Here is a 72,089-nt window from a genome sequence, read left to right as displayed (position 1 = left end):
CCCTTTAGTAATTTTCACTAAATAAATCTGTTAAGTATTCCATCAAGTAAAGATTTTAATCTAAGACCTGTATTGCAGACCTTGTTGCTTTCTTTGGTTGGGCTTTCCAGATCTCATTTTTCTGGCTTGGTGTAAATGAATAGAGGAAAAAGCCATTCTGGACCAAAATTTACCATATATGCTTGGGAATGCTCACCATATAAAGAAAGATTAATTACACTCTTTAAGGCAATTGTAGGTATGCGTTGGCTTAAAATAGCGCAGGATACATACTTCCCAAAGAAACCAGGAGGCACCTTTTAGCTGGTTATTATTAGCTCTACTAATTCATTTACCATAGGTTTCCTTCAAAAGTGAAACTCCCTCGTACAGTCAGTTTCAGAAGACTTTGCCGTAGTATTTGTTACTAAAAGCAAACTACACACATTAAAAATTTTTAAAATTTAAATCAGAAGTATTAAAGGATCATTGGGCACCTGGGTGGCCAAGTCAGTTGAGCATCTGATTTTGGCTCGGTGATGATCTCACGGTTTTGTAAGTTGGAGTCCCATATTGGGTGAGCTCGAGACCAGCTTTGGGTGAACACCAGCTCTGTTTCGAGTAAAGCACAAGCCCGGCCTTGGGTGAGCCCTGCTTCTCTCTCACCCCCACCCCTTGCACCCCAGTCCCTCTGCCCGTCGTGGGGTCCTCTTTCTCTGCCCTCACTCACTTGTGCATGCTCTCTGTCTCTCAAAAAAAAAGGTGTTAAAGGATTGTCATGTAGGTTTCTGTGTTCTTAAAGATTCTTTGAAGAGCACAACTTTTTCTGAGTATATGTATTAAAAATATTTCTGTGTATTATTCTCTGTCAGACTTTATGAACACCAGCTAGCCTGAGACGCGATACTGAAGTAGTCAGGTTAAGAATGAATTCTTTAATTTCAATATTTGTTCATTTCAGTTTATTTAGTCACTCAGGCGATAGTTAATCGCCTATTCCATGCAGACAAATGGCTAGCTTGGTGAGGATGCAGCTTACTCCTTGCCCTTGAGGAACTTGTAGGACAGACAAAAGGGGAGACCTTATTGCAGTGCTAACACATTTAAATATAAAGCTCCAGCACTATGTAATAAGCTTTGTGAAGGAGAGGTATTCCAAAATATATAACATGGAAGGCTTGACTTGACTGGGGAAGTCAGAGGAAGTTTGAAAAAGCTGAGCTGAGACCTAAAAAACCAGATGATGGTTAAATGGCATAGAGGAAAGGAAGGCTATCCTCAGGTGCTCTGTGAGGGAACTCGGTGCTCCTGAAGAACTTCCCTATGAAGAGAGATTGGGGGGCAGGGGAGAGAATATCCAACTATAGTGGCCAGTAGGGGCCAGACCATGAAGAATCTTTGAGATCATGTTCGGGATTTTGATCTTGAGGGCAATAGGAAGTTTTTAAAAAGTGTAAGTACGCTAAGTGTAGATTGTAAAAATAGATCTATTTGCATTATTAGTAGTTCTATTCTCTAATCACACTTAGCACCTTGGTAGGAGTAGTAGTTAGTAATAGCAGTAATTCTTAACTGCCATTTACTTTATATACTTTTTCTGTGTCAGTACTTTGGAGCATACCCAAGGCATAAATATATTAACTCTAATTCTTATAACTAGTGAGGCGGTTGATATTTTACAGACGAGCAAACTGCAGTTCAGGAGGTGTAAGTAATTTGACCAAGTTCATTAGCAAATAAGTGATCAAGCTGGAAACTCAGTCCAGGGTTTTCTGATGCTAAATTCCTGTGGGATAATAGGAATCCACTAAAAAGAATTTGGTGTACTTTCTGACCGAACTGTACATTCAGACAAGTTATTAAGGATGTTTTTAATAATGATAAATTAATGCTTTTTTGAGTTTGATTTTTCAAAGTTAATTGAATTTAAAAAAAAAAAGCTTCTCTTAGTTGCCAGCAGAGGGAGCAAGAAAGATTGATATTTTAATAAGTTTTGGAATTCTCCAAGTTAGGAGTTTTCATAAGCATTCTATTGAACTCATATTAAGAATAATTGTTTAGATGAAATATATCTATGGTGTGTACTCATTTTGATTTAAAGGTAAATGTGTATCTAGGTATTGAAAAGAAGTCTGGAAAGACATAAAATATAAAGTTATTGTTATCTCTTAGCAGTGGTTTTGCTAGGTTATCTTTTCTCTTTTCCACCTTTTTTGGGAACTTATTATTCTTATCTAATTTTTATACCATGAACATGTATTATATAGTAAAAAATAACTTATTTATAGTTAATGTGAGCAGTATAAGGGCTATAAATTGTTTATTAAGTATTTAAAATGTTTTTTGAGTCTAAAATGCATTACCCATCATTTTAATGCATTATTAACTTACTTGGGAAATCTTATTGACAAAGTAAATTTAGGCCATCACATATCTGAATCTTCAAAATTCTGAATTACTATAGTCTAAATTTAAGAAAAATGTATCAAGTAAAAATAAAAAATGTGTTAGAATACAAAGGAAAAAATTCATTATGAATAATATATTTAATAGGATTCAGACTAAGAACTGGGTTCATGGTATCAACTTTCTCTTGCATCTATCTTATAGAATTGGTAAGTAGTATAAAATCAAATTATCACTTCAGTGAAATGATTTTTAATAGCCTACACCTTTAATTGAAATTTAGAATTAGATAGTCTAGTAATTTAACTTTGGTGTCTAATGTTTTAAAAAGTTTATTTATTTTGGGGGTGGAGAGAGTGAGTACACGTGAGTGGGCGAGGGGTAGAGAGAGGGAAATCCCAAGTAGGCTCTACACTACCATCACGGAGCCCAGTGTGGGGGACTGATTCCCTAAACCAGGGGATCATGATCCAAGCCAAAATCAAGAGTTGGACCCAACCAACTAAGCCACCCAGGCACCCCTGGAATTTGACTTTTAAGTCTGCCACTTAGTAGTTATGAAATGTTGGCAAGTTACTAAACCTCTCTAAGTTTCTTTTGCTTTATATGGGGAATGAAGATGGTAATAAAAGTCTGTTTTGGTTATGGTTGGGGACTATCTGAAGTGTTTGAGAAGTGTTTATTATTACAATAAGTGTTAATTTATCAGGTTCGCATCCTTAGTTTTATTTTTGCCACAAGCTCACAACTAAACTGAACTGATGTGTCCTTTAGAGAATCCAAAGTTACCCATTACTGCTATAGACACATAGATCTGGCATGAACTGCACTTACCTACACCCACAAGCATCTCACACTACATTCAGCTACCAGAATTTAGCCATGCATCATGTAAGTTTTCCCCGTTAACATTTTGTTTCATTCATATTTTGCACTGATCAACTTAGCCACAGAAACAACGTGCATCTCTTGGTGGTTTATAACAACATTACGTTCCTTGCAGCTTTTGAGCTGCCTCTGCAGTTTTTCCATTCTGCTCCACATGGTTTCGTTCTGAGACTGGAGGAGCAGCCTCTATCCGGACCCGCCCCTTGCTGCACCCAGAGGGCCGGCCGAAACTTGTGATACCTCTTATAGCTTCTGTTCAGGTGTGCCATGTGTCATTACTGCCACAGCGTGTCACACGGCTGCACTCTGAGCAGTGAGGCATAGGGACAAATTCCCTTCGCACTGGAGGTATAGGCAAGTTATAAATCGGGCAGGGATGCATAAGCCTCTCCCAAGGTTGGGGGTGATAAATGGTGAATAGTAATGCATCCTACCACAGTCTGTCCTCTTCATCACAAATGCCAGCTTTGTTCCCTTGTGCTTACAAAATAGATTTATCCCTTCTTCAAGGAGAATACCCCAAGAATTTCTTTCCATGGCATTAGTTTTATAGTCTAGAACCTCATTAGAATTTGTACATCTTTTATGTGTGTAGATTTTCTTGATCCGGAGACGAGTTATCTTCCACCGTCCCCACTCCCCCCCTCCGCCCCCCATACAGTGATGGAACAGGAATAGGACATCCACAGTGACCATTCCCATTAAGACGTGGGAAGAATGGAGGCACACAGCAGTCACTGGTCCCTGGCAATTAATTGTAAAAATGCTATTGGATTTTTGGGTAAACATCACGAGAGCTCCTTTTCTTGGCCCTGGAGGATATGCCTTGATTTGGTCGTGGTTATGTTCCTGTGTGTAGTTCCCTGGCCCATTCTTTTCCATGGCCCCTGGTTGTGCCTTTTGTTTCTTTTAACATCTCATCCGTGTCCATATTTGAACAGTGTCGGAGGGTATGCCCTTGTTGGCTAGGGAATGAGGCCTGCTTCTTGCCTGTAAAACCTGGGGCCCATTACATACGGTCTAGAAGAGTCACAGACCCTAAGCTCGGGCTGGGACTTGTTTTGGAATTCATTTTTTTGTCTTTTTATCTATTTGAGTCAGATCCAGGTGCTGATAACTGTATCTTCAATCTGTTGGCATATGCGTTTTTCTCCAGACTTCAGTGCAGTTACCTTGAGCTTGTTGGGTTTCAATGGGACCACATCCTTAGGCTCTTCCTGTGGGGAGTCCCCCTCTGAGCCATTTTGTTTCACTGAAAGGATTTGCTGGGCGAAAGGAAAACACTTGTTTCCTCTACTCACTGTCCACTGAATGCTTCTTTTGTACTCCTCGTGCATGAGTGTGTGTGTGTGTGTGTGTGTGTGTGTGTGTATTTCCGTACCAAGCTATTCCCCGATTCTCTGTGAGAACCAACTGGGTGTCCTACAGTTTAACTTAATCCTGACACTGACTACCTAGACTTAACTCAGACTCCACAGGTTAAGGGCTCAGTCCTACCAGACTGTCCCCCTCCCACTTTGGATGTCGGTAGCAAGTTTAGTCCTTTCACCAAGTTATCTCATTTTTCACACGTTAACAGTTTTATTTACTGCCATGTTAAGTGGTTGGCTGTCTTTCCAACCTCCACTAACCATTTCCTGGCTCTCTATCACCCAGCTCTAAAGCCTGAATCACATAGTTTTATTGTTTTGAGACAGTGATTGTTAAGGTGTAGCACCTGCTTCTGGTATCAGTTTCTGCAGTCAGTGTTCAGCTTAATCATAGTAATTACCTTCAAATTGCAGTGGCTTCTCAAAATAATGAACTTACATTTTCTACTGTATATTGTAGACTGTGGGCCAACTCTGTCTCCAAACAGCCTGTGTTTTAAATGAATGCTTGTGTATCTTTGGGAATAGAAATGGTTTCTCTCACAAAATTTTCTGTTTCAAACTGTTCTAATTGCAGATTTCAGTGTATCTGTTTTCTTTTAAGATGACAAAAAGGTATATCAGTGGGCCTAACTCATCCCCCTTTTTAAAGATAATGGATAAAAAAATATTTCTCAATTGGATTGCTCTTTATAATAGCTATAAAATTGAATTTGACTATAGGATGTATTTGTTTTCCAAACCAAAGAGTAGGTTGCATCTTTAGTTAGGGAAGAGAGTCTAGGCACTGTGTCCAGAGAGTCGTAGGTTTAAACCGAGTGGCTTAAAACAACAGCTCTTTTATTTGCTGCTGACGTCATGGGTCAACAATTTGAGCTGGGCTCGTTGTATGGTTGTTGTGCTGGGCTTTTCTGGGGTTACTCTTGTGGCTGCTGTCACCTAGTAGCTCCTCTAGTGGTTGGTTGGCTTCAGGTGACCACACTGATATTATGCTAGCCAGCATGGCTACCTGGCACAATGGGGCGACCAGGATCTTTCTGCCGTCGGATCTCTGGGGTTCTAGGAGGCTAGCCTGTTCACTCTGTGCCCCCAGTGTGCCAAGATGGGGAGCTACAAGATCTCTTGAGACCTAGATTCAGAAGTCACACGAGCCACATTCTGTTTCTCAAATTAGTTACAAGGCCAGCTCAGATTTAAGGGATGAAGAAATAAACGCCATCTCTTGATAGGAAGCATGGCAAAGTCAGTGGCAAAGGGACAGGCTTATAGGAGTGAAAGAAATTCATAGTGGCTACACAGTCCACCACTGTAAATTGCTTAGTTTCTGTATGCCCCATTTGGAAAGTAGAAATAGCAGTATTGACCTGAAGAGTTCTTAAAGTTTGACAATTACATATAGAGAGAGCACTTGGAAGATTTTCTGAAACAGTTTTGAAATTGAATCTTTATTTTAAATACGGTGCTTTTTATTATAGACCTAAATATCATGAGAGTATATATTCTTTCTCATTATTACTTTGGCTATGTATTTTTTGAAATATGGGAGACATATATATTAAGGCTCGAAGGCTATCCTGTGTAAAATACCAGTGTAAGAAGAATTGTACTTTTGTGTAGAACTATATTACTCATTCAATAAATAAAAAGAAAAGCAATTACCTTCTCGTGTTTACAAAAACATATGTATTCCTGTAACCCACTGTGTGTTTATATTTCCCATTTATTTTTATTTTTTAATATATATTTTTATTTATTTTTGAGGAGGGAAGGGTCAGAGAGAGAGGGAGATACAGAATCCAAAGACAGGCTTCAGGCTCTGAGCTGTCAGAACAGAGCCCAACGTGGGGCTCAAACCCACGACCTGTGAGATCATGACCTGAGCCAAAGTCGGATGCTTAACCGACTGAGCCACCCAGGCGCCCCTATATTTCCCATTCAAAATGTAAACAGTACTGGCTAGTAATATAAGGTTTGTATCAGTTTAATTTGAGAAAAGTCTTTTGAGTCCTAGCAAACATATCTTTGTTGAACTAATGTTTCCTTGCAAAGCCAAGAATAAATAGAAAGCCAAAGGAACAAAAATATCTTGTTTTTCATTGTGGTCAAACCCCATCAGAGGCTTTTCTGTAACTATATCTGTTTTACTCTTTACTTTGTTAGGAATAAACATAGAATGCTTCCTAAATCTGTCCTGTTTTGAGATTATATATATATATATATATATATATATATATATATACACACACACACACACACACATATATATATATATATACATACACAGACACACGCACACACATATACACACACACACACACACACATATATACACACACATACACACACATATCAGACACTGGCAAAAATGTTAAAACTTACCAGAAGTACTGCTGTAGTCATTGGTGTGTTTGTGTAGGGTAAGGTAGGAGGCATAAGAGACCTTTCTCACTTTTTAACCTTCATGTTTAAACAATTTCACTCATGGCTTTCAGGCATTTAAAGAACTAATTTGAATACATTTTTCTATAAAATTTTCTAGGGACAGCGTTTATTTTTCCCAAATAACCAATTGCTTATGATTCTAAATCTTCCTTCTATAGCCTGGGAGCTGTATTATATGCTAAACAGTATCATTTATTGTGTTAAAGATCTATGTATATAGATACTTTGGAATTTAAAGCTAGTGAGGAAGGGTGAAATAAGTGATATTACAAAAGAAATAATACCTATTAAAATTGGAGAGGTGATTTCCTATGTGTATTTTTCATAAGCTCTTTCGGGTACCTAGACAGTTTTGATCAAGGAACCTTTGTTACAGGAACTAGTTACAGGAATTTGTTAAGGAACACCTGTGATAGGAAGGGGTATTTATATAACAGACTGCAATAGACTCACACCAGGTAGTTAGGAAATCTCATCTACAAAGCAGTGCTTTCGGAGTCTTTTGGACTCCAGTTCTTTAAATTTCTTTTTCTTTTCTTTTCTTTTTTTTTTTTTTCAGATTTCAGAGCCGCTGCCAGCCCTGAAGATGTTAGATTTGTTATTTAAATAGTAATAACAATAATAATGATTATTATTTTTTCCATGTTATTTTTATGTCATAAAATTCCATTAAAGAAGGATTTCGCTTGTTATTGTCTTGGTCAGAAAAATGATCGATGGCATATAACTTTCCCTTTCCTCTCTATTTTATTGAGATACACACTTTCAAATCGTACAGTGGAAGGATTGAGAGATAAAGAGAGGTAGATGGGGCATAATTAAATAAGAATAAGACAAATGTACAGCTTTTGTTTCTTTGGCTTGTTTTAGCATTCTTCTTTGCCTTTTCTATTATGTAAGGTCTAATTTGCTGTTACATAAGAGGGGAGAAATAAATAACCTTTTGACTACATGGAATCGGGAAATATTTCTAATTATCATCAATCCAATGAACTGTAGAACAGTTCTTAATTGTGCAGCCTAATCTGCAAGGAATGTTTATGCTTCGTGAGCCTTGCTTTCTGCCTTTTGCTCAGTTTTCAGTGGTGCCAGAGTTAGTGGGGATTTAGTTAGGGGGGAATGTGGACAATTGTAGAGCGGGGTCAGTGCCTGTTCTTTGTTTCAATTAGATATTCAGGGCAGTTTGCCTGAACGTACTTGTTGTTTAGTTTTTATTTAGGATTTCCGCCCCCCTCGGAGAAGGCTTTATTTAGTTGCCTCTGTGTTCTTTTTACTCGAAGAGCCTTATCTTATGGATATAATTGTGATATCCTATTTTGTGGGGTGCTGTTTTTCCTTCATGGTGGATGTTTTTTAGTGTAGTTCATTGTAAAGGTTGTTCAAGTTTCTAGGTCTGATGTGGGTGAGGTAGATTATAATATCTATTTATTAATATAATTGGTGAATCTTACGTTTCATGGCAAGTTGAGATTCAGCTGGTTATTTTAAAGATAAATTCTTGAAGTGAAAAAATAGTACGTTAGGATGATTTATTTTTTTAGACTTGATCCTAATGTGACCAAAAGAACCCTCTGAAAAAGAATTGCTGTAGTCCTTGGGGAAATCTCTTAAAAATTTTTTTTTAATGTTTTATTTATTTTTGAGACAGAGACAGAGCTTGAGCAGGAGAGGGGCGGAGAGCAAGGGAGACACAGAATCCAAAGCAGGGTCCAGGCTCTGAGCTGTCAGTTCAGAGTCTGACGCAGGGCTCGAACCCACGAACCATGAGATCATGACCTGAGTCAATGCTCAACCAATTGAGCCACCTAGGCGCCCCTGAAGAAATCTCTTTTGACGGATGTGTATGACACAACTGGAGAATCCCACATTTAAAGCTGGTGGTACCTGCCTTCCCCTGTACCCTAATCTCATTCTGTGATCCTTCTTACTCATCATTTGTCCACTATACTTCCTTCACACATGCTATGCTCCTTTTACTATTTGTCCCTTCCATCTGAAACAGAAGTTCTCACAGTCTGGCTGTTCCTTTTCATCCAGATCCCATCATCAATATCACCTCCTCAGAACTTTGGGGTTATGCAGTCTATCTCCTTGGATCTATCCCCAGACTTCCGTCAACATCTCCTTCCCGATTCTCACCGGACACTTTCTTGTTTTCCTTCCCTGATTACTCTATTTTACCCATTAGAACATTAAATTCCATTAGAAGAAGGACTCTGATAGTTTATGACCTTGATGGTGGTAATGGTTTCATGGGTGTATACTTATCCTCAAACTCATTGAGTTTATGCATTAAATATGTAGAGCTTTTTACAGGTCAGTCATACTTCAGTAAAGTGTTTTTTTTTTTAAATGTTTTATTTATTTTTGATAGAGAGAGAGACGGAGCATGAGAGGGGGAAGGGCACACAGAATCAGAAACAGGCTCCAGGCTCTGAGCTGTCAGCACAGAGTCTGATGCGAGGCTCGAACCCATGTATGTGAGATCATGACCTGAACTGAAGTCGGAGGCTTAACCAACTGAGCGACCCAGGCGCCCCAAAGTGTTTTTTTTTTTTTTTAAAAGGAGAGACTGGCTAGTTTACTCACTGCTGTGTCCCCAGTGCCATACATGACCTAAAGTAGGTGTTTCGTAAAAGTTAGATATGCGAATGTGGAAGCTTTCATCCTTTTTTGCTGTAAAGGATATCTAAGCTTATGTTTAAATTTTAAAAACACACATATTTTTACATGAAAGATTTATTTTCAGATGATTAGAGAAATGGAAATAGCATAATTAGTGGGAAAGTACTGGACAAGAAGTCATAATAATAGGATTCTCTAATCATTCTGCAACTAATTACAGTGGACAGAATTCCATAATCTCCCGGTGACTCAGTATCTGTATATATAACATGAGAAACAGTGTTAACATTTCGTGTGATGAGGCTGAGGAGGTTGTAGGGACAACACCATTTAGGGATTTATAGATTCCACTAAGGAATTTTCTCTTTATCCTATGAGAATAGAAAGGTACTGAAGGATTTTGAGTGGGTGGACAGGGTATATGGAAGGGAGCGATGGCGATGATACTATGTCTAGGTTGACATTTTGGAAAAACGACTCTGGCTATAGTGTGGAGAACACAGGGAAGGGTTGGAATGAATATGGCCAAGACTGTTGGTCAGTGCGGTCATCCTGGTGAGTGATGCCGCTTGCTCAAAGTAGGGTGACGTTGATGGACGTGGAGATGAGCAGGGGGATTTGAGCAGTAATGAGGGAAGAGAAATCCAGCAGAACTTGGTTGATGGAGGACCAAAGAGAGGAAGGCATTGAGACTGATTTCTAGGTTTCTCTTTTGTACGACTAGTTAGATCATGGCCTCATTTGCTGTGTCAGTACAACTTGGAATAGGGTCAGATTTCAGGAGGAAGAACATGTTTTTAGTTGGGGACATGGAGGTACTTTTTAAGACACTTCTTTAAGAAGAAGAGTTGTCAAGAAGATGTTTAAATACATGGGCCTGGAGCTTAGAAGAGCCAGGGTTGCAGGTGTGTATGTTAGTCAGCGGTGTATGGAGTTTAACTGACAATCATGAGTATGAAGTACTGTATACTTTGTAAACTGTAAGAGGCTCCCAGTTGTGTTGGTATTTTCCTAATAAGCATGTTTTATTATTTTTGAGAGGGAGAGAGAACAAGCATGAGTGTGGGAGGGGCACAGAGCAAGGAAGGAGAGCAGGCCTAGCACTGTCGGTGTGGAGCCTGACACTGAAACCAAAAGTCGGCTGCTTAATTGACTGAGCCACCCAGGTGCCCCTGTGGTGCTGTTTTAAACGTGGTGACTTTCTACTCATCCTTTAATAGATGGTTTAGTTATTATTTTCTACAAAACTTTTCTGATTTTTCTCTTTTGAATTACTTCTGTACCTCACACACAGTTATTATGGTATCAGCACGGTGTATTATGATTATATGTTTACAGATGTATCTCTGTCTTTTTATACTGTGTGATCAAGAAGAAAGTGCTGGATTTTATTCTCTGAACTACCTGAGACCAGGCCTCATGTCCGTTTTCCTCCCTGTGGTCTACTTGACATTCAGCATGTAGCATGACACAGACCGAATGATCATACATGTCTTTTTATACATAGGTGCTCAGTAAATTTTTGTTGTACAGCTAAATTATCCAGTTGTCTGGCAGTTCTTCAGTACTTAATTTTTAAACCTCATATAAAAACAAAACTCTCTTGCTGCTTCTCTTTATCCATGTTAAGGGTTTTTGTTTGGGGGGGGTGCGTTCTTGGACTCCGTATTTGTACGGAGATTGGTGAACTCTTTGAAAATAAATGTAAATTTTTCTGAATATGTGATTGTATATAATTTTTAAAGGAAGATCCATTGCTTTCATCAGATTCTTAAAGGGGTCCATGGCACCAAAATTATTAAGATCTGTTAGATATTTTTATTAATTAGATAGATATTTTGACTCTTCTTAGTTTCAGGCAGTTTTCTATGAAAGTTTTCCTATTATCCTATATATTTCTCTTTAGAATAATAAACTAAAAATTGCCTATAGGCTAAAGCCTGGTCATCAGTCATCTTAGCTATATTCTGTTGAGTCTACCTCTTATGAATATTTTATATGGATTTGCATATATTTTAAAGTTTTTATTTATTTGCATCTATAAATTTCTTCTCAGGAGACCCTCTATCCTAAATATTGAGTAAATGAATCAACGGATTTATGTAGTTTTAAAAAAATCCTGATTTGGGGTGCCTAGGTGGCTCAGTTGGTTAAGTGTCTGACTTCGACTCAGCCCATGATCTCCTGCTTGGTGGGTTTGAGCCGTTCATTGGGCTCTGTGCTGACAGCTCAGAGCCTGGAGCCTGCTTTGGATTCTGTGTCTTGTTCTCTCTCTGCCCCTTTCCTGCTTGTGCTCTGTCTTTCAAAAATAAGTAAATGTTAAAAATTTTTAGAAAACCAATCTTGATTAGATATTTTAACAGAAAAGAGATTAGAGGTTCTTATACAACATCTTTAATAATGGTCTTTCTGCATGGTGGAATTATAGCTTCTATTTTAATGTACAAACCAAAATGTATTATAGATTTGCTACCCTGAACATGTATTACTTTCATAAAATTTTTAAACATTTCATAATTTCCAAAAAAGTTATGAATTTGCAGTTGATGTTAATATGAAGGAGTCACTGTCAAAAAACTTTCAAGTGACTTACTTTATGCTGATTTAGAGTTTAATGTTATCATCCTGTTATGTCTAGAAGGCAAAATAACTACTTGTATTAGAATGTTCTGTTTATTCTCCGGAAACGGTTGTATTTTAAAATTTAGCATATAAACTTGGGCTTGCTGCATTCTGAGTTTGATGAATATCTTTATTTCAAATGAATGCAGTCCTGACTTTAGAAAGGTGTTTGTTATAATATTCAATAAACATTAGTGCTCCTTAAAAAACTTAACTGCTTCTTTTTAGGGGCTCCTTGGCGGCTCAGTTGGTTAAGCATCCAACTTCGGCTCAGTCATGATCTCACAGTCCGTGGGTTCGAGCCCTGCATCGGGCTCTGTGCTGACAGCTCAGAACCTGGAGGCTGCTTCAGATTCTGTCTCTCCCACTCTCTCTGCCTCTCCCCTGCTCACTCTCTGTCTCTCTCTCTCTCTCAAAATAAAATAAAGACATAAAAAAATTTTGAAAACAAAAACAAAAAAAAGCTTAACTGCTTCTTTTTAGAAGGCTTTTGTGTGAACATTGGGGTGCCTGGGTGGCTCAGTCGGTTAAGTGTCTGACTTTGACTCAGGTTATGATCTCATGGTTTGTGAGTTCGAGCCCTGCATTGGGCTCTGTACTGACAGGTCAGAGCCTGGAGCCTGCTTTGGATTCTGTGTCTCCCTCTCTCTCTGCCCCTCCCCTACTCATGCTGTCTCTATCTCTTATAAATAAATAAACTTTAAAAAGTTAAATTCTTTTAGAATGCTTTTGTTTGATATCACAGGGCTTATCTTGGTAGCATATGACTGTGGACTCACCAAATATGTTGAAATGTTAATAGCTTGATTTTAATCTGGGGAGAGTTGAGTAGAAAGGATATGCTGCGTTTCCTGCCACATTAGTGAGTCATGAAGGGCCTTGATGATAAGCATGTTAGTTTACAGATTTATACACCAACCAGATCTATTGGACCATGTATCAAAAGTGTGTGAAATACACAAATGTTGAGAGAATAGTTTAGTCTAGTGACTCCTGATGAACCTATGACTTGGCTTAAACAATCATTAGCCTATAGCTAATTTTGTCTCGTCTGTAACCTTGCTGTCTTGTTTTTTTTTTTTAATTATTAATCATACTAATGATATTGTGAGCAATTGCATTTCTTTCATTTATTATTTTTATTTTTAATTGTGACAAAAAAACACAATTTAGCCAGTTTTAAGTGTATAGTTCATTTAAAATATAGTTGAAGTATATTCACATTGTTGTGTAGCTGATCACCAGAATTTTTTCATCTTGCAAATCTTTTCAGATTTTTAAAGTTTTTTAAGTTTTTAATTTATACCCATTAAACAATAACCCCTGCTTCCCTCTTCCTCCAGCCCCTGGTAACCACCATTTTACTTTCTGATTTGACTACTCCAGACACCTCATATAAGTAGAATTGTACAGTATTTGTCTTTTGGGGACTGATCTACTTCACTTAGCAGAATGTCCTCTGGACTCATCTGTCTTGTAGCGTGTGACAGAATTCCCTTCTGTGTTACGATTGAATAATATCCCATTGCATGCATACACCACATTTTGTTGATCCATCCATCCATCGGCAGACATTTGTGTTACTTCCACATCTTGGCTGTTGTGAATAAGTCTGCTCTGAACATAGATGTGCAGATACCTCCCTGAGACCCTGCTTTCAGTTCTTTCACATGTCTGCCCACAGTGGGGATTGTTGAATCATACAGTAATTCTGGTTTTAATTTTTTGAGGAAACGCTCTCCTGTTTTCCACAGTGGCTGTACCAGTTTGCATTCCCACCAATAGCATATAAGGGTTCCATTTTCTCCATGTCCTTGCCAGCACCTAACTATTTTCTATTTTTTTTTTTGATAGTGGTCATTCTGATGAATATGAAGTGATACCTTATGATTTTGATTTGCCTTTCTCTAATAATTAATCATATTGAGCGTCATTTTATATGCTTGTTGGTCATTTGTGTATTATCCTTGGAGAAATGTCTGTTCAAGTCATTTGCCCATTTTTAGTCAGATTATTTGTTTCTTTGTTACTGAGTTGTAGGAGTTCTTCATATATTCTGCATATTAGCCCCGTATCTAATATGTAAATATAAAAACTTAATATGTAATTTGCAAAAATCTTCTCCCATTCCATAGGTCATCTTTGCACTCTATTGATTATATTCTTTGTGTACAGAAGTTTTTAAGTTTAATGTAATCCCATTTGTTTTTGCTTTTGTTGCCTGGGCTGTTGGTTTCATATCTAAGAAATCATTGTCAAATCCAGTGCCACGAATCTTCCTCCCTATAGTTTTTTTTGTTTAAGTTTACCTGTTTTGAGAGAGAGAGAGAGAGAACATGTGTGGATGTGTGTGGGGTAGAACAGAGAGAGAGGGAAAAAGAGAAACCTAAGCAGGCTCTATGCCGTCAGTGTGAAGCCTAACATAGGGCTTGATCTCATAGCCTTGAGATCACAACCTGAGCTGAAATCAAGAGTCAGACACTCAACCAACTGAGCCACTCAGGTGCCCTCTTATACTTTCTTTTAAGAGCTTTGTAGTGAGGGGGCCCCTCGGTGGCTCAGTTGAGCATCCAACTTTGACTCAGGTCATGATCTCGCTGTTCATGAGTTTGAGCCCCATGTCAGGCTCTGTGCTGACAGTTTAGAGCCTTAAGCCAGCTTCAGATTCTGTGCCTCCCTCTTTCTCTGCCCCACCCCAGCTCGTGCTCGCTCTCTCTCTCTCTCTCAAAAAAAAAAATTAAAAAAATTTTTTATAAAAGAGCTTTTTTTAAAATGTTTATTTTTGAGAGAGACAAAGACAGAGTCCCAGTGGGGGAGGGGCAAAAAGAGATGGAGAAATAGAATCCAAAGCAGGCTCCAAGATCTGAGCTGTCAGCACACAGAGCCTGACGCGGGGCTTGAACCCACAAGTGGTGAGATCATGACTTGAGCCGAAGTTGGACCCTTAACCTCTTTAACTGACTGAGCCACCCAGGAGCCCCTTAAAAAAGAGCTTCATGGTTGGATTTTTTTTTTAATGTTTTTAATTTATTTTTGAGAGACAGAGATAGTGCGAGCAGGGGAGGGTCAGAGAGAGAGGGAGACACAGAATCTGAAGCAGGCTCTGGGCTTCGAGCTGTCAGCACAGAGCCCGATGTGGGGCTCGAACCCTCGAGCTGTGAGATCATGACCTGAGCCAAAGCCGGACGCTAAACCGACTGAGCCACCCAGGCGCCCCTGTGGTTGGATCTTAAATTTAGGTCTTAGTCATTTAAAATTAACTTTTGTATATGGTGTGATATAAGGATCCAACTTCAGTCTTTGGATGCGTATACCCAGTTTCCCTAGCACCATTTGGTGGGTCATAAGTTCAAGCACCATGCTGGGTATAGAACTTAGTTTTAAAAAGTTAGTGGCAGGATCGGGGCTGGGGTTGTTTAGGTAGGAGATTTTGAAAAGCCCTCTGAGGAAATGCCATTGGAGAAAGTCAGGGAGGAATCTGTAGGCACAGGGGACAATCAAAGGTGGGACTTTGAGAAGTTTTTGAGAAGTAGTTGGGAAGGAGAGTGTGAGTTTAGGAACAGGAGATTGTGATAGAGGGTGGAGAGGCTCAGGAGGGCCACAGCAGAGGAGAGCACATAAATCCCATCTCTTGAGCCTTCGCATGGACAGCACCTTATATGGCATTTACTACTCATTACAGATTTCCTCCTTTTTATTTCCTTTCCCTTGGCTGTCTATTTCTAGAAAGAATGTGCTTGCTTTGTTAACCAAAGAACAGGGCCTGAGTTTTATCCCAGTTTTCCTCTGAAGAAGGGTGAAATAGAGTGGGTGGAGTCTCAGAGTCTAGCCAAGAATCCATTGTGATGTCTGATGTGATTTGGGGGAAAAAAATAGTTGTCTCAAAAATAATACATTATGGTATATGATCTTATGTATTTTATAATTAGAATATGTGCCTAATATTTAAATTTAGTAGGAAATGGATTGCTTAAGTTTGTAACAATTTTTTATAATGTTTTAAAATTTATTTTATTATTATTTTTTTTTATGTCTTTATTTTTGAGAGACAGAGAGAGACAGTGTGAGCAGGGGAGGGTCAGAGAGAGAGGGAGACACAGAATCTGAAGCAGGCTCCAGGCTTGGAGCTGTCAGCATAGCCTGATGTGGGGCTTGAACCCACAAACCATGTGATCATGACCTGACCCAAAGTCAGACGCTCAGCCGACTGAGCCACCCAGGAACCCCAAAGTTCGTAACAGTTTTTAACTGGCAGCATGATCTATATAGTATAGCAGTTACCTCCTTCCTATAAACATTTGTGTTGGAATATTTTACATTCCTATGAAACAGTTTTCCCAAATTTGGCTTTTTGGGGGAAGTATAAACTGCTATCAGGCCATTGTGGTAATATATGGTAAGTAACACCCTGAACTTGTGGAAGTTTGTTATTTTCCTTGATAAAGTAAGGAATGTCGGTACAAGTAGGTTAAACGTCATAAAGAATGTAGAGAAGTAGTCTGCTTTGTCTCCAAACCGAGTTTTATTTACTGTCTAGCCCAGTGTTCAATATCTATTTGCTTCCTTAGGTTTTTAATCTGTTTTTTAAAAACTCCTAAATTGAGATAATTTGATTTTCCGCTGGTAAAATATTTACTTGTTGTATCAGGCAGGGTGCTAAACTTAGAAATTAAGAGGGCTGAGTTAAATTTAAAATTTGCTGAAAGTCTTCATCATAATGCAGTCTATTTAATGTCTTGGCAGTGCCTCTTGTGTGTCTCATTTAACATGTTAGGAGACAGACTGGCAGCAGTTGTAAACTGAAACCTGGTTGTATGCAGAGTGAGCCCGATCGGGGCACAAAGGGAAATGGAGCAAATTTGAAAACGTCACTCTGTATGTGTTTGTGTATTAAGTTAAAGTGTGACACATGTGCTTAACATAGAATTTTATAGTCTGTTTATTGAGGCTGTTATAACTTCCTGGTAGATCTGAAGACTGAAACTGGTTGTTTTTTTAATGTTTATTTATTTTTGAGAGAGACTGGAAGAGGCTCAGAGAGAGAGGGAGACACAGAATCTGAAGCAGGCTTCAGGTTCCAAGCTGTCAGCAGAGAGCCTGACGCGGGGCTCGAACTCGCAAACCATGAGATCAAGACCTGCGCCAAAGTCAGAAGGTCAACAGACTGAGCCACGCAGGCATCCCCGCAACTGGTTTTACATATCATCTTGGGAAAAACCCAAATTCGTCTCTTAACAGTGTTGTTATGATGTCATGCAATGTATAATAAGCCAGTTTTACAATGCGTTTGAGTCATTTGTTCCCAGGAGACCTGAAATTTATTACTCAGAGGAGAAGCATGCGTTTACAGTATATTCTTAGCTGCTCCTTTCTATCACTCAGCTGTCAAGGCCTATGGAATCTAAAATAGAACCTGACCAATGGGAGACCGTCTACCCCCTGCTCACGGGAGGACTCGGAGGTGGACAGTTGTATCATGCACTGCAGCGTCTGGGTTGCAGCTTTGAGGCAGGATGTAGAGTGCTGTTCAGGTTTTCTAGCCGAGTCCCTGAAAGGGACAGCTTTGAAAGACAGCTTCTAAACAATAAGAAACAGGAGGAGTTACTGTACCTGCCTCCGAGGGGGGGGGGGCTCTCAATCAAGTGCTGTTCAGCAAGGAAGATACTTTCCAAGCGTTATGAAGGCGGAGAAGGATCCCAAAGACGAAGAAAGTTTTGTTAGAGATCCCAGCTAAGCGTAGCTCAGCATGAAGATCGTAGAGCAGGAGGATTTGTAAAGCAGGGACGGGCTCCCTGGATGGGAGTGCATCTGAGGGCGTGCTCTGTGAGCTGCAGAGATTTGTAACTGAATGCGACGTCCTTCGCTGCTCGCAACAAGAAACTAAACCCGTCTATGATGAACTGTTGGTTTTCTTGCGCTCCTAGGAACAGAGTAGGTATCGCCGTAGTGTAGTGTAACAAAAGACTCTTGGTTAGGATTTCTGAACCGTATTCTTGTAACAAGGACTGCTGTTTTGTTAATTTTGGTCTCTCTGTCTAATATTTTTCTGATCTTTTTGATTAGCAGGTTGGGGTTAGTGGTAGAAAGCAAAAGTTCCTGCTTCTTTTTCTGGGTTTAAGAAGCACAGAAGAGAATCTTCATAACTGAGCAGTATTTCTGTTTCCTGACAGGGGACCAAAGGGAAACGGCTCTTGGTGTAGTGGAACTGAAAAATCACATGATAATACGAGACTTTGATCATGTTTCACGATCTCCTGAAAAGCCTTCCTTTGGGATTTTACAATTTTGTTTAGTGTTGTAAATAATTCTTTTCCCCAGCAGCAAGTTTAATTGCAAATAAGACTGGGGTTGTTTTCGCTGCAAGGATAAACTAATCAATTTAGAGCAAGTATTTGTGTTAAATGTGACTTAATCCCTTAGGCATTTGAAAACACAGAGTCTGGTAAGCCTGCATCTACTACCACTTCTCAGTTTAGAGTCTGTAAACTGTTTTGTTTCAAAGCTAAAGAAGGGGGTGCCTAAAATGTAGTTTAGACATTGAGCCAATAAGCAGTGCTGGTCTCAGAGTTGACAATTTGTGCTTTTGAAGTTAGGCGGAAGTGGGCTCATCTTCAAATTTAACTAATTTAGAGGCAACGATTCTGAAGTCCGTGTAGGTACTTGAACCAGATTCCATTGAAAACCTCGCGTTTCAGGAGTGTATAAATACACTTAATGTACTTATCTTTTTCTCCTATTTAAATTTTGTATACATTTTCACTTTAAGTATTTAATAGATGTTGCTTATTTAGCTAGAAAACTGGTGATTTTGTGTGGCCATTGAGGGAGTTAGGTGATACAAACAAATCATACTGATGACACGTTTAAAGGATATGCTTCATATAAGAGATTCATTTTTTTCTCCTTCAGGGATCTGTTATGGTATTTGTGGGCACAGGAATTGCTCTGTAAGTTTAAGTGAAAAATAGGTACATCTTTCTTTCTTCTGGAAATAATACTGGGCTTAGTACAGAATTTAGCAACAAGTTTACTGTATAATATTTTAAAAGGCTAAAACCTTCCTTGTTTAAATGTGTATTTTAGTTCTGGGTTCTACATTTCTGCCTACTAAGAAAACAATCCAAGTTATTGGCCTCAGAACATCTTGAATATATTTTCTCCAAAGCTGAAAATAACCTTGATACAATTAAAGTGTATATCACGTGATACATCCTTCTATTTAAAAAATTGCCTTGATCTTCCTCTTAAATATTTTTACTGAGTTTTTGTTAATATCAGAAAAAAATCTTTTTTAAACAAAAGCAATGTATGTCAAATATAAAAAAGAAAATGAAAGTCACCTGTAATCCTATTACTTTAGGATTTTAAGGTGGTTAATGCTTGAGAGTCTTTTTTTCTTTTTTAGTTTTTTCTATGTCGAAGTTCCTTTTTATCGTAATATGTAAGCTTAATGAATTGCTTTCATTGTTGAGACAGAGACAAGTATGTGAATGTCTGTGTGTGTCTAATTTGCATTTATAAATATATTTTCAACAGTATCTTTTAAATAAGGTGGGGGGGGAGGGTGTCTTGAAATGTGTCCAGAATTCCACTGCATCTAAGGTCTTGGGAGATATACAACCAGAGCCAAATCTGAAAGTATGTATGAGTTAGAGAGTAGGAGAAGGACACTTAATTTTGGAAGTCATGAGAAGTCTTGGTTGGGTTTGGTCACTTACACTTATTAACATCCCTGGAGTCTTGACTTTTCTCATCTGTTAAATGGGGATGGGGATTTAGTTTACTGGAGTTGTTTGAGTAATTCATGCCTAGCACAGAGTACATATTTAGCAATTATTAATTTCCTTTCTTTGCTCTGAAGGCAAAGAAAACAGAACATGAGAAACATGTCTTTTCTCAAAAGTGGAATTTAAAATACTTCTTGAATATTGTGTGTTTGGTGAAGCCCTTCTCATGAAGTTAGAAAGACAGGAAGATGAAATTGTGGGATGCAACTGGGCATCAAGTTATACATTATGTGGTCCTGTTTTCCCTCCTCTTCCTTCCTTCTTTAGAAAGTCTTACTAATATGTATATAAGGTAGGCCATATTCACTTTTTTTTTTCCTTTTTGTAGCACACAGCAGATTGGAATAAATATGATGACCGACTGATGAAAGCTGCAGAAAGAGGAGATGTAGAAAAAGTTTCCTCCATCCTTGCTAAAAAGGGCATCAATCCGGGCAAACTAGATGTGGAGGGCAGATCTGCGTAAGTATTACTGATGATAATTCCCCAAAGGGAATTTGGGTAGGCTCTTGAGACACGAGTGAAATTTGTGAATTGTGTCTATCAACTTATTAATTTAAAAAGCCTTTATCAAAAACCACGCTATACAGTCTTTCAGACATTGCTTTCAGACATTAAAGACTACTTAACTATTCCCAATTTGAAAGATTTTCAAGCTATAGAGAGAATGCTGAAATACTACCCAGGGGTCTAGTAGTTGAGACTCTGTGGCAAACCGTGGCCTGGGCTGTCTGGTGCATTTTTGTTTATCAGCTTTTTCATATTCCTTATCATATTTGATCCTTGCAGCTGCCCTCTGGAAGCAGTAGGAAAAGGTCTACAGAGGCTAAATAACTTGGTGTAAACTCCCGAAAAGTCACAGAGCTGAGATATGAACCCAAGTTTTCTGTGTTGGAAGAGTTTTCTGTACATTACACTGACTTTTCCTCTCAACTCCCAATCTGTTTTTTTATTTGGTGATTATTTGAAAAGAGAATGTGTAGAACAGAAAGGGAGGCAGAATAACTAGTGTGGCTTAGGGAGACGCAGGGAGCCATCCCACCCTTTGGCCTTGGGGTCCCCGAGAGGACTGCTGGCTTGTTTACTTTCTTATCTTTCTTCCCACCCCTCCCGAATCTTCCTCACTTGCCTTCCTGTTGAGGACGGGAGCAGTCCGGTTAAAGCGTGGCTGTAGGGTCCGTCCCTGCCCTCTATAATTATAGCAGTTAAAACCTGCTCCAGGAAACCTTCCAAAGTTAGAGGTGAAAAGTCTCATTTCCTAAATTCCTCTCTGTCTTGGAAGAGTTTATTTAGAATATTATAACTGGAAGCCAGATACTAAATATAGATATGAAAATTAGGAAGTAGGTAGTGAATGTTTGATATAGATCAATACCTTAGGATGCTTAAATATTTAGGTACAGGAAAAATAGCAAAGCATGACTTAAGAAATCAAGTCGTTTTTAATACCAGCGAGGTTTGAAAAGTTCCAATTTTTTAATGCTGTCTCAGTTTTATCAAGTGGGCAATCTGATAGCTACAGCATTAGTTATTTTGAGTCCTGCTCCTATTTTTGCTAAATTTGAAGCTATTTATAGGGGTCACAGTATAAACAGGGAAAATCTAACATCTTGAAGTGACTTTGTTTTTGTGTTTCTTTTTTACCAAATATCAACACGTTAGAAGGTAAAGGAAATCTTTGGGATGAAAATCTTTAGTGAAACCTTATTTCTTCAGTTCTGTTCATCTATGCTTTGGCTGTCTCGAATGAATAATTGCTTGAGTTTCTCTTGATGTTTTTTAAATCCGAGATTCAGTTTTGAGTGAAATTATTTGTAGATCAGAGTTACAAAAATCTGGTGTAATTTGATGAATTATGAACTTGAGTTTGTGAAATCTGTGAGTAGTTCTAATCTCTGAGGTTTTCACTGTAGGAAATAGATTCTGTTAGGAGTAATGGGATAAAGTATTTCCCTTTTGCTACTCGCACACAAACTGGATTCTTCCTAAATTAAAGCATTTTATGTTTAGTCGAGTATAGGACATGTTACAAATATACTTTCTATATTATGTAATTATAAAAATAACTTTGTTTTGGATGACTTGGTTTTTTGTTTTTCATTTTGACATTTAAAAAAATGTTTTTCTAATGTTTTTAATTTATTTTTGAGAGAGAGAGAGAGAGAGAGAGAGAGAGTGTGTGTGTGTGAGCAGGGGAGGGTCAGAGAGAGAGAAGTAGATACAGAATCTGAAGCAGGCTCCAGGCTCTGAGCTAGCTGTCAGCCCAGAGCCCGATGCAGGGCTCAAACCCACAAACTGTGAGATCATGGCCTGAGCCGAAGCTGGACGCTCATCCGACTGAGCCACTCTCCCACCCAGGCACCCCTAATTTTGACATTTAAGACAAAAGTAACATGTGCTTCTTGACCTCAGTCCAGTTTCAAAAGTGAAATAGTTGAAGCCTAGTCATGGTCACTGCAAGGACTTGTTTTCTTCCTGTTCACCTCTCTCCTAGGGTTCAGCCCATTGCCAAAGCAAAATGGGGCAGATTCACCAGAAATCCCCTCTGCCACGTGGAAAGTTGGATACCAATTCCTGTCCCTTTGTCCCCTCACGCTGTCAGAAGTGATGTTTATTTGGCTTCCAACTGTTTTCTCTGGAATCAATGAATGTTCCTTGACAAAAAATGGCTTCAAATACCATACTCACCTCTCGGGGCCTTTGGCCTTGCCTACATCTTGGTCTAGTTATTTTTCACTATCTTGTTAGCTTTCCAATGCCCTCAAACAGATGTTTTACAGTTTATGCAGTTTTTCCCATTTTCCTCAGAGATTGCCCGTATTACCTGGGTTTCCTGTTATGGAAGCACAAATACAGGTCTTGTTTAAAAAAAGACAGCTTACAATAATATTGTGTAATAATAATTGGATCACTGTGCCTGTGTCACAATTTCCTGTAACTCCCCCTTCCCAAACTCATAAAAGCCCTACCCCACCTTTGTTCGGGGCTCGCTCTCAGCATTGATCCATCACGCCGGTAAAGTCTGTGAGCCCGAGTTTAGGCCCTGGCGAGCCTAAACCCGTAATAAAGCCCTTTGCTTTTGCATGCGTGAAAAAAAAATAATTTAAAAAAAATTAAAAAAATTAAAAAAGACAGCTTAGGGGCCCCTGGGTGGCTCAGTCGGTTAAACATCTGACTTCAGCTCAGGTCATGATCTCGCAGTTCGTGAGTTTGAGCCCCGCATCGGGCTCTGAGCAGTCAGCACAGACTGCTCAGAGCCTGGAGCCTGCTTCAAATTCTAGTCTCCCTCTCTCTCTACCCCTCCCCAACTCACACTCTCTCTGTCTCTCAAAAATGAATAAGTGTTAAAAAAAATTTAAAGAAAAATTTAAAACGACAGCTTAAAGTTGATTTTTTAAATTGAAAAAGTATTTCTTTAATGTAAGTTTTCAGATTTCCTTTATGACTCTTAGTATACAAGTTAGTGATCGATACTCTTCTTTCTGAAGTGTACTATTTATGGCACATCTGCATTAATAATGCATGGTAGATTTGTTGTGATTTCTGCCCTTTAGTACATCATGAGTGTAATGTTGATCTATTTTTTCTTTTTTTCTTTTTTAAGTTTATTTATTTATTTTGAGAGAGAGCAAGCAGGGAAGAAAGAGAGGGAGAGAGAGACTGCCAAACAGGCAGAGCCCAACGCAGGCCTTGGAAACTCATGAATCATGAGATCATGACCTGAGCCAAGAGGAAGAGTTAGATGCTTAACTGACTGAGCCACCCAGGCGCCCCTGTTGACTTATTTTGAAGAAAGAAGTCTTCCAAATTTTTGAGCTAAGAATGGAAAACAAGCAAACAAAAATGCTCCCTCCAAGATTGTGGGAGACAAAAAATGTTTGCTTGAAGGAAATTACTGTTCCTCAGAAGGTTCTAATGGTGCATTGCACAGTATAATTCCCTGCTTTGGTGTTGAAGAGAGATTGCCTTAGAGCAATTTAATTCCACTATCAGGAGAACTTCTTTGATTCTTATGAACACTATATTCCTTTAATCAGAAATACCTCTGTCTCTCAAATTCAGACTGCACACAAACCTCCTTTATTTCGCTAACTGGTGTTGGCGTCTGGTTTGCATTTACAGCCTTCATAATCATACTAGTAGAGACACACGACCAAGTGTTGTAATATCTGGAAATGAATTTGCAACCTATCTATCTCCAGATTTTGTCTCTGGGCATTTATTTATTTATTTTTAAAAGTTTGTTTATTTTAAGAGAGAGACAACATGGGTGGGGGAGGGGAAGGGAGGGAGAGAATCCCCAAGCAGGCATCGCACTGTTAGTGCAGAGCCTGATGTGGGCTCGAACTCAAGAACCATGAGATCATGACCTGAGCTGAAACCAAGAGTTGGATGCTTAACCAACTGAGCCGCCCAAGCACGCCTCCAAGCATTTAATTATTTAAATATTTGAGGGCCCGTTGAGTGAGAAGAGAATGATAGATTGAAAGACTATAAAGAAAATGAATCTTGAATGTGTATATTAGCTAGTACGTAGTTTCCCACAGAATAATAAAGGCAGGGCTTGGGGGAGCAGGTGAACTAGGGTTCAGGGAATGGGGAACCAGGGACACTTTACACGGTGTGGTTATGGAAGACCCTGCGGACAGTGTGTGCGGAGTTTGTCTGATGCCAGGCACCTGGCGGAGCACTTGCACGTCCTTATCTCCTGGCATTTTCTTCGTGGTTATTGTACTTATTTAGGGTTCAGTTCTGTTTTGACCTGATTTCAGCTTCCTTTGCTTGCAAACCCTGTTGTGTTTACCTCCCACTTTGGGTTTGGTGGAGTACAATTAGTCGCTGTCTGTTCTACTGCACCCCAGAGATTTTTGTAAATGTTGATTGGCTAATAAAGTGTTAGATGATGAAAGAAACAATGGAATGTTTTCTTGAGTACTTGATGGCTTAACGTAAGTTTTTTAAGCAGGCTTTCCTTATTAGGAAGCTGGTGCCATCACGCCTGTTTGTGTGAAACTCTGCCCAGTCATTCAGGTCTGTGAACAAAAGGAAGAATGGGTGGTAGTTGTTGGGACGTTGGGGAAAGAAGACTTTTATGGCTTTCTCAGTGTTGCTTAGTTTTTCTATGCGAGATTTAATTTGATAATTCTAAAGAGAAGGGATAAGTGTTTTGATCTGTCTTTGGCCTTAGCATTCTGCCATAACTTGATTTGTCTTGGCAGTTTCAGTATATTTGAAACTAAGCAAAATAATTTGAGAGAAAATTTTCAATGCATCTGTCAAGCTCCTAGCACCAGTGCTTTTGCTCCTGAATAATAAACTGTAGAGTTAGTGGTAGTATCGTATCAGTTTTCTATTATTAAGACAGTTGAACATTGGAATATTCCATTGCTTCTCAGGAGATATTTCTAGAAAGTATTGGTTTCTTATGTAAATTTAGGTTAAAATTAGTTTTTCAGTAATAAGGGCTAGGTTTCTGTTTTTGGACATAAAAGATACAGGTGTTTTTACATAGCCTTTCAAACGCACGCGTGTGTGTTGAATAAAAGGTGACATCGATGTAACATTTAATTTGACATTTGTAGCTTTTATGGCATAACACATATTTTCTTCTTGTGTAGCTTCCACGTTGTGGCCTCCAAGGGGAATCTCGAATGTTTGAATGCCATCCTTATCCATGGAGTCGATATTACAACCAGTGACACCGCAGGTGGGTTTGCCTCCAATAGTCACTTACAGAGAGGACAAGCCTTGTCCGCTGCTCATGCTCTCAGTCAGACCCGACCTTGACTTAAAAAGAGAAGTCCTTAATTTTCTGTTTTTAAATAGTTCAGGAAAACTTTACTTCTGAGGTATTATCGTTGGGGAGAGGTAAAGTATGGGGAAGTGTGGAGACGGGGCTGCTGAACTGAGGTCAGGTGCTGGCCTTGGTGGTGTTACAGAATCCTGAGATTTCAGATTTTGAAGAACCGTTAGGAGCCATTCAGATTATACTCCCATACCCTCGAGGATGTGAACTCTTGCCGTCGTGAGGTCGTACAACGTTCGGTTGAACGTTTCTTTCTTGTGACGGGAGCTAACTGGCTCATAATGACAGCAGCGTCCCCACTAGTGAGCCTAACCAGGATTGCTGACACTCGCATCCCCTGATCCTCTGCTGAGCACCTGACACTTACGGGCTCCTTCTGTCCTCTCACACTGTCCCAGGGAGTCTGTGAGGCACTTGCCCGGGGTCCTTCCGTGGATGCGCTGTGATCAGCGTCTGTGTCCTTCACCGCGATGCTGTGCAAGGAGGCGTGTGCTGTATTTGGTTAGTTATATTTAGAAAAAAAATTTTTTTTGTAGACAGTTTTACGTCTGGTTCTTTCTGTGCTTTCGGCTTAAATGTGGAAGCGTGTCTGTCTTTTAAAATCATACAGCGTAAGTTTGTGCGTCACAGGATAGACCTGTAAGTATTTGAAGATGGCCGTTGCTGTTCTTTGATGCACACGCTCGTTTTCTCGGGACAAACGCTCTCAGTTCTCTCGACAGCTTGCTTCTCTGCAGTTCTACTTTGTTACTCAGTAACTGTGGGAGGCGACCTAGAGCAGAGAATATCCTCAGCAGCTTTCAGATTTTAGCCTGTGGTTGCATGTATAGACCCATAAGTACATTACGGTTAAACCAGCATCGTGTTTAGAATTGGAATGGAGGCAGAGGGAAAGGGCGATCTCCGTGAGTTAGCGAGGAAGATCTTTACCTAAAGAGGTGTCAGCTTCTAAATCAGAGAACACACTCTATTTATCTGCCACCTTTGAACAAACAGAATATATGAGTTACTTACAGAAGCATTTCTCTGATGTGGAGGAGTATTTATTTTTAGAAATTTCAGACTAACTGTGTACCTCTATAGAACTCCTTAGCCTTTATTTAGATATTGTGCTGATTCTCATTCAAACAAGTATCTTTCTTATATGTTGTCTGTGTTCTTTCTGCTCTGGGTATTTTAGCCTGGTGGCCAGTCTGGTGACGTTGGCCCTCCTTCCCTTCGGTGCAGAGAAGCTCAACCGCTTTCCCAGACCCCACAGGCATCATTTCATATGCGGCATCCCGGCCTCCTCCGCCTCAACTCTGTGTCTTTTGTTCTTGCCGTGGTTCAGTGATACTTTTATTTGGTTTGTTTTAGTATTTTTGTCCCTCGAGTTGTCCTTTCCTGAGGGCAAGCACCTTGCCTCCTTTGCTGTTACATTGTCAGTTGTAGTCCAGATGTGGCTATTCGATAACAACTTGATTAAAAAATGTCATGTATTTTATCGTAACTCCTTGATTTGCTAGCAGCACAGACGTCTATGAAAGATAACCAGTTTTCAAGTTAGTGTGGTTTGGGTTCTGAAGTGTTCGTGACCCAGGTCTTACGAGGTTGGCACCTTGGGTGTGACTTGTGGTGTTATGCTTTTAGATTTTGATGTTTCCTTAACTTTTACCGTGTCCTCTCAAGTGGCTGGATTTGGATGTGGCTGAAGAAATACCTGTCCTGACACTTTTATGTGGCCAAGTTTCTGTGGCAGTTTGTTGAAATCACCACTGTGTCTTCCCCCACTGTCCCGCGCTGTTTACTCTCACCACGTACACGTGACAGCTTTTCTTGTCACTTTTCGCAGTGTAAAATAGTGTAAACTTGTCCATGAACAGTAACAAATTGAAATTTGAAATCATCACATCCGACCTATCTGTAATTAGAGGATGCTTCGGTATGGATGAAGGTATTGTATCCGTGCCTGTTTAAAGACCTGGACTCACCACACTTTGTGCTAGATCAGTATTCAGACTTAATCTTTCAGATGATCGTCTCCTTTAAAATAGTACATTTTTTTTAAAGTTTCTTTTTTATATATATTAGAGAGAAAGAGAGGGAACAGGAAGGGCAGAGAGAGAGAGAGAATCCCAAGCAGGCTCCACCCTGTTAGCACAGAGCCCGATGTGGGGCTTGATCTCCCAAACCGCAAGATCATGACATGAGATCACGAGTCGGACACTTAACCAACTCAGCCACCCAGGTGCGCCTAAGTTGCACATTTAATACACATTATATTTGAACAAGTTGTCTGATTTTCAGAGACACAGTCCTAATGAACTTCGAGTTTTAGTTGAAAATTAGTTTCTTTGATTTAGGCCTCTTAACTTCCTCATTTTAGTGTCCACACTGCCTGTTTGGAATTATCATGAGAAATCTACATATGTTTTTCGCTCTTCTGTTCCTATTCTCTTTCTCTCATTCTTTTCCTCTCTGTCCCTCTCTTCTTTCCTGTGCCGACTTAACTTACTGTCTCAGGCACTACTGTGGATGTTGGATACAGTCATACATATGAGAAAGTTCTTGCTCTTTATGGGTTTGTATGTTTAATTTTTCTTCCCACCTTCATTGTTTTGGTGTGTATATTCTCTTATGACAATGCCAACCTGAGTGAAAGTGCTGACAAATTAAGTATCCTGTCAACTAAACTTGGGAAAATGAGTCACATGTCTTTGGAAAATTCACACAGGAAGAAAATAACCTTTCATGGATATCTTAAATTATTTCTTTTATAGGAAGAAATGCTCTTCACCTGGCTGCAAAGTATGGGCATGCATTGTGTCTACAAAAACTTCTACAGGTAGTAAAAGTGGTTAATGCTTCAGCTTCATTATTTTGACTACAAATAATAGATGTGTTTTCAATGTGTTTTGGGGATTTGAGATCAAAGAAAATAGTGGGCTAATTTTGACTTACGTAATATCTTTTCCATCGTTTGTGAAAGAATGTGAACAATAAAGAGCAGAAACTCTGAGGGAAGTGAATCGCATAACTCAGTGTATTAAAAATAAATGACAAAGGCTTGACCTTCCTGTTGACATTAGCTGGAGACTGGAGTTTGCTGTTGCCTAGGCTAGGACGTAAAGCCATACAACATAGGCTCTACATGTTTCTATACAAACATCACCCACTTAGACTACGTGATGTTAACACTGTTAGTTGAACCTGCAGTCAGGCAGTCACAGAATCCCTCACACTGATGGCTGAATAAGTTTTCAGGGTAAGGGTTCCATTGTACATTTCCATAAACGTTGCCACGAAGTTTCACAGCAGAACTCCTTTGTTTTTCCTGATTCAGTTCAGATTTTAACTCTTGGTGAGAAAAAAAAAACCCCAAACAATAACAGTTTCTACACCCCATGCTATTATAATGTACCATATGTTTTCCTGTTTCGTGAAAGACTTAAATTTACAGTATAATGTTATTTGTTTCATGTCAAAATATTTAGTGGCTTGTCTAGTAGACGTTTAGTTTTTTCGATAATGGAATATTTTAAGATGAAATAACAGCTGTTCATTTGAGTCTAGATATTTAACTTTAAAGGAAAACTCTCCCAGATGACTGCATTTCTGTGTTTTAACAGTACAATTGTCCCCCTGAGCACGTAGACCTGCAGGGAAGGACCGCACTTCATGATGCAGGTGAGTGAAGGTTGCACTTGGATGGGAGCAATGATATGTTGAAACGGCTAGGGATTTAAATTAATTTCAAAGTTTTAACATGTGTATATTTGTATAATTCATGGAGAAGCAATATTACGAAGTTTTTGTTTACACAGATTTGAAATTTATTTGATTGTACAGCTTAAAAAGATTCAGCCAACATTTACAGGCTAGTTTGCAAGATACTGAAAGTCCAAAGATAAATAAACCATGATCCTACTCATGGGAGCTCCAGGCACTGTGTATGTGTGTGTGTGTGTGTGTGTGTGTGTGTGTGTGTGTGTGTGTGTGTGTGTTTATAAGAGTGACAGAGGAGGTGGTAGGAGAAATGGGAAGATGACTTTTCTTTTTCTTAAAAGCTACATTTGGGAGTAAGGCAAATCATGAGCGACTTTTGAATGCTGAGAACAAACTGAGGGCTGAAGAGGGAGGGGGGAAGGGAAAGGGGGTGATGGTCATGGAGAGGGGTACTTGTGGGGAAGAGCACTAGGTGTTATATGGAAACCAACTTGGTAGTAAACTATTAAAAAAATGAATAAACTAAACATTTAAAATAAATAAATAAGATAATTTTTAAAAAGCTACATTTACCTAATTAGCGTGTCTCAACATCATTTTTCTCATCTGCAGATGAAGTTAATACTACTAAGTAGTTATAGTTAAGTCATAAATAGTGCCTGGAATGTAGTAATTTCTTAATTAATGGTGGTGGTATTTGTTGGTTTGGGTCTCAGTGGTGAATTTCATGTCCCTATCATGTGCTGTATTTAAAAAAAAAAGTCTTACTAGTGATTTCACAGATTTTAGTATGCATACTTATGTATCTAAATTTATCTGCATTATTCTTTGGTGTCTTAGAGACAAAAGTTAGATATTAAAGTATTTTTGGAATGTTCAACAGTCTGACCTCTGGCCTGACTCCTCTTAAGTCTAACATTCCTACATTTTGTTGGAAGGCCAAGGGAAAGAAAAATAGCTACCTTTTCTCTTTCTGTTTATGGACTATCTGCAGTAGAGAAAAGTGGTCTGAGTTAAAAATGTAGTAAACTGCAAATTTCCTTCATTTTTTAAATATAATTTACTGTCAGATTGGCTGACATAGAGTGTGTAAAGAGTGCTTTTTGTTTTGGGGGTAGATTCCATGGTTCATCGCTTCCATACAACACCCAGTACTCACCCCAACAAGCACCCTCCTCAATGCCCATCACCCACTTTCCCTTCTCCCCCACCCCCATCCACCCTCAGTTTGTTTTCTGTATTTAAGAGTCTCTTATGGTTTGCCTCCCTCCCTCTCTGTTTGTAACTATTTTCCCCCTTCCCTTCCCTTCCCCCATGGTCTTCTCTTAAGTTTCTCAAGATCCACATATGAATGAAAACATATGATATCTGTCCTTCTCTGACTACTTCAGTCAGCATTATATCTTCCAGTTCCATCCACGTTGCCGCAAATGACAGGACTTCATTCTTTCTCATTGCCAAGTAGTATTCCATTATATGTATATAAACAATGTCTTCTTTATCCATTCATCAGTTGATGGACTTTTGGGACCTTTATTTTAGTTTTTTAAAATATTTTATGTGCTTTAGGATAGTTTACTATTTTACACAATGCATTTTTTTCTTCTTTCTTGTATAAAATGGTGGTATTTGCAAAGCATTTTTCACATATATTATCAAGTGAGCCTCTTGAGGACGCCTGGGTGGGTTTTGGTTTTGAGGAGAAATCCCTTCTCCATTGTTCTCTGCAGGCCCCAGCTCTGCCTTCTGAGAGGTTCTTACTTGCCTGTTATTCTCTAGGGTCACAGATCAACTGCATGGCAGAAAGCGTGCCCTGTGTGAGGCAGATTAAGGGCTAGAATAATCCTGAATGTTAGCAGACTGGGCTTCTGGGACCTTGCATAGTAGAGTTCCTGTAAAGCCTTGATGGGCTTTCTGGTTTATTCGCCAGCCACTTCCATATGTCTGTCTTCAACGTTGTTTTCTGGACCTAAAGTTTTTAACCCTCCTTTATTTCTTGACCTTATTTGTAGGCTCACGATTCCCTGTCTCATTTAATGGCTGTCACGTTAAAGCCGTCTGAAATCATACCCTTGAATGGGATTATAGTACCCTAAGATAATGCTTTTTCAAGACTAGATTTTTGTTTTTCTTTTCTCCTTTGGGAAGTCCTTGAGAAAACTGTGACCAACAATCGTTTCTATCTTGCTGTTTGGTACCGAGAAACAACTGGCTTCCCCACATCTCTGAGGTCCCAGCTGTCTATGTACTCTCTAGTCCCTTTTATTTATCTCTGTTCATAAACTGAGTCTGGACTCATCTTGACTTCATCTCTTTCTTTGAGCACCTCACCAAAAGCAGTAAGCAGCTGACAATATGCACCAACATTTTAGCTCTTTTCTGTTGCTTCACCTAGAAAGGCTCCATGGTCACGTGGCACACTTCTGTCATGGATGATAGCTCTTTCAAGTGTTTTGCCACAGCATGAGAAAAATCACAAGATCTCTAGCCTGAAATACGTTTATTCATTCTCGGGTGCCCCGCCGCTAAACCAGTGCCATATGATTCAGGTATTTGTTATGATCGCACCTAACTCCTGATGGCAGTTTTTGTCTTAGTTAGGGAGAAGACTAGGCTGCTGTGACAAAGGCACCATAATGTAACAGTGGCTTAAAAAAACCTATAGCAATTGCTTTCTTTCATGTCCTGGTCCGGATGTTCAGATTGGCTTCTGCCTCTGTCCCGTATGGTCATTCAGGGACCCAGATGTCTTCCACTTGGCAGTTTTGCAGTTGCCTAGGATGTTGTCCTCACCTTAAAGGCTGAAGCCCATAGCAGGCACTTGGGTTTTCCTGCTAACAGGCAGGGGGAAGACCACGAGGAATGTATAAACCACTTTTAAGCCCTAGAATCAGAAGGCAGCACGCATCACTCCTGTCACATTCCGCTGGGGAGCCCCAATGCATGTGGCCACGCCTGCGCGCAAAGAAGTCTGGGAACAGTAGTCTCCAGGTACGCTCCCACGGTCCCAGCACAGCTTCATCGCTGTGGCAGACAGGGAACCACGGTTGGACCAACAGCGGCTACTCTCCACCATAGCGCCTCTAGGACTGACACTACTGGTCCACTGTATTGTAGTTCTGGAATTTATTATGCTTTACATTTTTCCATTCTTCTTTTTCATTGGGCCTGAATGGTTGTTAATTTTATAATTCCTGAATTAATGCATTCAACTTCAGTTGATAGTTTTTATTAAGACTGATTCTATATTTTATATAAAAGGCTTGCTGGATAAAGACAGCAGAAATGGACATTTTTAGGGGCGCCTGGGTGGCTCAGTCAGTTAAGCTCAGTTCATGATCTCACAGTTTGTGGGTTCGAGCCCCGCATCGGGCGCTGTGCTGACAGCTCAGAGCCTGGAGCCTGCTTCTGATTATGTGTGTCCTTCTTTCTCTGCCCCTCCCCCGCTCATGATCTGCCTCTCTCTGTCTCTCAAAAATAAATAAATGTCAAAAAATAAAAATAAAAAAAAAGAAATGGACATTTTTACTTGATTTCCTTACTTATATTTGGTTTTACTCTATTGAATTTCACACAGACACACACACACACACACACACACACACACACACAAAAGAATGCTGACTTTGTCAGTACTTTTCATGGGAAATGATCTAGTCTCGACTCCTAAAGAATACTCATGGGGAGTTGAAACACAATCCTATTTTTATGAAGTTAACAACAATTTTTTCTCTTAATGCAAATATGAATTCCAGTGTTGATCAGAGGAGAAGCAGCGTGTGGTTTTATAATATAATTTTTAGGAAAGTGAGTCTGTTTTGCATCATTAAGGGCAGACATTGCTGCTTTTATAATGAAATTTGAATTATATGAGTCAAAGCTTATTTACTGGGACTCTTCTATAAAAATCAGAATGTGATCCATAAAAAAAAATTGAGCTAACTCTGCAAGGACTAAGCCACATTTAAGAATATATTCTAAGTAGAAAATTTGATTTGTATTTTCCCTGTTTACCCGGAGGGTAACAGCACATTGTCTTCTGCAAGGGTGACAATATCCCTTAGTCCCAATAAATTACACAGCACTTATGAAATGATCTTGTCTAATCCATTTTCAGAGAGAAAATGGGTACTTGTCCTAAACTGAGAGCAGCCGATGCGCAGCTCGGTAGTTTAGAGATGGAGGAACTTAGGCGGACGTAGCAAAGCACCATGTGTCTTACCACCAGATGCTCACCATTTGTCATTTTCCTCTGTTCCTCAAAGCCATGGCAGACTGTCCCTCTAGCATACAGCTGCTCTGTGACCATGGGGCCTTAGTGAATGCCAAAGATGTGGTAAGTCCGTTTGTATTCTCTCAATCCAAGTATTCTGCCTTTTCTGTCTTGGGAGATTTGTTGTCTTAGTGCTGTTTTATTTTTCTTGCTGCTTAGGATGGACGGACCCCCCTGGTTCTGGCTACTCAGATGTGCAGGCCAACAATATGCCAACTGCTGATAGATAAAGGGGCGGATATTAATTCCAGAGACAAACAAAACAGGTAATTCTTTTATCGCAGCTCTGCAGACACCAGCTGGCTTTGTGGTGACTCTGAAACTCTGCCGCTGTGACGTGTCCTCTCCATCCCCCTTTACATCTCCCCTTCCTTGGAATTAGCCCCCACTTCTTTTTTTTTTTTTCTTTTTCCTCCGGAATCTAATGAAGGAAGGAGAGGGAAGTAGGGGAAGATGACAGGGTAAATGTGGACTACAAGCAGTGATCAGAGCCTGTGTTCCAGTCAGAAAACTGAAGAAAAAGGAATTATGTCCCAGTTATGTATTTTACTTTATTTCTGAAGAATTTTATTTACTTATTTATTTATTTATTTATTTATTTAGAAAAAGAGAGAGCGGGGCAGGGGCAGAGGGAGAGACAGAGAATCCCAAGTGGGCTCTGCACTGTTAGCACAGAGCCTGATCAAACTGTGAAGTCAGGACCTGAGCAGAAATCAAGAGTCAGCTGCTTAACTGACTGAGCACCAAGCACCACCCCCCACCAGTTATTTATTTTAAAGTTTTATTATGTTTCTCAAGTTCCATCTATGAAAATATGGTATCTGCCTTTCTCTGACTTATTTCACTTAGCATAACACCCTCGAGTTCTATCCACGTTGCTGCAAATGGCAGGACTTCAGTCTTTCCCATTGCCATGTAGTACTCCATTGTATATATAAACCACATCTTCTTGATCCATTCATCAGGTGATGGACATTTAGGCTCTTTCCATGATTTGGCTATTGTAGAAGGTGCTGCTATGAACATTGGGGTACATGTGCCCCTATGCATCAGCACTTCTGTATCCCTTGGGTAAATCCTCAGCAGTGCTATTGCTGGGTATAGGGGAGTTCTAGTGATAGTTTTTTGAGGAACCTCCACACTGTTTTCCAGAGTGGCTGCTGTTAGCTAACTTGAAAAAAAATTATATTTAAAATAAATAAGTAAACATTAAAAAAAGAATTACATACTATCAAAAAATAAATAAATAAAAGATTGATATGTAAGACTGGACCAAAAAAAAAGTTATAAAGCAATTTTTAATGGAAAATGTGCTCAAATAAGATATGAAGGAGAGGAGTAAAAAAATTGCGTCTACAGTCTACTTTTTTGTTAATGAATCTTTTGAGAGTGAAGGTTCTTGGATGCCCTGGAGCTTGACGTTTTTCTCTGTCGACTTCCCCGACATGCCCTGTCTCCTTGTGCTGCCTGCACGTAGTGCCATCTCCCTCTCTGAAACCGAGTTCATTTCTCTACCCTGAGGTTCCTGCGTTTACTTTTGCTTCTGTGTTCAATGTCGTTGTCTTCGGTGTGCACTAACCCTCCTGTCTGTAATGCTCCCTTGCCCCTCCGCAGCTCTGATGTATTGTGGCGCTGCATTAATTCTCACGTTCATGGTCACAGCGGTTCTGACAATGAAGTGTCAGAATACATCCCATCCCCCATTGAAGCGTCACAATCATTTATAACAAAGTTGTGGCATTTGGTAAATGATGACTTGTAAAATTTTTGGTGTCTTTTGACTTAATTTTATTCTTCTAAGCACGTATTCTATTTTTTGTCGTTCACTAGGAGTAGAGAAGTCTAATCCAATAGTCTTTAGATGTCAGATTTTGTAATTCTACTTGTTATTGTTCAGACCTCTGAAAGGAGGAAATTCTTAAGCAATTAAATCATGAATATGATTATTAAGGAAGTGGCTTTTTTGCATCACTTTGTTTTTGCAGATACTATAATCTGGTTCTAAGCATGACTAGGAAAATTTGGGTTAAAAATAAAGTTTAAGATCAGAGAGGGATGATCTGGTTGATCCATGTATAATGCCATATTTACTTATTGTTTTTATAGATCTTATATTTTCCCAAGCACTTTGGAATGTCTGTCTGTCTGTCTCTCTCTCTTTTACACACACACACACACACACACACACACACACACACACACACACACATGCACAGTGAGGTAGAGCAAAATGTATTAAATAGGCTAGGTGGCAGATGGCTTTGGCTTTAAAAGTAAATTAAAATCTTAGTTTCTGACACTCCATATTTCCTTCTTTTTTTTTTCCCTGTCTTACCTATAACATTTTTTCCCTAATTAAAAAAAACTTTATTGGTTCCTGGTGTATATAAAATTGTATTCTAGCAACTACTGGGGAGTAAAAAGAGAAATAGGATATACATAGAATAAAGGCAAGAATCCATTTTCTTATGAAATGCACTATTCACAGTCAAAGACGGTGTTAGACATAGGATAAGTCACTTCATTTCGTTAGGTGTTTTTTGGTTTCCTCCGCAGTAAAAATAGGAATGGGACAAGATAATTTCCAGCATCCTTCCACACATCCATGATGATTCAGTTGTGTGATTTCATTACTGCTACTTATAAAGTGTTCCAGGGCTGCTATCCTGGGGATCCTATTAAGGTGGCCCATGATAATGGGGATAAGTGAGCAAGGTTTATAGCGGAGGCAGGTTTTGTTTTTTTAATGTTTATTTATTTTTGAGACAGAGACAGAGAGTGAGCAAGGGAGGGGCAGAGAGAGAGGGAGACACAGAATCTGAAACAGGCTCCAGGCTCTGAGCTGTCAGCATAGAACTCGATGTGGGGCTCAAACCCACAAACCGCCAGATCATGACCTGGGCGGAAGTTGGAAGCTCTGTCTACTGAGCCACCCAGGCACCCCAAGAGGAGGCAGGTTTTGAAATTAAGTGTGAGGATGTGAAGCTTTCCAGTTAGGAGAAGGCAAGCTCTTCCAAGGAGAGCAGCCAGAATAGGAATCTGCTTGTTTTGGAGTAGAAGGGACTCTGTGAAGAGGTTTGTGCGACACAAGGTTTAGTTCGTGACGGGACTCAAACAGTGTGGCTTTATTGCTATAGGTTTTAGATGGATGGGTGGCCATATCAGTTCTGGAAGATTTTTGTGAGTAGTTTGGCAGCAGAAACAACAAATGTATGTAAGGTAAAGCAAGGTTTTTAGTTCTGCAAACTAAGACACACAGCAAATGTTTTTGTAAATGTGATGAAGTTAAAATAGAAGCTAAATCTATGAAGTAAAATCTGTATAACAAGTATGGCTGTTTAATGTAGTATCTTTTCCTTTTTTTAAGTTTATTTATTGAGAGAGTGAGCGAGAGAGAGAGAGAGAGAGAGAGAGAGAGAGAGAGAGAGAGAGTCAGTCCCAAGCAGGCTCCACATTGTTGGCATAGAACCTGACGCAGGGCTCAAACTCATGAACTGTGAGATCATGACCTGAGCCAAAATTAAGAGTCAGACACTTAACCGACTGAACCACCCAGGTGCCCCTAAAGTAATACCTATTCTTTAAGAAGGGGGCCTCTGGAAGTTTCCTGAAATACCTTCTTGGATCTTTCTCAAGGTCTTTTATGCCTCTTATCTTCCCTTTTAGAACTGCCCTCATGCTGGGTTGTGAGTATGGTTGTAAAGACGCCGTAGAAGTCTTAATCAAAAATGGTGCTGATGTCAGCTTGCTGGATGCCCTGGGCCATGACAGTTCTTACTATGCAAGAATTGGTGACAATCTGGACATCCTAAGTTTACTGAAGAATGCATCGGAAAATGCCAACAAAGGTAAGTAGCAAAGTCACTAGTAAAGTCCAGCTTAATAAAGAGCAGTCTTTCAAGATTTAGATGGTAGGGGCACCTGGGTGGCTCAGTCGGTTAAGTGTCGACTTCAGCTCAGGTCATGATCTCACAGTCCGTGGGTTCAAGCCCACGTCAGGCTCTGTGCTGACAGCTGGGATCCTGGAGCCTGCTTCAGATTCTGTGTCTCCCTCTCTTTCTGTCCCTCCCCAGGTAGCGCTCTGCCTCTCTCTCTCTCTCTCTCAAATATAAATATACATTAAAAAAAAAAGATTTAGATGGTGGAATGACAGTTTGTAAGAAGCAAAACCTTCCCTCATGATGAGCACCATTGGCCTGTCTCCCTCTGTTCCACAGCTTTGTGTATTTCCATTTTAGCACTTGTTTGGAGGCAGTGCGTGGTGCATATATTGGCCAGTTTATTGAGTAAACCCTATTGTACTATGGAGTAAGTTAAATGAGGAGAAAGCCAAATCAAGTGCATTTTACTAGTATATATGCATTTTTTTTTGATGAGGAAGGCTGTAGCACTTCATTTTTCTACTTAAAAAGTTTTAGAGAGAGAATCCTTGTTTAAACATGTATATAGAATATTCAACCAGTATTCATCAAATACCTGTACTACGTATTTCTCTATCTTTATGAAAGAGAAAGTGGGAAATAGAGAAAAGCACAACAAGTAGAACTAGTTACTCATCCTACCATTGAAGACTCTTTATTGCTGTGCTGAGGAATAGCCTTTCAGTCTTTTGCCTCTGCGTAAAATTAAGGTCACTCATAGTGAGCTGCAGGTTATTTTTTGTGTAATAAATTTTGAAGAGTTTTTCCCTTCTAGATAAAGATTTTGTCTATGTTGTGATTTTAATTAATGCATAAAATTCCATATATATTTTTTAATGTTTATTTTTTTGGGAGAGAGACAGAGCATGAGTGAGGGAGGAGTAAAGAGAGAGAGGGAGACACAGAATCCCAAGCAGGCTCCAGGCTCTGAGCTGTCAGTATAGAGCCCGATGCGGGACTCAAACTCACGAACTGCAAGGGCTGAGATCGGACACCTAACTGACTGAGCCACCCAGATGTCCCTAAAATTCTATATATTTAAGTTTCATTTAATTAAGCAATTTTCTATACGTGTCATTTAAGTTTACAGTTTTTACTAATATACATAACAATTTAGTGACTCATTATGCACAAATATTTTAGCATATTTTTTTAAGTCTTAGGATCAGTTCCTGGAAATTGAATCGTGGGTTTCAGGATATACATATTTCTTTAAGCTTTTGATATATATTGACAAATTATCTTCCAATTTAAAAGTGTTTAAAATTTTGTATTTTGCAATTGCCTCCACTTCCTAGCACTGAATATTATCTACCTGGATGTAGTCATAGCAAAAAGAAAAAATGCAGTTTGATAGGTGAAAAATAGGTCACTGTCATTTTACCTGTGAAGTAGTAAGCTTTAGAGGAAACATTCAGACTGATTTCTTTAATGACTCAGTTGTGCGTTAGGGAATCCATAACCTGTAATCCACTCAAGTTACCCTGCTGTTTGACTGTCCCTCTTTCTCCTCTATCTCTCTGTAAATCTTCAGGGAGAGAACTTTGGAAGAAAGGACCATCTTTACAACAGGTAGGTCTACATTTTAGTTTTTTAAAAATCACGTATATTGTGCAATTTGAGTAAAGCGCTTCCAGGTTAGTGATTACACCTGACTCTTAGGTGCGTGCTGTCCTCTCTCCTCAGTTAACCATGCCCACGTGGAACCCAGGTCTCAAGACCCTGAGGCTTCGGTGCAGTCTCTCAGCCTGAGACAGTGAATCTCAGTTATAGTGACACGGTGAAGCAGGGAATATGTCCAGTGGGAACTAACTAACCTGATTGCCAGCCTTGCGCCTCCAGCCCTTTCAAATATGAAAAATCATACCTTGTTGAGATTCTTAAATGATGAATTTTAGCCTAGTAGATCATTAACAGTTTCCTCTATGCTCCCTTTTTTTTTTTTTTTTTACACTTATTTATTTTTGAGAGACAGAACACAAGTTAGGGAGGGCCAGAGAGAGAAGGAGACACAGAATCTGAAGCAGGCTCCAAGCTCCGAATTGTCAGCACAGAGCCCATCGCGGGGCTCAGACTCACAAACTGTGAGATCATGACCCGAGCCGAAGTCGGAGGCTTAACTGACTGAGCCTCCCAGGTGCCTCATCCTCTATTGTCCCTTAATAAGAGAGCAAACTGTTTACTGTTACGGGAAAATTCTTCCAGTGCAATAAGAAATGAAGGAAACAGGATTCAAAACTAATTACATGCTGTGATTTCAGTACCACTGTTAATATTTTGCTTTCTTTGCACTTTTTTTTGCCTTATCGGTATTTAAAGAGGACTTTGAAACACAATACGTGAAATAATTTGTACTTTGTACTAATTTGTTATCAAAACATCATGTAACCCTGGTTTTGTGTCCTGTTCTCCATAAATGTCTTCCTGTTTTCCCTTGATCTCTTTAGGTTAGAGTAAGGGGCTGGTGACTGCGCTGTCACCGTCTTGCTCAAAAGCTAGTGTAGGCAGCTTTCCTCTACTGTTGGCTCTTCCCTTCCAGGCGTTCCGCTTTTCTCTAGAGGCACCTGAGCACTTGCAAACCCCGGAGACAGGCATCAGGTACCCTCTGAGACACCGCGGTCATCCTTCTCTCCGAGCATCATTTCTCTACCTCTCCCTGGAATCCGAAAGCGATATGAAAGCATGTTTTACTTTTCCATCCATCAGAATTAAGTAATACCTCATGCACTGGTCCTGTCTGCTGTCACTTTACCTTTCCATCCAGCACGGCCATTTCACCCTTCTCTTCCATGTCTCATGCAACCCAAGAGGGAGGCGAGGGGAAAGAAAAAATGTGCTTGTTATGCCTGCATCAACCATCTTACATATATCAGACAAAAGTGATTTCTGAATTACAGAGACATTTAAGATAAAGCATGATCAAATATTAATGTGGGAATGGTATTATTCTGTTTAGTGCTCTAGGAGTTAACTAAATGAATACATGGAGTTCAAATTCTGCCAGGGTCAGTAAACCTCATTTGCTCCCATTATTTATTGAATACATTTTAAAATACCTGCTGTAAATAGGACTTGTTCCTGTCCTGAGGGACAGCTAATCCCTGTTATCAAGAAGACCACAGTGTAGTTTTAAAAATAAGACTTCTTCAGTTGTTTGCTTCACAGACATCTGTGGGGCACCTACCATATGCCAGTGACTCCTAAGCACGTAGTTGTGCGAGGTCCCTGCCTCGCGTTGCTCTCTCCAAGGGAGAGAAGTGAAAAACAAGCAAATACCAGTGTTTAGCATCCTCGCATGCACTTTGCAGAAAAGTGGAACAGGATTAGGGCATGAAGAAGGAGAGGGCAGGAAGCTATTTTAGATGGCGTGGTCAGCAAAGGCCTCTCTCAGGAAGTGACATTTGAGCAGAGGTCTGGAGGAGGCGAGAAGGGAGCCCCAGGGCTCTGTAGGAGGAGGCTCACAGGCCGGGGGGAAGGGAGGTGCCAGCCCCCCGATACAGGAACATGTATAACACGTCCACGGGCAGTGGAAGGTCGGAGTGGAGGAGTGACATGCACATGACCGAGGAGGAGACAGGGCGGGCGAGGTACGCAGGTGCCAGCTGCTGCAGGGCCCTCCGAAGGGAAGGCAGGGGTGAAGGTGGAATGAGGAAGCAGGTCAGATCTCACATGAAGACCAGTCCTTTGCTAGAAGGAATAGGCTGGAAACCTTTGGCCAAATCATGGCTATGAAACCTCTGTCTAATGGGACCTTGCCCCTCTCATTTGAATGGTAGTTAAAATACTTGGTTAAACAAAACTCGACAAAGATACAAAATATAAAATACATATCTTGGAGAATTAAAGTATTAGCTTTTTTCCCCAAGCTCTCAAAAATGAAGACCATAGCTTTCTAAACGATTATGTAGACTAAAAAGTCAGTTGGGGTCAGAAAAAGATTATAGGCTCTCTTATTAATGCTTTTATTAAAGCAAATCTGTAGGCTGGAATAAGGTTTCAAAGCAGTAAGTGTGCAAAACCACATGTACTGAACCAAGTCATCTAGAGATCTTTCATGAAGCTTCGGTCAGAAGACTGTCCATCTCTTTCTTCCCACACCCTTTGATATTTTATCTTATCAGTGCTTAGGGAAATGAATAATTTCCATATAGCATTTCAACATTAATGTAACTCCCCCCTCCTTCGTTTTAAATACTGGATTGTTCCTTTGTAATGGTTGATGATGCCTTATAATGCAATGTTAATGTTATGAATCCTACTTTTTAAATCTTGGTGGCTTTAATTAAAATAAACCCTTAACAATTCTGATTTTAAATTTTGTTACATATTTTAAAATAAATGATCACTGAGTTGTTTAAAACTTAAAGATGCCACCCATTTGCAGTTTTAAGTGCAAACACTGCCACCTTGTGTCATGCACAGCAAAATTTCGTGTTGGATAAGCTGCAGGTCGCTGATTGGAGATCTTGCCTCCTGAGGAAAATGTCCCTATCTGTGTTTTCATACTTGCTAACCCGTGTTCTCTTATGTTTCACCCAAGTGGAATCTGCCGCACGTGCTAGATGAAGTCAATATGAAGTCAGGTCAGAGGGGACATCAAAACATTCAGGTAAAAAGAAACGAGTGGTGTCTTCCTTTGTGGAAAATTCTAGTGTTGTTTGTAGTGGGGTCAGGTGAGGAGAAGGCCCAAGAAACGGGGGAAAAATGAGCGGGGAAAAGAAGGGCACCCTGGTATGTTTTGTGATTCTGTTTTCTTACCATCTCTTGTAAAAGAATTGACTGGATATGAATGTTTGGGGTGTATCATCTGGCAGAAAGTATTGTTTTAATATGTATTAGGAAGCAAATGATTGAACAACCTTATATCATTTTTTATTGATTTAAACATATCTGTTGGGGCCATAAATACCAAATTTGTATTTATTTTCAAGGATGAGTACAAAATTAAATACTGTGATTAAAAATGATGGTTTTAATATAAATAAATATTTACTTTTGTTTAATGCAGGTATTTTTAACTTTGATTTAAAAAATCATTTGTTAACTTTATGTTCATCAAAGTGTTCAAAAAATAATTACTATGTGGATTAATGTCGGAGGAAGCTTCCATAATTAAATGGTTAATTTTATGACTGAAACACCATTAAAACATAAACTGTATAGTTGTTTTCCATATAATAAAACAATAGCACTTTATTTGGGCTTTCACAGTTTATTGTGTAGTATTAAGGAAGTGAACTGTAGGCCTAAATTGGACATTTCAATATGTTGTCAGAGCACTGAATTAATAATAATAATCTGTTTACCAAAAGCATTAGAACAGTCTCATGAATTTGAGGAGTGTTAAGCAGAAGTTAAAATGGCATATTCTTCTATTTTCTATTTCCAGGTGATTCTTTTATTTTGTACTTATTAGAATCACGATGGGTTGCTGTGTTGTATACACTCGTATTAATTAGATAGCATAGTGCTGGAGTGCACAGGCACTTCTCAGCCCCAGATCATCACAATAAAGCGAACATTGCAGCAAAGCAAATATTGCAAGAATGTGAGTCAAGTTAACGTTTTAGTTTCCCAGTATATATAAAAGTTATTTTTGCATTTTACTATAGCTTGTTAAGTGTGAGGTAGCATTATATATAAAACTCACCAGGCCCATGTCGGGCTCCATGCTGGCAGCCTGGAGCCTGCTTAGGATCCTCTTTCTGCCCCTCCCCTGCTTTCTCCCTCCTTCCCTCCCTCCCCCCTCCCGCGCTCTCTCTCTCTCTCTCTCTCTCTCTCTTTCTCTCTCTCTCCCCCCCTCCCTTCCTCCCCAAAATAAAGAAATGAACTTTTTAAAAAATTGGAGCTGGTCCTTTCAAACCCTGCTGCTGCTCTATCAACTAAGTTTATGTCATTCATATTCTAAATCCTTTGTTGTTATGTCAATCATCTTTCCAGTATCTTCACCAGAAGTAGATTCCGTCTCAGGAAACCACTTTCTTTGCTCATCCACAAAAAACAACTTCTCAAGTCATTAGTTTTACCATGGAATTCAGTCCCATGCCTGGGCTCTACTTCTAACTCGAATTTCCTTGCTGTTTGCAGCACATGGGCAGTTACTCCCTGCAGCCTCAATCCCCTCAAAGTCCTCCAGGAGGGCTGGAGTCCCCTTCTAACAAACTCCTGTTCATGTTGATATTTTGACCTCTTCCCATTCATCACAAGTGTTCTTAACAGCATCTAGCAAGGGGAATCTTTTCCAGAAGGTTTTCAGTTTACTTTGCCCAGATCCATCAGAAGAATCTCTATCTAAGGCAGCCATACAAAATGTACCTTTTTATTAAAAATTTTTTAAATTTATTTTTGAGAGAGAGAGAGCAAGCGGAGGGGTGAGTGGGAGGAACAGAGAGGGGGGGGGGGAGAGAGTCAGAGGATCTGAAGTGGTCTCTGCACCGACAACAGAGAGCCCCATGTGGGGTTCGAGCTCCCAAACCACAAGATCATGATCTGAGCCAAAGGCAGACACCTAACCAACTGAGCCACCCAGGTGCCCCCAACATATATTTCTTAACTAATAAGCCTTGGAAGTTGAAAGTACTCCTCCTTGATCCAGGGACTGCAGCGTGGGTGCTGTTTGAGCAGCCTTCACAGAATTGAGGTGAGTTAGGGCCTTGCTCTGGATTCGGCTTAAGGGAATGTCATGGATGGCTCTGGTTTGATCTTCTATCCAGACCGCTAAAACTTCCTTCACATAGCAGTAAGTCTGTTTTGCCTTCATATCATTCATACGTTCACTGGAGTAGCCTTTTTCCTTCACGAACTTTTCCATTGCATTCACAACGTGGCTAACTGGTGCCGGAGACCCAGCTTTGAGCCTTTCTCAGCTTCTGGCATGCCTCTCTCAAGCATCAACATTTTTAGCTTTTGATTTAAGGTGAGAGACGTGTGATTCTTCCTTTCACTTGAGCCAGTAGAGGCTACTGTAGGGTTGTTAATTGGCCTAATTTCAATATTGTTGTGTCTCTGGGAAGAGGGTGGCCTGAGGAGAAGGAGAGAGATGGAGGAACGCCAGTGGGTAGAGCAGTCAGAACACACACTGTTTGTTTGTCCTCCGAGATCGACACAGTCCCTGCTGCCCCGAGACAGTTACAGTATCCTCCAGGGTCACCAAGCACAGGCCCCCGTAACAAATACAATAATGATTCAGAAGTTCCAAACGTTGAGTTACCAAAATGTGACACACAGACACAAAGTGAGCAAAGGCTGTTGGAAAACTGATGCCGATGGGCTTGCTCAGTGCAGGGTTGCCACAGGGCTTCAGTTTGTAAAATTAAAAAAAAACAAACCATGGCGTCTGCGAAGCACAGTGAGTGTGCCAGTGTGTGACTTCTGATCTGTAAAGTTTAATCATTTAAGTGTCATCGAAACCATCGTATCTTTGAACTGAAAGCTGTTTTATATACGTAGACATCTGCACATGATAGCAAACTGCTTTTAAATTTTTCTTCCATAATAATTGCTCTTTAAAGGCCAGTCTAGCACCTGTTATCTTTACCCTTTAAGGATCTGGAGTTTGAAAATGAAGATTTGAAAGAGAGGTTGAGAAAAATTCAGCAAGAACAGAGAATATTACTGGATAAAGTCAACGGTTTACAACTACAGCTGAATGAGGTAAATAATTTACGTCACCTAAAAAACTTAAAATGCTTTACTCCCAGTAATCCTCCTTGATAAGAAATCCTTAATGATCGCCTGTCACATTAAGTCATGGTGCTGGATGCTAAAGGAGGTTCAACCAGGTCCTTGCCCTGTATCTTACTGGGATCTTTACAGGAAACTTTCAGTGTCACATACAGGAACAGAGAATACTGTCAGTATATGGTAAGAGCAAAGCTCTGAACTGTGGTTGGAGCCCTGGGATTGGAGAGGAAGGTGCAGACAAAAGACGTGAGGAAGGGGAGTAAGTAGGAGTTGATCACTGATGGATTCTCAGAAGAGTCACAGTGCATGAGCCTGGTCAGCGAGAGGAGGGAGTGAGAGCTCAGGCCACAGAAACGGCCGCCTAGAGACGCGTGCTGCTTCTGTCCTGGTTCCCGATCCGAAGGACCCGTGCCAGTCTTTTAAAAAGATCCTCGCCAAGGTGATGCCTTTTAATAATGAAAATCCATTTCTCCTTTTTAAATTTAGGAAGTAATGGTTGCCGATGATCTGGAAAGTGAGGTAGGATGATACATTTTACTTTAAAGATATAAACTGTCATGTAAATGGAAGATGATACTGCAGGAGACGTTTGAATCTTGAACGGAGATGGGGATGAGGATTCTCTTTCTGGTTATTGCTTAAAGGGGAAAACAAAACCGACAGTGACTGTAAAAATACCATCTGAGCACAGTAGCGCGCGTTATCATAAACGTTTTGTTGTTATTGCCTCTGAATGCCTCATTTTCTGTGAAAGAAACTTACTATGAAAAGATGTCAAGTTCTAAACATTACAAATAAAATATCTGAAAATAGTAAGAATTGAAACAACAGACCTTTGAAGTTTTCACAGCATTGTTGGTATATATTATATGTTAGTGTCCTTGTAGAAATTTTCAGCTCTACTAATAGTTAAAAATACTAAAAAATAATTAAAGTAATTGTAATTCACATTTTCTGAAACACATTTTTAAGCCGGGTTCAAGCACAGAATGATTTTGCTCTGTATTTATTCCTTTCTGTTTCAGAAGGAAAAGCTGAAGTCCCTTTTGGCAGCCAGAGAAAAGCAGCATGAAGAAAGCCTGAGAACTATTGAGGCTCTGAAAAATAGATTTAAATATTTTGAGGTATAGAAAGCTTAACCAAATTATTGCATAAAACGCATAATGGGCAGTGATAAGGTGCTCGGAGTCAGACTTACACTGAATGATCACTTTTCTCTTATTGTGCAACCTCAGGTAGTTCATTTCAAGTCTCTGAGCTTGCTGTCGCTTTCGCAAAGTGGGGGGTTTGTCCCTGTCTCCACAGAGTTGTCGTCAAGGGCAAACGAGACCGCTGACATTGACCAGCGTGTGTCTGGCTTTCACTTCCATCCCGGTGTCTCTCCCCTAGCTCTCCTCTCTGTCCGTCTTCACCTTTCCAACACTTCACACTTTTACCTGTAAATCTGCACGGATGATGATGGTGATGATAACGGTGTCATAAATGAATAGTGTCTTTCCAGAATTATCTCGGACAGGATTCTGTGTGTGTATGCAGTGAGTAGAACACTGGGGTGAGAGTGGTGTCTTAATAAGTCTCTGATCATTTACTCAACTTCACTTGGATCAGTTAGCTCTTAGTTTTTCCAAAGTCATGATTTAAAAAAAAAACTGTTGAAATACAGTATACATTATAAAGTACATGTTAAAGTGTATATAGGTTGAAGAGCTTTCATAAGTCAAACCCAGCGAGATCAAGAAACAGAACTTCTCCAGTCCCTAGAAGCCCCCTCATTCTTGCTTCCTGTCACTCCCCGTACTTCTTGCACCAACAGTGACCATTGTCCTGACTTCTAACTGCACAGGTTTGTTTTGAAAGGCCACGACAGAAATTTTATAAATGGTCAGCACTGGGGTCTCTGAAGAAGGTGGCTCATTCAGTGTGAACCCTTTATCTTGACTGGGGAATAGAACTCCAAAGTACATAGCAAAAGTAATTTTTGTCTTTGTAAATGAAAAAGATGCATGAAGCTGTGAAAAAGTGTAATGAAATGGATGAATCTCACAGACAAAATGTTGCACAAAAGACATCAGACACAGAGAGTGCATACTTCATGATTCCAATTTTATGAAATTTGGTTAAGCGTCTGATTCTTTTTTTTTTTTTTTAATGTTTGAAATTCGGAATCAGAGAAAATGAATCTGTAGTGATTGAGGCCAGAGTAGTGGCCACCTTTTGGTGTGGGGTTACTGATGAGGGGCATGAAGAAGCTTCTAGGGATGCGGGGAGTGTTCTAGATCTGGGTTGTGATTACACAGGGCGCGCATATGCAGAAACTTATTGCTCTGTTCACTTAATTCATGTATTTTATGCCTTAATACATTTAAAAAAATAAAAGCACATTTGCTGAATCCTGAAGATTATTCAGAAGTACAGGTTTAGAGGCTAATTTAGAAGTAGCCTACTGGCTTCTGTCTTTCACATTTGGAGATGTTTGTTTTTAAGGTTAATAGTGAAGCTCATAATAGCCAACATTTCACAGCACCAACCATGTGCCAGAACTGCCCCGTGCACTTCACATGCATTTCCGGAACACATCGACTCCGTATGGTAGATTTTACTTTTATCTCCACTTTGTAAGCGAGGAGACTGAGGCATGGAGGAGCTCGATAAATGGCAAGTGGCAGGGCTAGAACTTGAACCCAGACAGCCTGACTAGTTTTATCCTCAGAATGGCTTAAAGGAGAAAATACCGTTGTGAGTGTAGGATTGTTTAAGTATTCATCAAAGTTGGATCCCTATGATTGGATACCGTTTTTATATTTTCTTCTAGGAGCAGATTCTCACATCTTCAGACCTAGCACATTTTTTCTGTAGCTTTAGACAAACTTGGAGTCAAGTCTGTAATTTTTAGTAAGGTTATAATTTTTATAGAAAAACAACACACTTTTTTCTTCTAAAAACAAGATGTAATTTATTTTAGAAAACTGCCAAAATATAAACTAAAAGCAGGAAATAAACAAACACACTTATATTCCCAGCACTTAGTACCTGACTGATCTCCTTCGAGAACTTGCTTTGTGCATAACTTTGGGTTACATACACATTCAACCAACAGGTGGGAATATCGTTTTGTAACTTTTGCACGTATTACAGTGGGGACATTTTCTCTAGTCAATATGTATTCATTTTGATGACTTTTTATGCTAGAAATGAGTTTAACTTTCAAAAAGAAAATTAGAGGGTCCACTTTATGTGGGACCCAGTATTTGTGAAAGCAGCCATTGAAAACTAAGAATGCATTATTTATAAATATTGACTATCTAGTGCCATGTCCTCTCATATACTAAACGTTTCTCATAAACTGCCAACAGAAATGCTGCATTGTACGTATATATACTATGTGGGCAATTCCCTTATGTTTATAGAAAACATGTGAAACAATATGGGTATTTTAAGAATGAGACTAATTTTATGTTACTGCTCATCTGTTTGTTTTTATTTGAGTAATCAGTAAAAGTATTAAACCCAAACTACGTTTTTTGACCTTCTTATGTGTATAGGCCTTCCCCAACCCTGACATGTATAAGCCCATTTAGCAACTACTACAAACTCTAGTATTTAATATTATATAGAACAAAGAGCTTAACTAAGTTACAGACATCTTTCCATACCCTTGGGGTCCTAGGGATTAGTGGAGGTGCCATTAATTTATAGAACTATGGACCACCTATTGTGATCACATTTTAATTGTGGTCACATTAGTGCTAATACACACAGATACACAAAGATGAACTACATCCGCACATCGCTTTTTGAATCGAAAATAGTTGACATAGATTGTGACATTAGTTTCAAGTGTACAACTCAGTAATTTGACAGCTCTGTACGTTATGCTGTGCTCACCACAAGCGTAGTTCCCATCTGTCACCATACAACACTATTGCAGCACTGGTCCCTATACTGTGCCTTTTATCCCCATTGGGTTACGACACATGACTTCTTCATTCCACAGCTAGAAGCCTGTGTCTCCTACTCCTCTTCCTCTCTTTTGCCCATTCCCCTGCCTTCTGCCCTCTGGCAACCATAATATTGTTCTCTAAATGTATGGATCTGTTTCTGCTTTTTGTTTGTTTGTTCATTGGTTTTGTTTTTGGGATTTCACATATAAGCGTATTTGTCTTTCTCTGGCTCACTTATTAGCGTAATACCCTTGAGGTCCATCCATGTTTTGCAAATGGCAAATAGTTCTTTGTGTGTTTTTGTGTGCACATATGCCACGTCTTCCGTATCCATTCATCTCTAGATGGACGCTTGGGTTGCTCCCACACTTTGGCTATTGTACCCAGTGAATATATCATTTCAAATTAGTGTTTTTGTTTCCTCTGGGTAAACTATCCAGTAGTGGAGTTACTGGATCATACAGTGTATTTCTATTCTTAATTTTTTGAGGAAACTCCCTACTGTTTTTCATAGTGGCCGCACCGGTTTACATTCCTACCAACAGAGCACAAGTGTTCTCTTTTTTTCTCCACATCCTCGCGAACCCTTGTTACTTTTTTCTGATACTGGTCATTATGACAGGTGTGAGGTGATATCTCATTGTGATTTCAATTGCATTTCCATGATGATTAGTGATATTGAGCATCATTTCATGTATCTGTTGGCCATCTGTATGTCTTCTTTGGAAAAATATCTGTTGAGGTCTTCTGCCTATTTTTTAAGTTGGGTTCAGATAACCCAATTTAAAGGAGGGTTGACTTGTATAAATTCTTCTTATATTTTGGATAGGAGTTCCTTATCAGCTGTATGATACATGATTTACAGATATCTTCTCCCATTCACTGGGTGGCTTTTATATTTTGTTGATAGTTTCCTTCACTGTGCAAAGGCTTTTTACTTTGATGTGGTCCCAGTAACTTATTTTTGCTTTGTTTCCTTTGCCAAAGACCTATCTAGAAAGTGTTGTTGTGGCTGATGTCAACGAGCTTACTGTCTGTGTTTTCTTCCATGAGTTTTATGATTTCACATCTCACATTTAGGTCTTTCATCTGTTCTGAGTTTATTTGTGTGTACGGTGTGAGAAAGTGGTCCAGTTTCATTCTTCTGCATGTAGCTGTCCAGTTCTCGCAGCACCTTTTGTTTGAGAGACTGTCTTTTCTCCATTGTATATACTTGCCTCCTTTGCCCTAGATTAACTGACTGTATGAGCACGGGTTTATTCCTGGGCTCTTTCTTCTGTTCTGTTGATCTATGTGTCTGTTTTTGGGTCAGTACCTACTGTTTTGGTTACTATAGCTTTGTAGTTTATCTTGAAACATGGGATTGTGATACTTCCAGCTTTGTTCTTTCTCAAGATTGCTTGGGCCATTTGAGGTCTTTGTAGTTCCATTCAGATTTTACTATTATTTATTCCATTTCTGTGAAAAATGCTGTTGGTATTTTTATAGGCATTATATTGAATCTGTAGACTACTTGGGGCAGTTTGGACATTTTTAATTTTTTTTTTTTAATGTTTTATTTATTTTTGATACAGAGTGAGACAGAGCATGAGAGGGGGAGGGGCAGAGAGAGAAGGAGACACAGAACCAGAAGCAGGCTCCAGGCTCTGAGCTAGCTGTCAGCACAGAGCCTGACACAGGGCTCAAACCCACGAATGTGAGATCTGACCTGAGCCAAAGTCAGAGGCTTAACCTCTGACAACCTTTTATTTTGTGTGTGTGAGAGGGAGAGTATGTGCACACAGGCTAGGGAAGGCGCAGAGAGAGAGAGAGAGAGAGAGAGAATCCCAAGCAGGCTCTGCACTATTAGTGGGGCTCGATCCCATGAACCATGAGATCATGACCTGAGCCAAAATCAAGAGTCGACGTTTAACTGACTGAGCCACCCAGGAGCCCCAAGGTAGTATGGACATTTTAACAGTATTAATTTCTCAAGTCTGTGAGTGCAGAATATCTTTCCATTTATTTGTGTAATCTTCAATTTCTGTCATCAAAGTTTTATAGTTTTCAGAGTACAGGCCTTTCACTTCCTTGGTTGAATTTAACATCTGTGTATCTTTACTCTTGAATTTTACAGCTTTGTATCTTTAATTTATATGTTAGATTCTGACTTGATAAAAAAGGAGCAATTCAAATACACTTCAGGGTGTCTAAAAATGTCTCTTTTATTCTCCTTTTCCTAACCGACACATTGATGGATTTATAACCCTAATTGTGTGTAGGTCTGTGCCTCAGTTTCATTTCCTGCTGTCTCCTTTTGTCTTCTAAAGCATTCTGTATTTTAGAAATTCTGAAAAACGAGGGTACACTCGTATCTCACAGGTGGCGAGGTAGGGGTTCCCAGCGAGTATTGGACGCACATGTGGCTTTCTCCATTTTGAAGCAGAGCAGCAGGAAAGAGCATGCGTTCAAAGTTGTTTTAGTTCATTTGGGGCTCGTTTTTGTTTTGTTTTTTTTCTTTTGAGCAATAAAATTTTTTCTTGAAACACTTGGCTGCTTTTATTAAAATGCTTAGCAAAGTAGTTTATTCCCAACTGATCTCTCTAATTGTTGCTAGTGCCGTGTCTTTTTTGTGGTTTTAAAGTAGAGTAATACTCAGGAGAAACAAGAAGTGTTGAAAATGTGGTTTTAATGATTGGACCATTTAGAAGTAAAGTAGATAACAGAATTTAACGCAGCGAAGCAATATTCCCCTAAAATTTTAATTTATGCTTCTGATTTCAGAGTGATCATTTAGGATCAGGAAGTCATTTCAGTAACCGTAAGTATGGAAGTGTGGATTGTCATTACCGATCACCTAGGTCAAACAAGGGAGAGTGTTTACATCAGTTTATTTGATCTAACTGTGTATGCCCTTCTTGCTGCGAAAGTTCAGGTACTTGCGTGTTATGCCTCAACACTTCTACGCAGGAAGAGGTTAAGACCACTGCTCTAGCCTCCAACATAAATGGTGGTTCATCCTGAGGCTCTGGTTTTCCTTAGCCACTTGCATTTTTAAATTGGATATTGTGTACATTACCAAACTTGCCTTGTCGTTTAGTAGACATTTATCTTGTGATATTTGGAGCTTGTTTTTTATTAAAGAAACATAACGTAGTTTTCTGATTTGGAGAAATCTCTGGATATAGCCTCAATGTAGGGAAACATCTTAAAATGAGAAGTGACATAAATAGTTATTTCTTGCTTAAGAGTATACGTACTTAGTATTAACTTTGGTGTGTTGTTTGCTAGTTCTAAATAAGTTCTCAAGAAAATCCACTTTTTGCTTCCTAGTGAATATTAAACTATTCTTTAGCTAAAGCACAGTAGTAATGTTTATCCCATAAATTGTAAAGAACACCATTTTTATTTTAACTGATTATGATACATATTTTATAACAATCATGTAGCTTATTTAGTCTAACAATCTTACATATTTCTAAAAACCAACTTAGTATCTACTCAAAAGAATACAGATACTTCCCTTAAGTGTATAGAAAAAAGAAAGAAAAACAGGGATATTTTAGAACAAGGATAATTTTATGTTTTAACTCCTGCTTTTCTTTAGTTTGAATAGGAGAGGAGGGATAACACCAGGTTAATTCTTAGTCTACTTGGGTATGAATATTTCAATTAAGATCTCAATTATTTGGATTTATGTAGGAAAAGAAGATATGCTTCTCAAACAGGGTCAAATGTACATGGCAGATTCACAGGTAATTCTTTTTTAATTAAAAATATTTGTAACTTTTTAAAAAGAGGAAAACTGCATTGCATATTTATCAAGTATCGATACATTGAATAAGGTCTTCATTTTCAAAGAAAAGCTGTTCTTGGTGTTCTGAGTTTCATAAAAGCCGATATCACTGTTTCTGGTGCCCTCTAGAGTGGTTTGATGACAGTAGCTTAAATAGAGGTTTGAAGTACAAGTTCATTGTCTTTGATAGTAAGCCTTTAACTGTGTTCAGTTAACTCTTCATTGTTGCCCATAGAAAAGGGAAGCCAACTACAAATAATTCAGAAGTCATTTCTTTTGGCTTTGAGATGTATTTTTCCTGGCATTCAAATATATATTCTGCATGTTGGAAATTCACCTCAGAAGACGGAAGGCTTCCAAGAGGTCGCGTTGTCTGATATTCTTACTTGTTTATACAGCTTCCAGTAGATACCAGTTTCCATTTTCAGCACTTCCCATGGACTGAACTGATAAGTATTTGGGTGTTTAAAGACTCACATATAGGCAGGATGAGTTAGCCTTGGAATTGTCTCAGATCACTTTAAGCTAGAAAATTCTAAGATTCTAAGTTGAGAAAATGGATATCATCTGAGAAGTATTGAAGAGTAGATAAGTGTTTGATTGTAAGAAAACAAGTAAGGAAATTGTAAAGCTGTGTAAGGAATTGGTAAGTTATAGTAGTCTCAGTCTAAAGATCACCGGTAAATTGAAAGGTAAATTTAAAAGCAAACTAAAGACTGAGAAATTAGTTTATGTTGTCAATTTTCTTCTTGATGCAGGGCAAGACAGTGTAGATTTAACTGAACAGTGGCAAAACCTGCCTGTTAAAAGGGCGGAATGTATTCACCGCACATAGCTTTTATCGATGAGTTAAACTTGTAAAGACCCTACTGTAACAGGCTGTATGGGAAAAAGTAAAATAATTGAATTTAGTCTTTCACGGTTACATGTTCTGTTTATGATCTATTTCATGAGAAGTTTAATTATACTTCTCTTTTGTGTCAACTCTTATAATAAGATGTCAGTAAAATTTTGTGCTGAGACCATATGCTAAGTTCTAGTTTATCCTACTTGAGAGAAGAAAACTGCTTTGTTTTTTGTGAGTTAACTAATATTCTCTGGACAACTCACACTGGCCGTGTTTATTTTGGTGGTATTTTTATAATTTAAAGAACATTACATCAGAGTGAACAAGGATATTCAGAAATGATATATCTTATTAGAAGGTAAATAATATATATCTTTCTATGAAATTATTTGTGGCTTTAAAATTGCCACAAAAGCCCTTGTTTTTACTCAAGGGTTTTGAGGACTTTCTTCAGAATTGGAAGTTCTAAGCACATTATGTACCATAAAGCATAGAAGTCATAGACGTGTTTTGATAAAGTTGATATCACTTATGGTTAGCTGTTGTGAATGGAGAAGGGACGAGGAAATAGTCCCCAGAGGCCACAACTACTTTCCTTCTTTGTTCTGCCAGAAGTTCACTTTACAGTGAATAGACTTTCTCGAAGGATCACTGCCTGAGAACCTGTTAAGGGAATTGTACGCAAAACTGGTTTTCTTACCTCAAAAATCAGTAGTGTACTTTTCCAGTACACTAGTCTGAAAACCCCTTGACTCCTGATGTTGTGGGAACGTAGAAGTTTGGCAAATAAGTAAATGTCTCCTTTAGGCTCTTGTGATTAGTATCACTTTTTGTTTGTTTCCCCTTTCAGTGCACGTCCCCAGGTGTGCCGGCCCACATGCAAAGCAGGTCTATGTTAAGACCACTGGAGCTGTCGTTACCCAATCAAACCTCATACTCTGAAAATGACGTTTTAAAGAAAGAGTTAGAGACAATGAGAAATTTCTGCGATTCAGCAAAACAAGACCGACTCAAGCTCCAGAATGAACTGGCACACAAGGTGGCTGAATGCAAAGCTTTAGCCTTAGAATGTGAACGGATCAAGGAGGACTCAGATGAGCAGATCAAGCAGTTAGAAGATGCGTTAAAAGACGTGCAGAAGAGAATGTATGAGTCGGAAGGTAAAGTAAAACAAATGCAGACACATTTTCTCGCCCTGAAAGAGCACCTGACGAGTGAAGCAGCCGTGGGGAACCACAGGCTCACCGAGGAGCTGAAGGACCAGTTGAAAGACATGAGAGCAAAATACGAGGGCGCGTCCGCAGAAGTGGGGAAGCTGCGAAACCAGATCAGACAGAGCGAGATGCTAGTGGAAGAGCTGAAGAGGGACGAAGGCAAGCTGGTGGAGGAGAACAAGCGACTGCAGAGGGACTTCAGTATGTGTGAAACAGAGCGAGACAAGAAAGGAAGGAGGCTCACGGAGACTGAAGGCCAGGTAAAAGAGCTGTTGGCAAAGTTGGCCCTTTCCGTTCCGACAGAAAAATTTGAAAGCATGAAGAACTTGTTATCAAGTGAAGTCAATGAGAAGGCCAAAAGAATAGGAGAAATGGAAAGAGAGCATGAAAAATCGCTTACGGACGTCAGACAGTTGAAGAGAGAACTGGAGAACTGTAAGGCCAAGCTTGCTCAGCACGTCAAACCGGAGGAGCACGAGCAGCTCAAGAGCAGGCTGGAGCACAGGGCAGGAGAACTGACGAAGAAGGTCACCGAACTCACGTCGAAAAATCAGGCGTTGCAAAAGGACGTTGAAAAGGTCTATCTGGATAACCAGCTCCTGAGCCAGCAAGTGCATAACTTAACAAGTGAAATGAAAAGTCACTACGTTCCTTTACAAGCAAGCGAAGACATGAAGAAGTCACATGATGCTGTTGTCGGGGAGCTGAACAGACAGCTCGCAGACGTGACCCAGAAGTACACAGAGCAGAAGGTGGCGATGGAGAAACTGCTGCTGGAGAATGACCATTTGAGTAAGAATGTCAGCCGCCTTGAAACCACGTTTGTGCCTCCGGAGAGACACCAGAAGGAGGTCACGGCTCTGAAATCCAGCGTTGCCGACCTCAGGCAACAGCTCTCTGAGCTTCATAAAAAACGTGGTGAAGACCAAGAGAAAACACAGGCACTCATGTCTGAAAACATGACCTTGAAAAAGACCCTGAGCACTCAGTATGTGCCAGCTCAAACCCATGAGGAGATTAAAACCGCCTTGAGTGGCACACTAGATAAGACGAACAGAGAATTAGTAGATGCGAGGAAAAAAATCGAGGACCTCAATCGGGAATTTGCGAAAGCAAAAGAGGAGAATGAGCTACTCGAAAGAACCCTGGTGAACACTCAGGCCCAGATGAAAGCCGAGTACATCAGCCTCCTAGAGCACGAGGACAAGATGGGTGCCGCGAGTCAGAGCATGAAGCGGCTGCAAGACGAGAGCGCGGAAATCCTGGCCAACTACAAAAAGGGCCAAGAGGAGATCGTGACGCTGCATGCCGAGATCAAAGCCCAGAAGAAGGAGCTTGACACAATCCAAGAGTGCATCAAGCTCAAATACGCCCCCATCATCCGCTTCGAAGAGTGTGAGAGAAAATTTAAAGCTACAGAGAAAGAACTAAAAGAACAGTTATCCGAGCAGACGCGAAAATACCATGTCAGAGAAGAAGAGGCCAGGAAGTGCAGGCAGGAGAATGATAAGTTGAAGAAGGAGATCTTCACTCTTGAGAAGGATTTGCAGGATAAGAATGTTCTCATTGAGAGCTCTCGTGAAACAGAAAGGGCACTAAGCAGAAAAGCAGAAGAGCTAAACAGACAGTTCAAAGACCTGCTGCAGAAGTACACAGAGGTAAAGACCGAGCAAGAGAAGCTGGTCGACGAAAATGCCAGGCAGACTTCTGAACTTCTTGCAGCGCAGACCCTCCTGCAAAAGCAACACGTTCCGATGGAACAGGTTGAGGCCCTGAAAAAGTCTCTTAATGGCACAATCGAGAATCTCAAGGAAGAGCTGAAGAATAAGCAGAGATGTTACGAGCAAGAGCAGCAGACAGTGGCCACGCTGCATCAGATGCTGGAGAACCAGAAGAAGTCGTCGGTGCCCTTGGCAGAGCATTTGCAGATTAAGGAAGCATTTGAGAAGGAAGTGGGGCTCATAAAGGCGAGCTTGAGGGAAAAGGAAGAAGAAAGCCAAACCAAAACCCAGGAGGTCTCCAAACTCCAATCCGAGGTTCAGAATACTAAACGAGCATTAAAGAAATTAGAGACGAGAGAGGTGGTTGATTTGTCTAAATACCAAGCCACAAAAAGCGATTTGGAGACCCAGATTTCCAACCTAAATGAAAAGTTGGCCAATCTGAATAGAAAGTACGAAGAAGCCTGTGAGGAGGTTTTACATGCCCAAAGGAAGCAACTCTCTGCAAAAGATGAGAAGGAATTACTACACTTCAGCATTGAACAAGAAATCAAGGACCAGCAGGAGCGGTGTGATAAGTCCTTGACGACAATCACAGAGTTACAGAAAAGGATACAGGAATCTGCCAAACAAATCGAAGCGAAAGATAATAAGGTAGGCACCGTGCAGGTGGCACGGCTTTGCACCGGAAGCCCCAGAGCAGAACTGCCCAAGTGGCACAGGGCCCTTTCCCACAGCGTCCCACAAGACAGGTTTACAGAAGCAGTAGCTACGTGACCACTGAAGGCCACCTTTCTGATGCCAAAAGATTCAGAACTGAGAAAATCGTAAAGTCATACAAATCAAAGCATTTCTCCTCTGGTTTCCTCAACTGGCATAGCCAAGAGCAGAGGAAGGATGAGGAGATCTTAGGTTCACTTGCCTCATAAGTGGTCAAAATCCAGTGGGTTTTAGGGTTCCCTGAAGGGTGATTCAGGCAGAGGAGGAAGAAAGCTATGTTTCCGGGTCACAAGAAACGAAGGACCTGGGAAGCTCCCCAGACTTGATCTTGGCATTCACCCACACCAGTAACCGAGCCCTCCGGTTCTGTGCACGTTCTGTCCTCGCTTTGTGCAGACTGGTCTCCTCACCCAGAATGTCCTGCTTCTCCTTTCTGCCGAGTCAAGTCCTACACGTTCCTTAACGCCCACGTCCACACTTAGCCCCCCTCCCAAAGCCTTCATTCTGCAATCTAGCCTCCAGTAAACTGTTCCCGCTTCTGAAATGTTAGCGTCGCCATCGTTTAAAATGAATATACTAACTCTGTCAGACTTAGATGCTGATCTTCTCAACCAGGTATTAAGATCACGTTTGCAACTTAACCTTTTCTTCTCATTCATTCTCATGGCAGTTTACACAGTAGGTGCTTTCAGTATTTTCGAAACTGGTGGTTGGCCTAATAAAGTGTGTACTGTGAAGATGAGGAATCAGGGAGATTGGGTGCATTTTTATCAGTTCAGTGAGTGATTACTAAATGTCTTCTCTGTGCCAGGTGCTGTGGTCAGTTCTGGGGATACAGTGGCAAATATGAGCAGACACATCCCTAGCCCTGCCCAGTGGAGAAGTGCAGCAGTAGCCTTCTGATCCATCTGCTCGCATGACCCAGAACTTGAATGCTCACAGCTTGTTCAGAGGGTGGTTAGGAATATAATAGTATATGCTTATAATAGCAAGTTATTAATCACTGGTTACAGTAATTGTCATTTATTGAGCACATGCTATGTACCAGGCATATATTTATGATTGCATTTGATTTTTTAAAAATGTTTATTTATTTTGAGAGAAAGAGAGAGAGCATGAGTGTAAGCAGGGTAGGGGCAGAGAGATAGGGACAGAATCCGAAACAGGCTATGCACTATCAGTGCAGAGCCTGACACGGGGCTCGAACTCACAAACCATGAGATCATGATGCAAGCTGAAATCAAAAGCCAAACGCTCAACTGACTGAGCTACCCAGTCACCCCGCATTTGATTTTCTTAACTATGAAAGAACTTATTTCTTACACTGACAAGGGACCTAAAGCTCATGAAAATAAAGGAAATTAGCTCACATAGCTAATAAATACCAGATCTGTGTGACTTGAAATAAAGCCTCCTGATTTTTTTTCCCACTTTAAGATAAAGTAGTCTAAAATCATACCTTCTGGAAATGAGCAAGGCACACAGGTTGGTGCTAGACTTATATGAACCGTGCTCTCTTTTCAAACTTTGTTGGAGGGAGTGCCCCATAAAGGTCCTATGTTTTAGACAACCTAGAAAATGATGTGTCAACTTTCACAGGTACTTAAATATTAAGAATACGAAAACTCAGACCTTAGGATATATATTTATCCTCAATTTGGTAGTGCTTTTACAAGGAATTTACTGAGAGGAATTTTAAGAAATTACATTATATCATATATTTCCTGTTGATAACCATCTTGATGGTATTCATTTCTCAATGTTCTGGGGTATAAAGATAAATTTTGTTCCTCGGGGAGTGATTTGGGTGTTAAGAGGTTCACTAGAATCGCCTAAGTGAATAATGTAGGTCTTTCCCAAACCTTTTCTCTTTGTTTATCAGATAACCGAACTGCTTAACGATGTGGAAAGGCTGAAGCAGGCCCTCAGTGGCCTTTCACAGCTCACCTGCCAGAGCGGGAGCCCCAGCAGGAGACAGAGCCAGCTCATTGATACCCTACAGGGCAAAGTGACCGCCCTCCAGCAGCAGCTGGCTGTGAGTGCCCTGGCCTGGGAGGGCTCCATGCCAAACGTGTGGGGCTGTGTTCGTGGGCTTGTGAAAGGTCGTGTAGCGATCAGGTTGATTCATGGCTGTGCCAAGGTCCAGGAGCATAATCACTGTTGTCAAAAGGAACAGCGATGGTAGTGGTGTATTCGGTGCCCACTGTATGCCAGGTGCTTCCCTGAACATTTTGCATGCACTAGCCTTTACTTTCATCATGGCCCTGTAAAGTTTCACCCCCCACCCTTTGATTCTTTTTTTTTTAACTTTATATATATATATAAAACTTTTAATATATATATATTTTATATATTTTTTAAATTTATTTTTGAGACCAAGAGAGACAGAGCACAAGTGGCAGAGGGTCAGAGAGAGAGGGAGACACAGAATCTGAAGCGGGCTCCAGGCTCTGAGCTGTCAGCACAGAGCCCAACACAGGGCTTGAACCCACGAACTGCAAGATCATGACCTGAGCCCAAGTCGGACACACCCCTGTTTCTTAATGAAACAAAGAAGAAAATACTTGATGTCCGTGGACACACAGCTAGGATTCAATCCTGAGACTGGCCAGCTCCCGTGGTGCCTTCCCAGCTGCAGCACACTCTTTAAATTTTTTTTATGTTTTTATTTATTATTGAGACAGAAACAGAGCATGAATGGGGGAGGGGCAGAAAGAAAAGGAGACACAGAATCTGAAGCAGGCTCTAGGCTCTGATCTGTCAACACAGAGCCCGACGTGGGACTCAAACCCACAAACCGTGAGATCATGACCTGGGCCGAAGTTGGACGCTTAACCGACTGAGCCACCCAGGCGCCCCTGCAGCTCACTCTTTAAAATATCGGCCCACTAAACTAGGGGAAGTTTTTAAAGTATTGTATACTTATGAATAAAGGTAGGCATCTCTCTGGTATTATACCTTATACCCTTAGATAGTTAAATTAAAAAAACACCTGGAAATCGTAAAGCCACCTAGGTATCCTATATGCATGTATGTATTTCCTGTCTATATTAGAGAAAGCCACCAGGGCGTCTGGGTGGCTCAGTCGGTTGAGCGTCCTCCTTCAGCCCAGGTCATCATTTTGCAGTTTGTCAGTTCAAGCCCCACATTGGGCTCCCTGCTATCAGCCTGTCAGAGCAGAGCCTGCTTCAGATCCTCTGTCCCCTTCTCTCTGCCCCTCCCCTGCTTTCCCCAAAATAAGTAAATACTGGGGGGAAAAAAAAAGGAAAACAACTGGATTGAGAAACTGAACACAGGAGCTGAGTTCTAAACCCAGCCACTTAAAGCAAGTGACGTAGAACATTCCCCTTAATCCTTGGCTTCTGTATCCATACAGTGGAATAATAAGAACTAATTACTTATTTGTTTGCTTTTTAAATCACAAATGAGATAATATACATGGAAATGCTAAGTAAAACATAGACCAGTCAAATGTAAATTGTTGCTAAAAATTTCGTCTTTTATAGGAATTGGTTATGAGTTATTTTTAAATAGAAGAAAGATCTTTTGTGTTTATTTATTAAAACCACCGGCCTGCAGAGTGATGATGACAGATTATTGATTTGAATCTTATCAAAAGGACATGGTAGTCCCCTCAATAATGGAAAATATTTGTTTCTTATTTATTATTATGTTCATGACACTGTCAGGGATACAGAGAGTACACAGGTTTTGTCCCCAGGAGTTCTAGGTAATTAGGCAACATTTAGATCCATGAAAGGTGAATTAACAAGACAAAAAAAATGTCAAATAGGGAATTGAGAATAAGGTCCCCGACTGTAAGGGATAGGAATTCACAGGAAGGAAAGATTACTGGTATGATAGGAGGTAGGCCAACAGGCGGGAACACCGGCCTGGACTTGTAAGATGGTTGGTGTTTTGTTTGGTAGGAGAATGGAAAATAGAGAATCTTCCAGGCCAGGGAAATAGTATGAAGAAGGGCGTGGAGGTGGAGTGCGGACTGCGTACCCACGGAGCTGATCGCCCTGGCTGGTAGTGGAGACTGTATTTGTGGCTAGATGCTGCAGGCCGTCGAGAAGCAAGCTGAGGAGTTTGGATGCTCTTTTATACGTAATGAGGTTTCTCCCAAGCTCTTCAAGCCAGACGTGATTCGAGAAAAGAGCTACTTTAATCTTGGAAGCATGATAGGGAATAACATCTAGAGACGGGAGACAAGATGGGAAGCTTTTGCAATAATCCCAAGTATAAGTTAAGTGTCTGGATAATTTTGTGGCATTAGATGTGAACTAAGGCAGTAATTTCATGTTAGCTAGGACACACGGCCTTGCTTTCACTAAGAATGTTAGGGAAGTTTACACGATTGTTAATGCTATGAAGTTTTGCGTCTGGTGGGTGCAGGGTGTCACAGGACTGGCAAGAGCACTTTAATAATATTGCCGTTTTGTAGTGTCAGGCCTGAAGATGGCGTTGTCCCAAGCCTTCGTGTGTTTGAGAACGTGACGGCTGATATTCTGATCTGTCCGTCTTTCCACATTTCTAGGACGCTGACAGGCAGCACCAGGAGGTAATTGCAATTTATCGGACTCATCTTCTTAGTGCCGCGCAGGTAAAGAGCAATTTCTCCTCTGGCAAAGATACCGTTGTGTTTTTTTTTTTTTTAATTTATAAAGATCCTTTTATTTTTTTAAATTCCAATGTCGTCGACATCCCGCGTTGTGTTAGTTGCAGGCATACGATGTAGCGATTCACCAATTGTCCACATCACCCGGTGCTCAACCCAACACGTGCTCTCCTTAATCCCCACTTCAGAGAAGATCTGTTTTTTTATTTTCAAGTAAATGTACGTGAAAGTCATTGCTGTGTAAAGGAGTTGTGTCCCATATGCTTATTTAAAAATAATTGTGGGTTTTTAAAAATCATGGCTTGTGTATCTCCCGGAAAAATTTACAAAGCTCTATGATAACACAACATCTTAAATTTAGTGTTCTCTCCATCTGCTTGTCACTCATTTCGTAGACAGTTTGGCAACATACGACGGCAGCACATGGTAGGGGTATCGCTAGCTGGGGGCCACCCCTACCTGTCTGTCAGCGCAAGAGCGTACAGCCGGCCCCCCTGCTTCTTGGTTCAGGAGTATTTCTTTGAAATGTGGGGAACTGTAAAAGCACAAAAAATGACAAGGTATGCACAGAGTTGTAGCGAGGTAAGAAAAAAACCCAGCTCTCTTTGGAAATTATCAATAATATTAATTTATTGTGGCTTAAACTCAGTGAAGTATACGATTAAGAATTCCCTTCTCTGGGGGTGTGATGAAATGGCTCCTTTTCGAGAAAAGGAAATCACACGGAGAAGCTGCTCAGCATGGGAAGAATACCGTACTTGATGCTCTGTGGAAGCCCTAAGGACCCGGCCGTCTCCAGAATTCTCGGAGTAGCTTTTTCAGGAAGATGTACTAAAAGAGGCAATGTTAGAATGGCAGGTGAGCTACAGTAGGAAGTGTTGAGGATTTGAAGTATCAGGCGACACTGTTTAAAACAAAAAAAGGGGGGGTGTTGACAGAAAGCTTCCAAGTAAGTCATTTTTTAATAAAAAGAACTAGGTAAAATAATAAAAAGGAAGAAACTTTACAGTATCAAATTCGTAACTCAGGAAGCCCTCCTTTTCTGTAGGAGATGAGGGGAAACAAATGTGAAAGAATGAATGGTGTGATGAGAGAGTTTGGCCACTCTCTTCTGAGGAGCTAAAAGGCAAGCTGGGATTTAAATGTTTGTACAGTTGACCTTGGACAGCGGGACGTAGGGGCACTGACTCTGCACAGTCAAAAATCTGTGTGGAACTCTTGATTTCCCCCAAATCTGATGACTCATAGTCTGGCTAGACCTGTGACTGGAAGCTTCACCAATAGTATAAACAGTCAATTCACATCTCTTTGGTATGTTAAATTTACTAAATATTCTTATGATGAGAAGCTAGAGGAAAGACAGTGTTACTAAGAAAATCAGAGAAAGAGAAAATACATTTATAGTACTGTGTGGTATTAATCCAAATAAAAGATCTTAAAGTTTAGTGGGAACTTTAGGAGGGAAATGGTAGACAGATGTGGAAGATGTGGATGAAAAGAACTCATGCAGATCTGATATTAGCCCAGGGAGGAAGAGCACACTCTCATTGAAAGACTCCACGAATTGCCGAGCTTTTCAACGCTGTATAATGTATGCTTCCAAAAGCTGAAATCCTACTGACTCCTAGTGAAACATAACAAAAACCACTGGCATCAGAAATTGCCTTGCCTTCTGGCATCATAAAATTAACTAAGAAATTCAGTTTAGTCAACCATGGCTACTGTTTGAAATTTCAACATCCCACTCTTCTAGAAACGGATTTTGGAAGCACAAAATCTTTTTATTTTAATGGGAAGTGTTAAGCTGAAGCCTCTTCAAATGTCCAAGCAAAGAAAAAGGGGCAGAGGGTGTTGTAAGTCCACCATACTGACTCGCATTTAATCTGCCTCTTGCCATCTTTTGAAGTTCAAAATGTTTCTTCCTAAATATAGATGACTAACATTTATATAAAAGGATCTCAACCTCATTGGTGATGGGGGAACTGCAGATGAACAGCGAGGTGCCATTTTTTCACCTCTGGGATTGGCAGATAGGAAACAAGATGATCGTCTGTAGAGTTGGCGAAGGCATTGTGGGAAATTGGCATTTCCACCCTGTCAGTGGGAGGGTAAATTGTTACAGTGCCTGCAGAGGGAAATTTGTAGTGCTTTGCAAATTAGCAGTGGAATCTGCTTTTTGACCCAGTGATTTATTCTCTAGGAATCTGCCCATAAAGATAGGAAACACCTTAAATGCCCATCATTTGGGGGTCCAAGTAAAGAAAGTATGATTCATTTGTACAGTGGGATAGTATCCGCAACTTAAAATACTTAGGGAAATAGCTTAGGAAGGACTTCTGTGACATTAGGTAAAATGGCAAGTTGCAAAATAATACATGTGATCTTACTTAGGATAAAAATAGAAGTATGGGAGCTTTCCCACCAGTTACTTTTCTAATCACAAGAACATCTCTCAGCAGAAGCAGGGAAAAAACTTAACCTGTAGTTGACTTTGCTCACTTGGAACTTACTCTACCCATATCATCTGAGCCATTATTAAAAAAGAGAGAAGGAGAAAAGTTTGTCCATCTGTCTTCTGATAATACGTGTTAAGAGCAGCTGGTCTGCCCTTCTTTTAGATTGACTTTTTACATTTCCATCACAGAGCTCTGTTGCTTTTCCAATAAATCCTTCAGAATATCACTACAATGGTGAGGCTTTAGCATGTGGTGAATCACAACCATTTAGGCCTAATAGAATCCTCGTGTCAATGAAGGTGACATAAAACGTCTCTCCCTTTCTTCTCTCTCCCAAGGGCCACATGGACGAGGACGTGCAGGCGGCCTTACTCCAAATCATACAAATGCGACAGGGGCTGGTGTGCTAGTGGCCACTGCCGACTTGCCCGCCTGTGCTTCAGCTGTGGGTGCTGAGCCTTCCGTGTGCAAATCCATGGCCTTTCGGGGCCCTTGTGTGCTAGGAGCATTGAAATAAAATATATTTTGTTTCATCAGCAAGTTTTTTTTTTTCTCATTAGATGGGGATGTTACTGTTTTTTCACTATCAGTTCAAATCTTATCAGCCAGAGTAACACTCTGCCTTGGACTGGCTGCATAGTTCTAAGCTGTTGAGTCCCCAGTAAAACAAGCCATCTGTGTAGGTCCGTATGAACAGGAATTCGGCTGAAATAATTGTTCAAAGATTTCTTTCAGAGAGATTAATTTGGTTAAGTGGATCTTTCAGGTCTTCCATGGAGCCATGAGAGCCTAATGTGATTTTAAGGAGTGCAGCATAAATTGGCTGGCCGAGTTGCGTTTTTATTGAAGTAACTTAATGTGCGCCTTTGACTTGTTCTGGGGATGCAGATTTCTTTCTTCTCATACTAGTAACTCTTATGCCTCTTTCGATATATTTCTTTTCATAAACTGCGTACTGTACTAAATTACATGAGATTAAAAACAGACCCGTGTAGAACGTATCAGGAATTTCTACTAAAATGGCCTCCTAATGTCCACAACGGTGCCTTAATATTTACGTGATTTTTCTGCCACAGTATTTAGAGAGCTATATGATAGCTGGTACACTAGGTTTTTCAAAGTATCAAAAATTTTAGGCTTTTTTTAAAAAGTAATTGCTTTGACATTTGCTAGTATAGTAACCAACACTCATACATGCATCCTCCAAATGTTTTGCACTTATTTATAGGAAAATTCCACTAATGAAATTAATAATGTGAAATGCAGTTTTCTTGCAAAATTAGAGACCTAATTTTAAAAAGCAGATTTTTAAGGTTTCAGACAAAAGTGCAATAGCAAAATAAACGGTAAGGATAGAGATCACAAGGAAAGATTAAAATTGGCTGTGTTTTAGTAAATTCATTATTGTAGCCGACCATTTTTATTAACCACATCTCATTAGGGAAAGTTTATATGTTTTGTTGATTTATTGATATTTTGTTTTCCATCCAGACTGAAGATTACTACTTTGACTGTTAGCAAATAAACTGAGCAAATGAATCCTTTCAGCCAAATTTTCTTTTAATTGTAAAAGGTGCAATTAAATCTTTGAGCATCCTGAACCAGATTTCTTATTTAAGAAAAGATTTTTTGTTAAGTAATCTCTCTGCTCAATGTAGGGCTTGAACTCATGACTCCAAGATCAAGAGCTGCACGCTCAACAGGCTGAGCCGGCCAGGCGCCCCTGAACCAGACTTTTTAATCCCAATTTTATAAATAATAACAAGGACAAAGAGCCATCCAAATAGCTTCTTCCACCAACAGCCAGCGTATTTCTTCAATGTAGAAACAACAGTGAGAAGTCAGAATTGGATTTCTTTTTTAACTCTTTAGTTATACACCGTTTACATGAGTGGTATTCAAATTCTTTAGTTTTATGTTTCATGTTGTCCATCTGCATGAATTCTGTTCCATGGGTCTTGTGTAGGTCTCCTTCAGAGCTCTAGAGTAGAGAAAGTTCTTACTGAATACTCCCATTTCAGTGTTGTATTTTCCTTCTTAGAAGTTGGAGGAGAGACTTGTGTACTTTATTTTGTCTTCAATCACCAATAAAATGTTTTCTGTGGAATATTGTTCTGAACATCCCTGTAAAAGATTTACAAGGTCAATTACTCCATGTGCCACTTTGGAGAATTTGGTACAGAGAACGGTGGGTTCCAAACACGAATGGATATTGCCCATGTTCAGTGCTCTGTGGAGAGGGGAGTAGCAGGAGGCCTCCCTGAATTAGCCCCGCTGTCTCATTCACCCGCTTTTTGATATCAAAGGCAGAGACTGCATTTACAACACCAAAGGCTAACACTTTATGTATAGTGGGTAATGCTGGTCTCTCGGCTGTGGCTGTGCCGTGTTCAGAAAAACTATGACATCTGAACTTAACATCTGAGAGGGAGGAAGATCGGTCGTGTCTAAGAGGTGAGTACTTTCCTGAGAGAATCACCAGATCCCTCTCAGTGGGCTCCTTTGTTGAAAACTTTATTACTCTTCCCCTGTTCAGTTTTATTCTTGTCATTCCTTCTTCTTCAGGAAAGCTCATTCTTTTTGCCAGAAGGTCAGTGTTATAAAGAACTACTAAAATTGAATATTCATTCAACGAACATCTTGCATTTTAATATTACAGTGACTGTCTTCACTAGCCATATTTGTGCTGCCCTACAACCCCAGATGACTGTAGTTTAATCTTTTTTTTAAATTTTATATTTATTCATTTTTGAGAGTGAGAGAGTCAGAGTATGAGCAAGGGAGGGACAGAGAAAGGGAGACACAGAATCCAAAGCAGGCTCCAGGCTCTAACCTGTCAGTACAGAGCCTGATGCGAGGCTCGAACTCACGGACCACGAGATCATGACCTGAGCGAAGTCAGACCCTTAACCAACTGAGCCACCCAGGCACCCCAAATGTAGCTTAATCTTTCTGACAGCTTGCTTATTTAAACCTTCACTCTTGACCCTAACCAAATGTCACATGGTTTAAAACTCTCTCCTGCATTGGATCATTGCCGCTTGGAAAATGTGGCAGCTTCAGAACCTGCCTGAGTGGTTCATGTTCTTGGTTTAGTTGTTTCGAAGTAGAAAAGGGAAGAGTTTCAAGTTCTTTTTCGGTGTCCGTGATGCCTGGGTGTATCCGTGCCTGCTCACACGGTCAATCTTAGCATTGGCTACAAGCTTCTTGCCAATAGTTTCACCAAGGGAGGGGAGGGAGAAGAAAACTTCTTACTGCCTCTTTCTTGCCTCCTCACCGGACTCTGCAACCTCGTGTGATCTTTTCTCGCAAGTTCTGTGCGGCAGAGCAATGGCTATACCTCTGACACCGAGATAAGGATTGAAAGAGAATTGCCCGTGATGAACATGCAGAAACATGGTCGCACATGCCTGCTGGAGAAAGGAGGGCCTGGGCCCGCCTCCTGGCCGCTCGATGTGAGACAGGCAGCAACGACTACGTTTCAGAAGGGGTGGGGGCACCATAAAATACATCATGTACAAAATACAGAATGGAAAATGGACACCTCGGCACCCATCGCCTTCCGTGATTCCCACAGCCAAACTGTCCCTGAGACGGTGTTGAAAATTCTTTCCCTCATCCGGGGCTTGGCTACTTGAACCAAAACCGCCTGGACCGGCCTTCTCCGGGGAAGTCCTACCCTGCTTCTCAGCGCGGCCTGATTCTCGGCCCCATAGGAGTCATGACTGTAGAGATTTTTTTTAAAAAGCTGCAACAGGGGTGGCGTCCCCGCGAAGCTCCCTGGGCACTGCACACGCTCGTGGTCAGCATAATTGCACTTGTGGCATTGTGTCTACATCAGAGGGCATTTTCATTATTTATGCCTGCGTGAACAAACACCGCTGATGAATGAATTCAACCAGAAAGGGAAGTTACAAAAATGTCACATGGAAACGAAAAAGAGCCAAGACTTGTGAGGGGTGCGCTCCCAATTTGTGTGTGTGTGTGCGCGCGTGCATGCACACCTGCACATGTATATATATATTCTCTGTGAAATGCTAGAGACAGCAATAAAAATAATGCCCATTATAATTGGTATTTGGCATTAAATTATTATACTGAACGGGCCTGATTTTTATATTTTAAACAGCTTTGCAATTTATTTCTCAAGATAGCAGTCCTGGGAATATTCGGAATTCAGGAAAGAGTTGAGAGAGGTTATTGCCTTCTTAATAATTTAGAGCTTCTATTCCTCTGCCAAGTCAGAAGATTAACATTTAATAGAAAAAAAATTACATATCTATAATTCAGTCACGGCTATTAGATCAGATGGATTTTACATTAAGTGAAAAAGATGTCGAGCATTTAAGGACCATTAAACTACAGGACTCGCTTATTGGGTTTTGAGGCCTCCGAGCCCAGGACCTGCTGTGAAGAGTATTTATTTCATATATACGGAACGCATTAAGGATGGGAAGAGGGCCCACATTTTAAAAGAAAAGAAGCCATGAAAGGAGTGTGATTTTTCACCTTGTGACTAGCTACTATACAGATACAGTCTGGTGTTAATAGTAATTAGTTCTGTTAGTTACAGACTACAAGAGTATGGGGAAGGCCACTCTAAAGGTGGTCCTTGCAGGAAGTCCAAGTGGCTGGGTGCCCTCTGTTGATAGTTCACATGGAGAAACTACATTTCTAATGGTTTCCTGGTCATTCCGTATCATAAAGAATTTAAGTTTGAAAATGCCTTCTCCAGCAGTTCTTAAAGACAATGAAAGAAAGAAAAAAAAAGGACCTAAAGAGTCCTAATAAATTTCTTTCTTTTGTTTTTTTTTTTTTGTTTGAGTGATGCCCAAATTATCAAAGAAGAAATCAATCAACTCTTGAGAAGACTCACCTCTAGGGAGAAAGTCTTCACCGTCCTTTCTTAAGACCCGTCACACACTGTACATGATTGCAGTTGAGACGTGACAAGCAATAACTTAAAGATCATCAACTTTTCTTACCATTTACACACACCTCCCATCCCATTCCCACCTCTGAAAACCAGAAAGAGTTTTCTGTCGGATTGCAAAACCAAATAGGTGTCCGGAGAGGGGAGCAATGGAGTTAATGTAATTTGTAACTTTTCCCCCCTGCAATGTCCAAACAAACTATGTGATTTTCTTTCTTGCTATTCTAGGCTTGTTTTAATTGCCTCCCGACTCAAGTGGCACCTTCTGGGCTGCTTCAGAAATTGTCTCAGGATTTAAAAATGAAGCCGATTCGTATTCAGAGTCTTCCTGCTAAAATCTGTTAAGCCAAAATAAAAATGACTGCTACTTAAATTTTGTTTCCCTCATCACCGCTACAAACATTGTCTCACAGGATCTGCAAGTCCCCGTTGATACACAATTAAAAACTCTTCTTGATACAAACGGAGAGAGCTGAACCGACAGGGCGGGGCTGCCAGCCATCCAGTCTTAAGGACTGAAGTCTGTGCGCCTCAATCGAATAAAGGGGAGCTGCTCTCTTGAGCTGGGAGGCTTTTTTTTTTTTTTAAAGCGAATTGTTCCAGTTGGCCTTAATCCTTCAGCAATATGGCTCCTTTAAAACCATCTTTATTCATTCACACCAATTGACACTTGAAGAAATTCCTCCAGCTACTGTTCATCTAAGTCTAAATATATCTGTTAGAGTTGAATGCGTTGAAGAGGATTTGCAATCTGTGATTATCCAAAATACTATTCATTGTCAATATTTTTGGTGCGCCATAGCCAATCGTGTTATTGTAACATACATAACTACTGAACGACAGCAAAGCCCAACTACATCCCAGCAATTGTGATAACCTGCGGAGGGCTTTTCTCCAACTCCACGCGGCCCGCTCTGGCACTTGCTGGGCGGTTCTGAACATCAGAAAGAATTCCTTAATAAGCTCTTGCTACCCCTTCCAGACCCTTTTGGGTAATTTCGCCCTCGTGTTCTAAGTAGAGAGCAGTTACCAGGACGACAGAGAATTTGAGGAAGATTTAATTGTGATCTGATGTCTAACCAGAATGAAGAGCTGGTGCCTTGAATTTACATTCTGGGTTCCCAAGCAAATGTCAGTATGCATATTTATTATTATTTTTTATTTTTTGCCCTGCCTTGTTACAAAAAGGAAACGAAGGTGGCTTGCAATGTTTTCCTTAATGTGGGAAAGGAGAAGGGGCGGGGGGATGGTAAATACTGAAAGGGTAGGAAAAAGCAGCAGCAGCTTGGGACCCAGAAAACATTTCATAAACACCGTAATACATGGCTTGCTTTTCTGGAGCTGGCCTCAATGTGACTCAACTGGCTGGCAGCCGGTGCAAGCAGTGAGCATCCCATCCGAGAGGCACAGCGCCCTGCACAGAGAGCACAGGTATTTCTGGTTCTGAAGCCAGCCACCCACCCCCCGTGGGACCAGCGCATCTGGTGGCACAAAGCTCAAACCGGGGTATGCGCTCCCCCGGTGGGGGCTCGTGCAGTGCGATGGACCGTGCATCTTTCTAAGTGCCTCCATCAGACTCCATGGTAAGAAACTGAAGCTGGTTTGGGATAAGCTTTTTATTCTGGAATAATTTGTAGCCTATAAGGTGGCTGAATCAGTAATAGTTGCCTACATTTGGGGGCCATTTGAGTCCATGAGGAAGAATTTTTTCCCCCTCTCATCTTGATCCATAGATGTTTCGAGCAAATTTGTCGAGTAGAGGCTTGTCACTGGTGTTTTGCCTTCCTTTCTGCTCTCTTGCATTCGTTACCTGCGTCCCGTCAGGCCTCCTGTGCTCTCGTACCTTAACCCGCCCTGGTACTAGCCGCATGCTCCTATCTCCCTCCATCTTCCTCCCTCCATTCCAAGGTAGGAAGCGGGGCCGTTCTTGGGGGCAGGCATCAAGAGTCAGTATGGCCAAATTAACTCACACCAGTTGTACCTTATTGATAATGTGGTAACTATTATAAATGAATTTTTACTTTAAAAAAACATGCTCAACTCCAATAATGGATTCATTAGAGAACTTTAGGGGGAATAATAAACTTAAGGGGAAATCACATTTTAAGGGGAAAGAAAGATAATTTGCAGCAAATGGAGGAGTCATCAGCCTTGCTTGAATTCTGCTCACCCCGTTTTCACAACTCCCTCCAAACTATTACTGAGTTTCACAGATTCCTCCCTCGATATTTTTGATGAAAATCTCTCCTAGAAAGTGTATGAAGCAGTGGACATCCACGGCCCTCCTGACCACCCTGCTTATGAACGATCTATGTTTAGACAATTGTTTGCCTTTTGAGACTTAATGAGATGAAG

General features: G+C 40.2%; 1 protein-coding gene across 2 annotated transcripts; it reads left to right on the top strand.

Annotated features, from left to right (window-relative positions):
- Positions 1 to 20,452: 20,452 nt before the first annotated feature.
- Positions 20,453 to 65,306, top strand: UACA (uveal autoantigen with coiled-coil domains and ankyrin repeats). Of its 2 annotated transcripts, XR_003913372.1 has the most exons (19): positions 20,453 to 20,581; positions 25,738 to 25,826; positions 28,685 to 28,749; positions 29,534 to 29,591; positions 33,896 to 33,966; positions 34,063 to 34,169; positions 37,570 to 37,751; positions 39,358 to 39,395; positions 42,364 to 42,432; positions 45,369 to 45,476; positions 45,993 to 46,025; positions 46,532 to 46,630; positions 52,211 to 52,247; positions 53,129 to 53,181; positions 54,920 to 57,658; positions 59,607 to 59,759; positions 62,265 to 62,330; positions 62,995 to 63,203; positions 65,140 to 65,227. XR_003913372.1 is itself a non-coding variant. In XM_029951975.1 (18 exons), the coding sequence occupies exons 1-18, from the start codon at positions 20,484 to 20,486 to the stop codon at positions 65,209 to 65,211; spliced, it is 4,137 nt and encodes a 1,378-aa protein (XP_029807835.1). In that variant the 5' UTR covers positions 20,453 to 20,483; the 3' UTR covers positions 65,212 to 65,306. The 2 variants fall into 2 exon arrangements, 1 of the variants encoding a protein (XP_029807835.1); XM_029951975.1 differs by lacking the exon at positions 62,995 to 63,203 and having other exon boundaries at positions 65,140 to 65,306.
- Positions 65,307 to 72,089: the final 6,783 nt, after the last annotated feature.

This window comes from Suricata suricatta, chromosome 9 (assembly GCF_006229205.1).
Source record: "Suricata suricatta isolate VVHF042 chromosome 9, meerkat_22Aug2017_6uvM2_HiC, whole genome shotgun sequence".
Taxonomy (NCBI): domain Eukaryota; kingdom Metazoa; phylum Chordata; class Mammalia; order Carnivora; family Herpestidae; genus Suricata; species Suricata suricatta.
This window is presented reverse-complemented; position numbering and strand designations above follow the sequence as displayed.

What these genes read in the sequence shown, in the direction of transcription:
- UACA (XM_029951975.1), top strand. Translation starts at nt 20,484, where the DNA reads ATGAAAGCTGCAGAAAGAGGAGATGTAGAAAAAGTTTCCTCCATCCTT. An exon ending in AAGGACCATCTTTACAACAG is followed by an intron (nt 39,396 to 42,363) that starts GTAGGTCTACAT and finishes GTTTCACCCAAG; the next exon opens with TGGAATCTGCCGCACGTGCT. An exon ending in GGGGACATCAAAACATTCAG is followed by an intron (nt 42,433 to 45,368) that starts GTAAAAAGAAAC and finishes TTACCCTTTAAG; the next exon opens with GATCTGGAGTTTGAAAATGA.